Raw genomic sequence first — 72,089 nt, forward strand, 5'->3', positions numbered from 1 at the left:
CGACGTGTGAAACATGGCGAAGGGGCGTTCATCGTTGTACATTGTAGCGTCGGCCAGGAGGGATAACGCACAGTTGGAGGCGTATAAACTTAGGCGACCTGCGGTTCATTTGACAAGCAACTCATCGCTCTCACATCGCACTAAGGAGTAGTGCGCACTTGGAGAAAGGCGCAGCTAGTCGCAGATCGGTGGATGAGCCCGCCGAGCCGGGCGAAGGACGAGTCGAGGTCGAGTTGAGGTTTTTCGGTGGTGCGCACGGGCGCCCACGCTTGTATCGCATTAAGACCGGGTTGTGGCCGGGTAAGGGTCGTGCACGGTGTGCCCGCCCGCCCAACGCCGAGTTGGTGTGGTTCGGTTATTGTCTTGTTGTGTGTTGGCGGTGGGTTCGTGCACGGGCACGCCCGCCCGCCCGACGACACGAAGGGCGTTTGTATTATATATTGTAACTTGGTTTCGGTGGAGTTTTGGCAAGACTGCCGTGCGGTCGTGCACGGGCGGGCGCCCTCCCGACTTTGTAAACTTTACAAATATAATAAAAGAGATTATTATTATATTGTCGTGTTGGTTTTATTATTGTATATTGTTAATGGTTTCCGCACATTAATAATATGAATTCATGATGGTTATGAATTGTTAAGGCGTAGTTCGTAAAGTTTATTAATGATGGAACATCTTAATAACTTAGGCGGTGCCGCACCCACTCAATTAAATGAAAAAAGAATTGGGGGCGTGATAGAGATGGTGTGGCTATGAATTGCGAGAGCCTTAGCGAGCTGTAAGAAGGGATTTATGTGTCCCTGAGCCAGCCATGGGAAGAGAAAAAAATGAAGCTTCTTCTCACTCCTCTGACATCCATCATACAGGTAGCTATCAGTTACTTGTCCGGAAATAATGGCAAATGTCGAAAAACATTGCAGGCCTCTCATCAATAAGTATCGTGGGATAATTAATAATTCGATATAATAACATGCAACACTTATCCCATAGTCTGGCCCACCTTTCCATCTACCTTTACAAAGACCGAAGTTGATATTCATTATTGAAGATCTGTTTATCGTCGGAAAACTTTTGCAGCCAGAAAACTGTGTTACGTTTGACATCATCTTTTATTTTTTAAGACACGTTTTTAGCCATAATCACATTAGAATTAAACTTTTGATATAAATCACAGAAGTCTCAATTTTATAAACCTTTGTCATTGTATATGCATTAGCAAGAAGCTCTAGGCGATTCAATATACACCACTACTACTACTTCCACAGAATACCAGATTGTGCAAAGGAATAAATTCACAACAAAAGTACATAATTTTATATCAATTAAAAAAAAAGATAGAAGTAATTAAATGTAAAAAATTATATTTCCAGTTTTGAATATGTATAATTTTATACTTATTAAAAATATGTCAATACAAGATTTAGATAAACTATTTAAATGTCCATTCTAATATATATATAAAAGAAAGAAAATAAGTATACTTATTGAAAGTAAAAAAAATCGATTATTTCTTAATAAAATAATAAAAGGAAAGTGTGTAATTCATTTAATTCTTAATATAAAATTATTATGTAGCATTTAAAAAATATTAATAAAAAAATAGATTACAAATAAAATATTTCAATTATTTTGGTTCATTTTGGATATATTTTGTGTAAGTTTACATAGTTAACACAATCCAAGTGCTTCATGATATTTTGAAGGGGTTGAATCCATTTATACATTAAAAAATGTAATTTAAACAATGAAATTTTTTATATTGCACTATAAAAGAAATTTGCACTTCAAGAGATTTGATAAATCCATGGTATTGAAACTCTTTTATCATCATTATTTTATATATGTAAACATGGAACACTTAATTTGATTACTCCATGGTATTGAAATAATCTTATCACGAAGAATTTATCAATTGTTTTTATATTTCCAAAAAAATCCATGAAAAACATTGATATTTAAATGCATACATCTATTATTCATTATTTTAAATACATTGATATTTAAATGCATACATCTATTATTCATTATTTTAAATATGTAACTACCAACGCTTAAACTCATTTAAGTTTAAGAGTAATAAATAGACACCAAAATTGTTGTATCAGACACTTGTTTATGGGGAAACCCTTTTTAGAGTTGAACCTTTGAATTTTTAAAAGAAAAAACATGTTCTTAAATATTACCTACTTTTTAATTATTTAAAAAAATGCAATATATGTAAGATATATTATTAAATTGATGATCATAATGTAATAAATAAGTATTATGTAGCAATAGTCATATGACAATTATTATGTAATATAATCATTAATATGCAATATTGATTAGTTATAGAACCATTATTACACGATATTTATTTACGACATTATGATAATATTTCTAATATTATACCTTAGGTATACTATAGAATCCTTCCTCAGATTTAAGAAGATTACTTAAATTTGATGAGAATTTTTTAAATCGCTAGGAAAAATGAGTCTTTTTGTAGATTTTCTCAATTAAAAAGTATCTATTATCAAGGACATGCCTCCTATTAAGATTATATCCTTAAAATAGAACGAGTTCCTAGATTTTGAAAAGTTTATCCACATAAAATTGAGGAGCCTTAAATTTGATTTGAGGAGGTTATTCAAAATTAATTCTATACAACCTCCATTAGTTTGAGGAGGTTATTTAAAATAGATATTGTGCCACCCCATACTCTTGAATTTGGAGAGGGTTCCTAGATTTTCAAGGGTTTATCCACATCAAATTTGAGGAACCTTAAACTATAGTAAACCTCTTTTGATTTGATTAGTTTGAGATGGTGGTTTTCAAACAATTTAATTGTTTAAGTTTTGCTACATTCAATTGTCAATATGTGTTCACAAACTTATAAACACCAACATTTTATGTGTCAAACTAATGCATAAATTATTCTCAAGCTATGAAATAAATTTTACAACCTAATGCTCTAAGACATACATTGGCAATAAAATTCTATCACAATGGAAATTAAAGGGCTACAAAAGTTTTTTGGATCACTGAGCTTATGTTTTCAAGTGCACATTGTGAACTCCAATCATAGTCCTTTGTTTGGCATCACAGGCATTAAATGGTTCTATGATTCCTTAAGTAGCACTTTCATTCTTCAATCTTCAGTGCCTAACTTCTTTACACTTAAAAGATAAAATTCAATTAGGAAGAAAAAAAAATGCTACAAGTTTGTTGGATCACTAGGATTATGCTTACAAGAGCATTTTATGAGCTTTGATCACAATAATTTGTTTTGCGTTAAAGACGTCAAATAGTTTTTCAATTATTTAAAAATCACTTTCGTTCTTCAACCTTCAGTGCCTAGACTCCATAGGAAATCCACACTTTTGCAATGGACATAAGAATGTTCAAGAACTAAAATGATAGTGATTTAAAATATTGATATATAGAATAAAAATGTATTTAATTACCTATTCTAACTAAGAAATAAATTAATTTGAAACACAAACCAAGTAGGGGGGCCTACCTGTTGACTTGCGCTACAAAGGAAAACTATAGTATATTTACTTTGCTATGAAATAAAACTCATAATAGCATAATTTATATTAAAAGAATAATACACAAGTTCACATTACAATTATAAGGCAGTGTGGATAGACTCAACATGAATCCACATATACTTTGTCATTAAACTACAATCTACGCCAACATATGGCGTTCCGATTGGACCATTTGAACAACTTTGTAATACACAGAATGGTTTCTTTCTTGGTCAATCCTCTAATATTACAAGCATTGAACTTCAACCTTTACTTTTTATAGATGTTATATAATATAGGGGATGGTGTCTTGAACCATGAATAGCTCCCATGGAAATACACACTTTTTAATTGTTTACATCTCGAAAATAGAGTATGGGGAAATGCAATTAACATATACAACTTTTGTTGACATGGATAACTGCTTGTATGTTGGAATAGGATATTTACATGACATGGCATGCATGAAAATGTCCATGCCACTTTCCAAAACCTTGAAATTGATTAACTATTCAATTTTTGTTATGTTGTATGCATTGCCACCCTACATTTTCATTGAGCATTAAACGTGAGTTGGTACCTTCCTTGTTTAATTGGGAGTAATCCAACCAACACTAATCCATCTCAATCCACCTACAAATGAAAACCAAGTGGAATATTTTACCTTGGGGGTGCATAGATATGACAACTAATGATTTGGGTTACTAGATTTTGACTAGTGTTACAAAACCTGATACTCACATTAGAAAAGGAAAGCTTTAGCTCAAATAACTCATTAAAAATAAGGGAAAACATTGAATTATCAGCATGTGATGACCATAATGCAAATGATTGTGACAAAAGGGAATGATAATAGGCTATATGAGGGAGTAGAAAGGGAAAAACTCACGCTTTTGATAGTAGTAAAGGCATCAAAATGAAGGCCCAATTTCTCCCCCACACATGAGATTTTGCATGTCCTTGTGCAATATTGGGGGAATAGCCAAAGCTAGATCCAAAAAGGTCCTTCGAAATGATGAAAACTATGTTCCCAACACCTCCCCTAATTATCATAATACAAGGGTATATTTCACATATCTCATCTTACTTGTTTCTTTTATCTAGTTTATCACATTTATAATATTTTTAAACCTTTAATTTAAATTTTAGATCTATGGGTTATAAAACACTACACATAATATGTAAAAAAACTAACCTAATCACAATAAAACAAAATCATTGTATAGTGGGAACCCAAGGATGAGAAGGCCCTTATCTACTTAATGCCCCAATACCCATGTCCCTATTGTGCCAAAAATCCTTATCATGTCCATATCAATCTTGTATGACAATGATACATTTTACACAATCCATGTTGTGTTCATGGCCTTGATCATGGCCATTTAGCTCAAGAAACTCAAGTTATTGTCCCTTAATTTCTTTCTCGACCATGGTCTCAAACTCACCCTAGTTCACAAAGCTTCAGATTATCCCTAGTGCACAAAATCCCATATCAATTCCCATATCCCACATTAAGAATGACAATATCCTATATAAGATATGTTTTCTAGTTTGAGGTTTATTCATGTCCCTTGGTCCCTAGAGACTTCATCTAGAGCCTAACGACCTTATTTTCCCTCCATTCCCATTCACAAGGCCTTGAGACCCATTTTTACAATCCAAGGCATTTGAGGAGAAACCATATTCCACTTAAAGGCTAGATATCCTCATTTTCCAAACTTTCCCAATGAGGACCACCACTAGTATACATAGATAATACATATTCAATATATGTGTTTTGGTATATATAATATGTATAAGTATCAATATATATGCTAGAATATATAAGAACAATATGTTAGTATATACATGTATGTGTGTGTGTGTTGGTATATATACTAGTTATATGTGTCGGTACATATATCAATATATATATTGATATATTTCTAGGTGTGTGTGTCTATATATATATATATATATATATATATTGTAGGTATATATACCAATATATATACTCACATATTATGTTTATATTTATACTAGTATGTGTACCAACATACATGTAGTAATAGTATATATATTGAATACATAATGTGTTGGTATACTAGTGGTTGTCGTCATTGGGTAAGCACAATACATAGATAGATTAAGAGATTAATACTTTAGTTTAGGGTTGTAAAAGCATCCTAACTTGGTATATTTTAATTCTTTAATCATTATATTAATTCATCTATTAAAAAAATGTTATGTGGTTGTCCCTAATATGCTAGTGGTTGTCCTTACACCATGATTAGGGCCCTAATACAAATCCCTAACATGCCAAACCTCTAATAGTGTCCCTATTATACTTGTAGGATAAATATTTCATTGCTTGTGTGGTGGTCCTCATTTTGCAAGTTTTCCCAATGAGGATCACCATTAGTATATTGACATAATATGTTATATATGTCAGTATTAATATATGTTGACAAATCTACCAACATAATATCAATATATCTATAGGTATATACATGGACATATTTACCTAGTATGTATCTACATAATATGTTTCTCTCATCTCCTTATGAAAGCATCACTTAGACCATTTTCTAAAATACAAGATATGTTCATATTGATTTCCATTCTTATTGCTTTACACAATAAGTCTACGATAGTTTTTAAGTAACTTGTTTTCCCTCAAATTCCTTCTACCAAAAAGTAAAATGCCATCTATAAATGACAAGTGGGTTACCTCAATGGATTCCTTAACTTGTATATCTCTTAATAATCCATTTCCCTTTGTTTCGATAATCAATCTACTAAGCATTTCTACTACCAAGGGGAACAAAAATGGTGACAAGGGGCATCCTCGCTTGTGACCCCTAAATTTCATGAAGAACCATAAAGGAGAGCCATTTATTGACACTTCAAATTTTGCAGATTCCACACACCCCATAATCAAATTAATAGATTGAAGTGATAAACCTATTTAAGGAAAAACTAATATGAGAAGGAGCCTTTTCACTTTGTGATGTTCCTTTGAATGATCAATTTTCATAACTATTATGGGTTGTTTTATAGTTTTTATTGAATGAAACCCCTCCTATGTTTCCCAACAACATCATGAATTTTCTTATTAAAAATAAATCCAAATCTTTCTTTTGAAATGGATTTAGATAGTGTTTGTTTCATTTTGTTTCCAATGGTCTTCGAGAAAATATTGTAGATAAGGTTGCAAAGGGATATTGTTATGAAATCATCGAAGGTGAAAGGTCATTCTTTTTTGAATTAAGTGTTATAAAATCCCCTAATATCTTTCCATATCTTCTTCCTTTCTAAATCACCCTAAGAAACTTATCCTGTAAGAAGTTGTAGAATCCTAAGAAGAATTCCACAATCCAAGCATCAAGGTGTGGAATTTTGGCCATCTGAAAAGTCCTGAGAATATCTTTTAATTCTTCTATTCCTATAACTCTGTAAATTCATTCATCTCATCATTAAAGAATATAGGAAACAATATAACTATTTTCATAATCTCCCCTATATTAGCTACATCATTCTCCTTAAAAAAGGATTGGAAGTGTTGTTTACTTACATGGGAAATATCCTTAAAGGATGAGACCTGTGAACCATATAGACATACTGACTCCATAATATAGTTAAATTTCATTCTATAGAAAGCATATATTTTGAAATAAATTCATATTATTATATCCTCAAAAAATAAATTTAGATGGATTTTAAATGTCCACTTAGTTTCTTCCATCTTTGGAAGGACTTTATTTTACCTTAAAGGTATTTTAACCATTCATCCTCATTGTCAATGAAAATACCATTGTTATTTTGGTCAAAAAGTTCCTATGTCATTGCATCCACAACCTTCAAGTCTTCTTGGTATTATTTTGCTTCTACCTTTTCCCAAACTATAGCCACCTTCTTAACTCTAATCAAGTTGTTAGAGAATTGAAGCATTGCAGATTCACCAATGAAAATTTTATACTTTATTCAATTTCTTAGAATTAGATGTCTAAAGATTTCCTCCAAGAGCCAAGAGTGATTAAAATTAAATGGAAATGAGGCACTTTGATTCTCCACCTCAAATTAAAATAGGGTAGGTAGATGGTTATGATTCCCATCAAAACCTACCAAATGATTTTCATCGACAAATCTCTTGAAGGGTCTTCTTAGAAATACAAAAAAGGTTCAATTTCTCCAAAACACCAACCTTGCTACTTTTGGAATTTCACCAAGTTTAAACAACCTTAATTGGTTCAACATCCATCAATATTAAGTCTTCAAATACATGAGTGAAATATTTTTCTAGTGGATCTGATCTACCATCCTCACCCTACTATTCTCTTGAATTCAAAGTTAGATTTAAGTCAATTCCTATGATCACAAACTCAAGGTTCATTGATATTTTAAATTGTTCTAGAATGTAACTAGTTTTTATATGGAGCCTACAAGTTCACAAGTTTAATTATCTCATCTATGTCCTTAGCCCTTCCTTCTACCATAATTCTAGAAATGAGATAGATAAAATTAGTAGCCTTAAATCTATCATTATAACTAGTTACTAGAAGATTAGAGAATCCTTGTGCATTCATACCACAAAAAAAATCTCCTTTAATATAGAGGAAAGAAAATCAATTAATTTAGTCCCCTCATACATTGCCTCTTGGAACATAATCACATCCAACCTATACATAGAAAGCAACATTATGAGGGATAAATTCAGTAGAAAACCCCCTAACCTGCTAATGTTAAAGGACAAAGAAATCATGATGTAGCAACCTTCCTATGGTTTTTTACTCTAAGTATCCCTTGTATGGTCAATTATTTTCATACCTTTAACTCCCTTTAGGCCTTCACTTTTTTTTTTTTTGAGATATATGATTTTGTCCCCATTGGATCCAATTTATAATGCATCAAACATAAAGCACTCTTGATCCTTCCTCCTTCATTTTCTGAGCTATATTTTCTACAACAAAAATGACATAGGAGATAAACAAATTTATTATTTAAGTATCCACAACTTGCATAACATTATTGAGTGGCCACCCTTAATGCAACTTTAGAGATGCATTCAAAACCACATTAAAAAATCAACAATTCTCCAACTTCGATTAATGAAGTACCACTAGGTATAAAAAATATTTGAAGTTTCCCCTCCTAAACCTCTCCTTTAGGTGATAAGGACTCTTCATTAAAAAAAAAGAGCTTGTGAATCCAAAGAAACAAACTCCTTTACTTTATATGCACCAATTTAAGTAGATTCCTTATCAGACTCCCTCTTTTTAGTTGAGAAGTATTGCCTCTACTTAGGGAGAGCTAGGTTGATTTCAACCCCTTGAATGGGTGACATTCTTCCTTTTGGTTCTTCTTGATCCAATGGAGTCTAATCATTAAGGACATCTCATTTTCTAATCCACCACTTCTTCTTAGGCTACCATTAAGGTCTTCAGATGCTACACTCCCTCCACAAAGGGTCTTCCTAATGATACATTAACCAATGAAACATTTTTAGTAGTATAATGATTAAATTAGTATTGATTCCATTCTAAAAAATTCAATTTATGTTGAAAACCTGTCTGTAATATCAAATTTAATGAGCACTTTATGCATTCATTTGTCAAAGGATTCCTAGAGATTTTTCTCAACCATAATAAAACGCTTAATGTTACCTCCAATTAGTTGTAAAACTGTTTCATTCCATAATTTTAGTGTTATCCCAAGGATAAGCATTCAAACATGTTGGATACTCATTAGTTCACAACTGGGGTCAAACCCTAGCTTCCAACTATTCAGTACCAAAGTGGAAGGCCCTTACAACTAGTCATTTTTAAAGATTATTGTACTAGCAATTGTCCCAAAAGGTACAAAGAGAGGCCGATAGGATTATTAAATTAGAATTGTTGAATTTCTCTAGAAGAGATGTTGGTTCAAGCCTACAAGGAGCAAAGAGATTTGATGTTTGGAGTTCTATGCTTTTTGGACACCATATTTCTTTAAATACAACTTAATTTTTTAGAAAAGTTCAAGCCCAATGCAGTTCTGCCATGCAGACATACACTTAAATCGCTACTGGGCTTATGATATTGACAAATTCAAAGTAAACTGGTATACAAGAGAATGTACCAAGCTAAACCACAAGTTACACATCTTCAGACCTGAAAAAGTACATAACAATGGTTTGGCAAATCAATAGCGATATCATAATTGCTTTTCCTTCCACATACATACAATTGCTCCAAAGGCAAGGACAAGAAAATTTTCAACTCTAGTGAGCACCAGTGGGTCACTAAAACAAGTGACCACTAATGGCTTTCACATTTATACAAGGAATTGGCAAGGGATTTTACATGGACTCCACTCAACTTCAAACACAGCTTTAGCCAATATGCAGAGTGATTGAAATTGAACATAGCTATGTAGTGACATTGGCTCACAGTAATACACCAAGTATAAGATATTAAAGCTTTTACAGAAGCAAGGAGTAAGAAAAATTATGAAGCTCAGAGAAGTAGATTTAAATCAATCAAAGCTTGTTGAATGGCTATAATGTCCATAGAAATAATCTTCCAAGGTTCTGCTCTCATGTACAAGATCTACACTTTGATCTGGACTACTGTTTGATACCAAATGATCATCAACTCCAAGCATTGCAAGTGATAGATGAGTTTTGATGTCACAACTCCCAGGGTTTCCTCCAGATTCATCCTCAATCAATTTATCTAATTCCATGGACATTGTCAATTGCTTTTTGGTCCAATAAGGTAGGTCATCTCCTTCTCCTCGTAGTAATTTCAAAATCTTCAATAATAAGTTACAGACAAACAATGAGGAAGAATAAGTTCACATTCTTACATTAACATTTATCCATTTTTTGAAATTTGACAGAGCCAGTTTAATGCAAAGGTAAGCCACTTTATTTGGGGAAACCAAAGCTTTCAATTCAGATCTTGCAATCTGGATTTCAGCTAGGATAGTGATTCTCGGGAAAGATATATACTCTCTTGATATTGGAGCAAAAGCAAATATGTTGGCTCTTCTTGCCTATTCAGGGAGGGGTAATTTTCATACTGAAGCTTTGGTTTGCGATATGATGTAATCTCTTTTGCTAATATTCAAAGAATATTATATTTCATTAATGGAAAAAGAGATTATTGTCAATTGAGGCTTTGAATATTTTTCCATAATCCACCATCAGCATTCAGGGCTAACCTATTTAAGGGTGATGATTTTACAAATTGAACTACTGAACAAATGTTTAGATTACAACCCGAAACACTAGATCTAAACACCCTTAACTCTATGTCAAAAGGATATCAACTCGATATTTCATGTGCCATTCTTCATTATGGGCAAAAACAATTCTAGCACTAACTCCTCATAGGAAAGGAAACATCTTCAAGCAACTAAATTTGACATAAGATCAAAAACTGAAACATATATACGCAACTAAAGAGAATAAGAGTAATTACTCAGTTCATTCGAGGTCGAAACTGATCTGCCTGTCTCAGACAACATGCTGCACCAATGACCATTCCCTTCATCTCACTCATGTCATAAGCATCTTCCAAAAGTGGATTTGCAAGTTCTTTTTACAGAGCCAGCTACCAGTAATGGCCTTGCCTAAATTTTGTAATTTACAAGAGATTAAGATTTTGAACCAAGACGAAGAAACCAAAAGAATAAAAAATTATCAAATAGAAAACAAGCAAGGACACTAGAGCCCTACCCAAATAACCAGGCTTTCTTGGCCTTTAGGATTCTTGTCATTGATTGGTTTTCTTCCAGTTATTAGCTCTAGAAGAACTACTCCAAAGGAATACACGTCCGTCTTCTCATGAACCTTGCCATACAAGAAATATTCTAGAGCCAGATACCTGAAATATGATAGCAGCTAGTTTTATGAAGTCTTGATTATAAACGACATTTATTTTCCTAAGGAAAGAGCTGGTGTAAGGAAAGAAATGGATATTTACCCAAATGTACCTACAACATCACTACATGTGATATATGCAGATGTTGTTGAAGCCCATTTGGCCAGCCCAAAATCTAACAACTATTCACAGGATATCTTTAGTTAACGATCCATCGAAAAACAATTTGCTAGTTAATGATCAAGCAAATCTTATTGTAACATCTCCAACCAAAAAATACAAACAATTAAACATAAGTTTGAGAACTTGTTTCTCTCACAAAGATCAAGATACCTGAAGTTCAAAGTCTTCAGAAAGAAAAATATTAGATGATTTCACATCTCTATGGATGATAGCATGAGAACAACCTTCATGCAGATAAGTCAAAGCTTCAGCAATTCCAATGGCCACTTTCAGCCTATCTTTCCAATGAGCCTATGGCTTGTCCTTTCCTCCTGTAACCCAACTTTTTCTGAGAACTGGGAACAACACTTAACACTAAAAATTAATAAAAATCTCCAAGGATGTAACATGATAAATGCATGAAAATTGGCATACTACATACCATAAAGAGTTTCTTCCAGACTTCCTCTGAGTAACAAGTTGTAGACCAAAATTACTCCTTCTCTTCAACACAGTAACCAATTAATGAAACAATTTCTTCGTTATGGGCAAAAACAATTCTAGCACTAACTCCTCACAGGAAATGAAACGTCTTCAAGCAACTAAATTTGACATAAGATCAGAAACTAAAACATATATACGCAACTAAAGAGAATAAGAGTAATTACTCTATTCATTCGAGGTCGAAACTGAGCTGCCTATCTGAGACAACATGCTACACCAATTACCATTCTCTTCATCTCACTCATTTTAATGTACATACAAACTACTGGGTAGTTAAAAAGAGGAATCTAATTGTAGTAGAACTTAGGGTGAACAACAATCACGCCTGCACTAGCTTCACTAAATTTGTACCTGCACGGTCCAATAGATATGATAAGAAAACTATCAAAACATTTTTACAGACATTCTTATCCTCCCAAAACTTCCAAAGTCATAGACTGCTAAGAAGATATGATAACTGGCTAGATTCGATGTAAGGAAATGTGCATGGATAATTTTAGGGGCTAATGTTCGCCCAATGGGCTAATTTTCCATGATTTTTCCACAAAAAATATTCGCCAATTTCCAATTTTACAAAAGACGATTCGCCCAAATTTTAGAATATAAAATTATTTTACCTTAAAAATCGCCAACATTATATAGAGACTACGTATAAAATCATTATAAATTTGGATAATTTTACAAATATATCAATAAAATTTTTATAGTTTTCATATTAGGGATTAGTGAGATTCGCCAATGTTTTTAAACTTCAAGAAATTTTCCATCCTTAAATTTTCCTTGGAAATGTGCATGGTGGATATCCAATTTTCCCTATTCATTCTAGAAGTTTAATCAAAATGAAATCAGGCACAGTTCAATAAAAGTCTAAGATAATGCGATTAATGCAAATACAGCTAAACCACATGCAATTAATTTCAATGAAAGCACTAATACAAGATAATTCATGCTAAAAGTCTAAGATGAATATATACCCCTCATCAACAAGAAAGTTTTTAATTGCAATAGGAAGAGCAGCACCACCACGATTGTGGACTCCAATTCCTGCAACAGAAAAAAATACAAAGAGATGAACAACTCCTGCAACAACAAAAAATACAAAGAGATGAACAACTCCTGCAACAGAAAAAAATACAAAGAGATGAACTTACATATAAGGATGATAAACATTTAACAAATATAACACAAAACAACAAGCATATATATACTATATGAAACTATATTTTGCTGTGAGAGGAATCTACTATCCATAATGAGATGATGCCCATCACTAAATTAGATGGAGTCACATCATATTAGACAACAGACAACAAAAAATCACAGTTTCATGGATATAATTGTTTTTCCCTTGCATATTTCCAATATAACGACTTGTCCAATCGCTCTATCTTTTCCCTTGCATATTTCCAATATAACGACTTGTCCAATCGCTCTATCTTTTCCCTTGTGGCAATATCTTGCAAATAGAGCAGAAACCAGTAAAACATATACTGTTTGAAACTTTATTTTTGCTAAGATAGGAATTTGCTTTCCATAATCAGATGATGCCCATCACTAGATTAGACTCGGTCACATCATGTTTGATAACCGACAGAACAAGAAAGCACATTGTCATGGATATAATTGTTTTTCTCTTGCATATTTCCAATATAAGCACTTATCCAATTGTTTTATATTTTCCCTTGTGGCAATATCTAGCGAATAGAGCAGAAAACAACAAAACATATACCGTTTGAAACTGTATTTTTGCTGAGATAGGAATCTTCTATCCATAATTAGATGATGGCCATCACTAAATTGGAATAAGTAACATCATATCGGATAACAGACGGAACAGGAAATCGCATTTTCATTGATATTTTAATATAAGGACTTATCTAATTGCTCTATATTCTCCTTATGACAAAATCTTGCAAATATAGCATAAAACAACAAAACAAAGTGTTTGAAACTATATATTTGTTGAGATAGGAAACTGATATCCGTAATCAGATGATGCCCATCACTAGATTATAGTCAGTCACATCATATGATGCTCATCACTAGATTATAGTTAGTCACATCAAAATTTGACAACAGACAAAACAAGAAATCATAGTTTCATTGATATAATTGTTTTTCCCTTGCATATTTCCAATATAAGGACTTGTCCAATTGCTCTATATTTTCCCTTGTGACAGTATCTTGCAAATTTTTAGAACAACCAACAATTGATTTCAGATGAAATAGTGAAGTAACTTCTTACCTGTTATGACTTGAAGTTCAGATGGCCTCCAAGTTTCCATGGATAATAATCCCGAAGATTGTTGCTCTGTGTTGAAATTGCTTCGCTGGTTTGTTCCTGGACCAGATGGGGAACAAGTATTGTATTCAATCATTTCCAATCGCAATTCCAAGGCCTGCACCGCTTCTGCTGCATGAAGCCCATGTAGATCTAACTTCCAAATGTCCTTATGTTTTTCATTTCTAATTTGAAGAATTTCTGCAGCTGCCTTAGCATTTAGTTTATCTGCAGCCAAATGTTCCTCTTTTGATTTTAGAGAAATATTCCTAGCAGTGTTGTGATCGCCTCGCAAATAAGCTCTTTCATCTTCCCTTGAATGTCGATTTGCAGCCCTGCTTGAAAACAAGCGATGATAATATATGTTCATGCCTTCCCAATTATCAGTAATGATCACCTTAAGAAAATTCAATGGACTTCATGGAAATAGGCTGGCAAAATATACAAGAGCATCCACAATGCTTCCTTTCAATGTTTCAAATATACATCATCTTCCTTCCATTCTGGCTCAGGGGGAGCAGTTGGCATGTGTCGTCTTGCAACTGTCACATGTAAATTTTCAAAACACAAGGACTTAGGCAATAGAGGGCCACTTCCTTCAGAACTCTGATCAAGTAGAGAATTCTCAACATCTTCAGATGCATCAGAGGGATCTGAATTCTCTGGCAATCTCATCATAGCCATAGACTCTAGGGAAGCAGAGGCTTGTTCAAGTTCATAATTAATAGCCACTAAAACATCCTCTATTAGGCTCTCATCAACCCAACCATACAAGGCCTTCAGTTTCTCTACTGCAACCTTTTTCTGATTTGCATCATCTGTCATGCCCTGCAACATAGCAGTGCTAGCCAGGGTTGTATTAGGATAAGGATCAATCAATTTCTCTGGCCTAACAACAACTTTTTCTATTAATTGAGAAAATCCTTTCCAAGGTTTGCCTCTAGAATTTGGAGACATAAAGGAAATATTTTCGTGCCGCACCACAGCCTAGACATCATGTCGGATGGACCCCTTGGGAGCACCACTGGTGCCCATCATGGAGCACTTACCCACCGAGAAAAGTATTGTTGGGTATATATAAGGAGATAACGAGATTGAAACCCTTTGGGTTTCCGTCCAAAGCAAGATAAAAAAGGGGGGTCTATTGTTTACTCCTTCGGCTAAAGATAAAGGGAAACAGATCATTCATTAATGAGGATCTTATGCACATAATTTCAATGCCGTACCTGGCTAAAGAACTCTCAAAGAAACCACGCGTAGGATTTTAGAAAAATAGAGTCGCTGGATTGCTATTGTCGATTTTGCTTTTGTCTGAAGGATTTGATGTACAAAGATGAAGAAGATGCGTTGAATTTGCATTGAGAATTGGACTGAGAATCCATTAAAAAAGCGCGTGAGCTCTGAGAAATTTTGACCCCCCTCAAGAATTGCAGGCTGAGAACAGACCCAAATCGAATTGCGCTCGGCTCTTGCCATGTTGCTATAGAAAAAGGAGCAGTTGGATTTCTACGCGAATATATACATGGCGCTATACTAACCTTTAAACCCTGTCAAATGTAGAGGGAGGAGTTTGTGTAGACAGGTGCATGCACTTAGACTTGGGATTTTGTTGCACCCAAGTGGTGTCCTGGAAATCCGACGTAAAATGCGTAACAACTAGCTGTAAAATCGGCAGCGGAAACCACCCTTCAAATCAACGGTTGAAAGTTTCTCATCTGATCGAATGGAGCAGGGTAAATTATCTTATGCTCTATTGAATTTGAAGGATATCCATCCCTTTACCATCAACTTATATTGGGGGGGATATCCAAGAATATTTCAAAATCTTGCTTCTAACCAAAGTATCAAAGAATCTTATTCTACCAGTTTCTCAATAACCTTGTTGATCAAGGGTTGGTTCATCAAGACTTTGACCCTATTCGTAATACATAAAGTTTGAGCACTAGTTTCATCGTGTCCTTTCTATATATAATATGTTTTTTTTTCCTTTTCTAAATGTTAATGCATATTGGATGGAATTTTTCTCTAAGATGCATGCTTCATTATTTGATCTTAGCTCCATCCCTAATAACACCTCTCTCACTCTTTCCACAACCTTATTAGAGTTAAGGAATTTAAACTTCACAATATGATCTATACTCAAAATTATAGATATCAAAGGCTCAAACACTTGTAGTACATCAATCCTTGTTTCATTGCCTTTATGGTTGGAGTGAGATGACCTTATCTCATGATCTCTATCATTGATCAATAGAATGTCTAGCTTGATCATTGGCTTTCCATTTGTCACTATATGTCTAGGAATTCAAGGCATCACCTAATAGACTAGGTCTTACTCAAAATCTTTTGCGTTTCTATAGATTTTAACCAACTAATTATGAATCTAAAAGATGAATAAAAAATTCCATGAGTCATCCTTCCCATTAACTATTGTGTCTAGATTTTGAACCATGAATTTGATGATAGAGTAGGCTAAAACTCTAGAGTTTAAAAACCTACAAAATAAATTATGAAATAACCCTAGGATGACACATTACCTTCATTAAAAGGCTCCAAACATATCCCTGAGTCTTTCATTCTTAAAATGGTCACCATCATCTAATAGAATATACCCATACAAGATAACACAATAAATGATATAATAATATATTTACTAACATATTAAAGGATATAACATAATATTTACTATTAATGCAACATATAATATATCATTTAGTACATTAATAGTTTTTCAATTATATCTTTAGTAAAGTCTCATAACTTTAGTTTTAATGATAATTTTAACATTGTCATTTTATTATTAATGGACAACTCTTTTTAGTATTATATAATTTCTTTGTTTACTTAGTAAATGTAAGTATCTTCCATTCCAATGATACATTTTTCTTATTTATTTATCAAATCCATTATCTTATTCTTTAACTCTCTTAATGATGAAGCTTGATATGGATTTGAAATGTCCAGACTATGGCTACCAATGTGGATAGATTAGAAATATTTTGGCAAGATCCTTGTATTTTCATAAAAAAAATATGATGACATAAATGTTTGCTTTAATTTGGTTTGTGTTTATGTAATTTTATTCTTCGTTTCTAATCTAACAAAAAATATTTTGACAATATTCTTGTATTTAAAAAAAATATAATTATGATGACATAAAAATTCACTTTAATTGTAACATCCTAACTATATATTTATTTTTTTTAATTCTTTTACCTATCATACAATAATCATTATGTAAATTATTTCTTGCATTCAACCGGTCCATCAATTCGTGGACCCGTATGATTGAGCAATATTAACATAGTTTGATTGCATTATTGTTTGGGGTTAGAGAATATGTTGTGGGGTTGGTACATGGTCTCCACACTCAAAGTCTATGTGGTTCACTCCACAACTGCTTGTATTTATTCTGCGCGCTTTGGTCGACCTCGAGTAGGCTTCCCTCCATTAATGTGGGAGAGCCCCGAGGTCTCCTCCTGCCTAGTTCGTGCATGCTTGAACTGGCCACCTGTGATGGCATTAATGACACTACTTACCATACCTTGGAAGAGTCTCGAAACTATGCATCTGGTTGCCTATTTGCCGTTCGATCTGATACGATTTACGGTCTTGATTTTCGAGTTTGGTTGGAGGGTTTATTGACTGTTTTGGCAGAAAAACTAGTTCATTTGTCCATGCTCTGTCTTGGCGCTCTGCTCTTTTATGGCAACCCTATGAAAGGCTTCGACCAGTTCGCCTTTGAAGCTTCAGGTGCCTATCTTTTTCTCACTTGCTGCTGACATTATTCGGTTATTAATTCTTTTTCCACTACTGCGACGGTATGCTGTGACAGTCCTCGAATTACTTGACCGGTGCTTCATCAATTTGGAACAACTATGAAAGGAATGACCTAGTCTTTAGTAGTCTCGAGGAAAAAGTTGCTGCCACGAAAACCTGAGGTAAACATTGCTCAGCTGATAATTCAATGTATTTAAAGTTTATATGTTTTTCCTTTTCTACCTCGGCTAAGGTGGTCTGGTTCTATTGCAGGCTTGGTCACGACTTCGATGGCTACCCAGCTCCCGTTGAGGTAAGCCATCCCTATCTCCCATGGTTGTCATTATGGACCAAGCTATTACAGAGGTCTAGTTTCTCATAGTTGATTTGTTGTGCAGGTAAGGTCTTTGAAGCTGGTTCGAAACCCTCATTTGATTTGTGCATTTTCGAGGGCGACATCCTTGCTAAACTCCGCTCCTTTCCTCACTTTCCAGGTGTGTTGGAATCTACGTTTGTGTGCCTTGGTTCTGTGAACCGGTTTCTGTGACAGAGGGTTTCATGAGTTGTAATAGTTGGTGTTTGAGGCTATGACCAAGATGTGCTGTTAATTATGATGTGTAGTAATCTTTGATGTTTTGGATATTATCAACTTATATAAGCCATCCCAGGGTTTATATTGCTCAGGTCTTTTCTTGTGTTGTTCTCTTTGAACACTTCAAAAAACTTGTTGAAATGTGGCAACAAGAATATTCCAATTTAATTTGTCCTTGAATTAAATTGTGAATTAAAATTGAATTTAGTCTTAACAACTACTTGGAAATAATTGATTAATTCATTTTGAATTAATTAGTTGGATAAATTCAAGTTAGAAGTCTTTCTGAAGTCATGCAAGAGTTATCCCTTAAATTAAGGAGATAAGATTGAGTTATATTTGAGTTGTAATTAGTTAACTCAGTTTACCGAGTTAAGTCGAGTTAAATTAGTTCCAAACTGTTTGAGGAACTAATACAAAATTAACAGTCAGTTGATGCATGCATGCACTCAATTAGTGTACTCCAGTTAACTGAAGATTCCCTCATCAGAAACTCATGCATGTCTATTCTGAGAAATACCCAGTTGTGATTAAAGTCAAGGACAATGTACTATCAGTTTCATGTGTTTTCCTATAAATAAAACTCATGCATGTAGTCAAGGTATCATTCCTTGAGGATTGCACAGTTCTGACAGTGTGTGAGAGAGTGTTCCACTTGATTGATGATAAATCATTCCAGAGGAACAACGCAAGGAAATAGGAGTTTTGAGGGCAGAGAGGAAGGCTGGAGAGTAGCCAAGATTTCCTGTGAGCATCTGTGAGGATTGTACTAAGAGATGCCTAGCTGTGAGAGCTAAGGCTTTGTGTAATTCCTATGTATTTCCACCTTGTATGATAATACACATAGCAGGGTTTTAAGCTGAGGCTTTCCCCAGAGTATTTTCATGTTTATTGTGCATTGATTCTTCTTCTTCTGGTTATATTGCTCATCTCTATCTTTAAGCTTCCGCAAATTGATAGTAGAAGTAGGTTATAGTATTTTTCTTTGATCTATATTGCATTATCAGGTTATCCTACATCATATTTCCTATAGAACTTATTTATGAATTTTCCACAATGTTTCAAATATGGACTATTTCCAATGAGATACAGTTATAATTTGACTTGTTAATGAATTTTCAATTTAATGTATTCCATTTTGTTGTAGAATCAATTAATGAGTTTGGAAATGGTTGATTGTAATTACCTAAAGGGTATTTTTTTTATGATGTTCTTAGCCGCTTTGATGAACTACACCATTCATTTTTAAGTGAATTTAGGAGATCGTTTAATTGTAATTATGATAGGCATGATTAGAAATCATGGGATTCAGTTAAAGGAATCGGGGTACACAGCTCTGGATGAGTTATTTCCAAACTCATCCAAGGCTACAAACCCTTGGTATCTATTGAAATGCGATGGAACTATAGATTTAATCTGAATACATAGAGAAAGGTTCTCCATGTTGACTTTATCATACAATTTGAAGAGGTATTTCTTGAGTGTATTGAAGAACTGCTATTTAGACATATATTGCAATATGAATATTTGTGCAGTCTTGTACAATTCATATATATATCTATATATATATATATAACCTACAAAGAACAGATAGGGTATTTTCTTTACTATTTTCCACTTATATGTTTTTGGGTTAAATCAACAATTGTCTTTAACACTATCTTGCCTATTAAATCAATGTTCTTGCTAATTGGCAGTTTAGATTTATATATATCAGTAAACATTAGTAATGCATATTATCATCCAGTTTTACTATTCTACTAAGGAATTAATAGATGTCATGTACTAATGCTAAATCATTTCTATACTTTCTACTTACAGTAAACATTTTATCTTCTCTAGTGATAATGATTAACATGATAATATCACTTATTTGTCTTTAGTTATGCACACACTAGTTATTTGGAAGATCTCACTACCTAGCCTCAAAACTGGAAATTACATCCAGATTCCCCCTCCGAGCCCTTCCACTTCTGTCAATCAGGAACAACTGGGTACCTTGGGCGTCAGGACTTTGTCCAGCCTCAAGTCTCGTACCCCACAACTGTTACCACAATTTTCATTCCCACTAGTTAGGTTTTCCAGCTCTAGGAAGAATTCATCACAGTCCTGATTCCTCAACCCCCCCCAGGGTTCTGCCCTTTTTCCTCTTAAGGAAAAGGGTGAAGGAACAGTTGTAACTGTTCTCAGAAGTTAATTCAACTGTTTCTTTGATCTTTTAACAAACTGGTCCAAAGTCTTTTAATTAATAATTAACAGTATTTGTTCTGGCTATTTAAGCCCAATAGTTTTAATAGTTTAAATAAAACATAAATGAAATTAAACTTGGTAAAAAGAAATTTATGATGTCTCGTTGTATGTTACAACTCCCTCCTCTCAAGAGGAACACCATCCCTAGTGTTATTCATCTACGTAAACAGTGCAAGATAAGCTTTTCGCATGGCCTCCTCGTCTTCGCAAGTAGGCTCATCCGGGCCAAAGTGCTTCCACTACACTTTAACTTCGATGATGGCTCACCTATGCAAGGTGGTTTCTCTCCGATCGAGGATACAAAGAGGCTCTGCCATAAATTCTCCCTCGGGTTCTACCTACACATTCATAATCTACTGTCAGAACATTCCAAAACAACAACTCTTTAACATATTTCTTTCTATTTTATCATTACATGAATGCTTTCCCAGTTAATAATATGTCGAGGGTCGTAAATATACTTTTTTAATAAGGACACATGGAAGACATTGTGTACTCGGATGTGGCCTGGTAATGCTAGTTTATATGCCATGGGCCCAATCCATTCAAAAATTTGAAAAGTTCTAAAATATCGTGGTGGCAATTTTGCACAACCTTTCCATTGCAACATGCTCTTCCAAGGTTTCACCTATAGATACACGTGATCACCAAGCTGGAATTATTTATGAGTTCTCTCCTTGCCTGCATACATTTTTTGCCTATCCTGCACCACCTTTAGTTTCTAGAGAACCTTCTCAATGGTAGCCTCCATTTCCACTAGCATATCGAGACCCAATGCTAATTTATTATCCAGACTATTCCAGTCTGTGGGTACTCAACACTTCCTTCCGTAAAGTACTTCGAAAGGAATCATACCCAAAGATTCATGATGCCCGTTATTGTTGGCGAATTCTACCAAGTGGAGGTAATCTTCCCACTTCTGTGATTGTTGCATTACAAACATTCGCAACATATCTTCCAGGACTCGATTTACTTGCTCTGTCTGACCATCTGTCTACGGATTTGGGTACCGAGTCCTGCAAAGAGATTTTTCTAGAAAGCGGATGTAAATTTTACATTCATATCATAGATCACCACTCGGGGTATCCCGTGTAGGCAGTAGATTTCTCTCATAAATATGTCCGCAATCTCCACCATTTTATAGGTGGATTTTACAAGAATGAAATGAGCAATCTTGCTCAACTTGTCTACGACCACCATGATTGATTCGTATTGCCTTTTGGTATGAGGCAATCCAGTGATAATGTCTAGAGTGATGGTATCCCATTTCCATTCTGGAATGCGTAGCGGTTGCAACAAACCTACATGATGCTGATGTTCTGCTTTCACCAATTGGCACTCTAAGCACTTAGATAAATACTCGGTTGCATATTTTCATAAACCAGGCCAGAAATAACTTTTCTTAATGGAAGAATACAATTTCTGGTATCTTAGGTGGGCGGCATGAGGTTTCCTATGAAACTCATCTAATAACATCTGCTTCACAGAAATTTGGTTAGGAATGTAAATCCTATTTCTGAATGTTAACATTATATCAGAATTAATTGCATACTCACATTGTTTCCCTCTTTCTTGAGCTTCCAAAGCTTGTTGCCATAAGAATGCATATTCTGGATCCTTAAGGGATGCCTCTCGGATAACCTCTGGTAGATTAGATTATGCTTGACTGAAATGTACTTCATAGATGTAATGTAATTTTCTGCTTAAAGCATTAGCTACTCAGTTTTCTTTTCCCTTGATGCATTTCAAGTCGAAATCAAATTCACTCAGGAATGCGGTCCATTTAGCCTAGCGTGAATTTAAATTAGATTGATTAAAGAAATTTGTCAGACTGCTATGGTCAGTTAACAACATAAATTTCTTCCCTAGAAGATAGTGCTGCCACATCTTTAATGCATGCACTACTGCGGTCAACTTCAAATCATAAGCAGAGTAGTGTTGTTCATAATCTTTCAGTTTTCATGACTCATAGGCAATGAACTTTCCCTCCTGAGTTAATACTCCACCAACACCTTCTTTGCTTGCATCTGTACATACTACAAAGCACTTTTCTAAATATGCTACCTTTAGCACTGAAGAGGTTGTAAGAAGTTGTTTTAGCTGCTCAAAACTTTGTTGGCATTCTACTGTCCAGTGGAAATCTCATTCCTTTTTCTAAAGTGAAGTTATTGGAAATGATATTTTTAAAAAACCCTTAATAAATCGGTGGTAATACCCCACCAAGCCTAAGAAGGATCTTATGTCAACCACATTTTTCGTTGTGGTCCATTCCATAATAGTTTTGATTTTCTCTAGATCCACTAATATCCCTTCTGTTGATATAACATGGCCTAGGAACTGGATTTGATATTTGTAAAAATCACACTTGCTAAACTTCGTGTACAACTAGTTTACACACAAAATCTACAGTACAGTTCTCAAGTGTTGCTTATGTTCCTCCTGGTTTTTAGAGTAGATTAGTATATCGTCGATAAAAATCAGTACAAATTTACCTAGAAATGGTTGGAAAATACCATGCATTAAGCTCATGAATGTGGTTGGTGCATTGGTAAGGCCAAAAGGCAGTACCACGAACTCATAATGTCCATAACGAGTTCAGAATGCGATTTTACAGATGTCTTCATCCTTTATTCTAATTTGGTGGTATCTGAACCTTAAATCGTTTTTCGAGAACACACTAGCTCCCTGCACTTAATCAAATAAGTCATCGATGCGAGGTAGCGGGTACTTTTTCTTGAGGTTTAGCTTATTTAGCTGACGATAGTCAATGCACAATCATAAGGTTTCGTCCTTTTTTCATACAAATAGCACAGGGGCTTCCCAAGGAGACACACTTGAGTGAGTGTACCCTTTATCTAACAGATCCTGCAGCTGCATTTTAAGTTCATTCAACTCTGGAATACTCATACAATAAGGTGCCTTCGAAACAAGGGCTGCTCCAGGCACTAGCTCAATGGTAAAATCGATATCTCGCCTTGGCGGTAATCTAGGAATAGATTCAAGAAATACATCTATGAAATCCTGGATTACAGGGATATTCTCTAAATAGGTCATTTTATTTTTATAATTGTTGTACCCTACCTAGATAGCATAAATCTGGCATACTTTCCTTATACAACTACCGATTTGATTGGCTGTAATAGGGCGCAACTTAATATTTTTCTTGATTCCCTGAATTTCCTTCCGTTTTCCTGACTTGGTAAGATAACTTACAGGATTTTCTCTGCAATCCACTAGGAACCAACGACCTTCTAACGAGTCCATCCCTATTAATACATCATATGAGCCCAAGGGAAGAATATTCATATTAACCCAGATAGGCTGTCCTCAACCTATTATAGGGTAGCTTTATGTTTTAGCTGACACCTTTCTTTTTGTTCCAATAGCTAGTTGAACTAGCCATGACTGCTTATATTTACTGCTTTGCAGTTGACATCTTTCTACCACTTTAGGACTAATGTAACTTAGGCTAGCACCTGGATCAAATAAAACAGAAATAGATTGATTAGCAATCATACCTTCGCATTCGATCATGGTGGGCTGATATTCCGCCTGATGATTGTCCAAGGCAGCATTAATTCTGGGCATGCTCCTTGCGATATCCCCTACCGTAGAGGCTTCTTGCATGTTAGAAAGTTGCTTAGTTCGAGCTTTGTGCGAGAAATTTTTGTAATAATGCGCTTCTCCGCATCCCCAACATTTTAGTGGCAGTTTTGGTGGTTGTTCAGTAGCAGTTCTGCTAATTCCTTCATGTTGTCTAATCTCAGTGAATTTCTAAGTTCTAGGCAGATTTCTTGCAAATTTTCCAAAGGTCCTTTGCTGATTATTTCTGCCATATATGGCTTTCTGATGCTTGTTTGGTGGTAAATTCTTCATTTTCTTTATAGTAGCTCCTTTAGATCCCTCATTTTTCTGCTTCATCTTCTGATAATAGATGCAGGCCTTCTGGACTGCATCATCCATGGTTCTGGGATAATTGAATTCTAGGATTTCCTTCATGAAGTTGGGTAAACTACTAATAAACTGCTAAATCTTAGCTTTCTCTCTTGCATATATGGGGCATATTGCAACAAGGAAGTAAAGCATGCTACATATTCATCCATGGTTAGGGTTCCTAGTCTTAACTCATGGAACTCTTTTTCCTTTTCGTCATAATAACGTTCTGTTAAATATTTATCTTTAAAGTGTTTATGGAATTCTTGCCATGTTACTTGTTCCTCATCAATATTTATTACGATTTTAATTTCTTCAAACCAGAGGGTGTCTTTTCCTCGTAATTGGTAAATTCCTAGCGTTGCTTTAAGTTTGTCAGTATATTCATAAATCTGGAAGTATTTACCCATGTCTACCAGCCAAGATCCTGCTACTTCTTCTGATTCTCCTTCGAATAGTGAGGGTTTAATTTTCTTGAACTCACCTTGTAACTCTATCTTCGGCCTTTTTGGCTTCCTTTGATAAAAAACGTTATCTGAATACCCTTCATCCTCTTCTTTATGACCTTTTTCGAATTTTGCATTATCTTCCTCATTATGAGCAGTTGGGGTCTTTTCTCTATTTTCTGTACTAGGGTTTGGTCCTCTGTGATTTTGTTGATCTAACAGACTTTTAAGGATCTTCTCCTATTCCTGTCTTAATCGTTTGTTGTTCGTTCTGAGGTTGATCATCACTGCTTGAAGTTGTTGTACTGTTTCGAGTAGGGCAACTTTAGCCTGTCTCGATTTTTATCTCAATTGCACCCATAATTCTAGGTTGGCCTCTACATAAGGCACCTCCGACTGGCTCAACGATCTGGGGCTCCTCCGCATTTTACGCTTGGTGCTAATAAAAATTCCCACTTTCACCTTCTGTGTTCATATTTAACCAAAACTTAGTTTATTTTATTTCATATATAAAGAAGTATTACAACTTAATAGAATGTTAAAATAACCTAGAATCTTAGTATTCGAGCCTGGGCTCTGATACCATTTGTAACATCCTAACTATATATCATACAATTCTTGCATTCACCTGGTCCATCACTTCGTGAACTTTTATGATTGAGTGGTATTAACATAGTTATATTTGCATTATGGTTTAGGGTTAGAGAATATGTTGCGGGGTTGGTACGTGGTCTCCACGCTGGAAGTCTACGTGGTTCACTCCACAGCTGCTTGTATTTATTCCGTGGGCTTTGGTCGACCTTGGGCAGGCTTCCCTCCATTAATGCAGGAGAGCCCCGAGGTCTCCTCTTGCCTGGTTCGTGCATGCTTGAACTCGCCACCTGTGATGGCGTTAATGACACTACTTACCGTACCTTGGAAGAGTCTTGAAACTGTGCATCTGGCTGCCTGTCTATTGTTCAATCTGATACGATTTACGGTCTTGATTTTTCGAGTTTGGTTGGAGGGTTTATTGGCTGTTTTGGCAAAAAAACTGGTTCATTTGGCCATGCTCTATCTCAGTGCTCTGCTCTGTTATGGCGACCCTGTGAATGGTTTCGACCAGTTCGCCTCTGAAGCTTCAAGTGCCTATCTTTGTCCCGCTTGCCGCTAAGATTGTTTGGTTAAGTATTTTTACACCACTGCGATGGTATGCTGTGACAGTACTTCGAATTACTTGATGGGTTCTTGGTCATTTTCGAACAGCTATGAAGGGCATGACCTGGCCTTTAGCAGTCTCGAGGAAAAAGTTGCTACCACGACAACCTGAGGTAAACATTGCTCAACTGATAATTCAATGTCTTTAAAGTTTATATGTTTTTCCTTTTCTACCTTGGCTAAGGTGGTTAAGTTCTGTTGCAGGCTTGGTCACGACTTCGATGGCTACCCAGCTCCCGCTGAGGTAAGCCATCCCTATCTCCCATGGTTTTCATTATGGACCAATCTATTACAGAGTTTGGTTTCTCATAGTTTATTTGTTGTACAGGTAAGGTCTCTGAAGCTGGTTCGAAACCCTCGTTTGATATGTGCATTTTTTAGGGCGACCTCCTTGCTAAACTTTGCTCCTTTCCTCACTTTCCAGGTATGTTTGAATCTACATTTGTATGCCTTGGTTTTGTTACCCAGGGTTTCATGAGTTGTAATAGTTGGTGTTTGAGGCTATGGCTAGGATGTGTTGTTAATTATGATTTGTAGTAATCTTTGATGTTTTGGATATTATTGGCTTATATAAGCCATCCCAGGGTTTATATTGCTTGGGTATTTTCCTGTGGTGTTCTCTTCGAACACTTCACAAAACTTATTTATGAATTTTGTACAATGTTTCAAATCTAGACCGTTTCCAATGAGATACAATTATAATTTGACTTGTTAATGAATTTTGAGTTTAATGTATTTCAGTTTGTTGTACAATCAGTTAATGAGTTTCCGAATGGTTGATTGTAACTACCCAAAGGCTATTTGTTTTTATGATTTTCTTAGGATCTTTGATGAACTACGCCATTCGTTTTTAAGTGAATTTAGCAGATAGTTTAATTGTAATTGTGATAGGCATGATTAGAAATCATGGGATTCGGTTAAAGGAACCGAGGTACATGGCTCTAGATGAGTTCTTTCCGAACTCGTCCGAGGCTACAAACCCTAGGTGTCTGTTGAAATGCGATGCAACTATAGATTTAATCTGAATGTGTAGAGAAAGGTTCTCCATGTTGACTTTATTATACAGTTTGAAGAAGGATTTCCTGAGTGTATTGAAGAACTGATATTTAGACATATATTGCAATATGAATATTTTTGCAGTCTCGTACAATTCATATATATATAACCTACAGAGAACAGATAGGGTATTTTCTTTATTGTTTTCCACTTATATGTTTTTGGGTTAAATCAACAATTGTCTTTAACACTACCTTGCCTATTAAATCAATGTTCTTGCTAATTGGCAGTTTAGATTTACATATATCAATAAACATTAGTAATGCATATTATCATCCAGTTTTACTATTCTACTCAGGAATTAATAGATGTCATGTACTAATGCTAAATAATTTCTATACTTTCTACTTACAATAAACATTCTATCTTCTCCAGTGATAATGATTAACATGATAGTATCACTTATTTGTCTTTAGTGTTGCACACACTAGTTATTTGGAAGATCTCACCACCCAACCTCGGAACTGGAAATTACATCCAGATTCCCCCTTCAAGCCCTTCCACTTCTGTCAATGAGGAACATCTGGGTACCTTAGGCGTCAGGAGTCTATCCAGCCTCAAGTCTCATACCCCAGAATTGTTACCATAATTTTCTTTCCCAATGGTTAGGTTTGCCAACTCTAGGATGAATTCATCACAGTCGTGATTCCTCACCCCCCCCCCAAGGATTCTACCCTTTTTCCTCTTAAGGAAAAGGGTGAAGGAACAATTGTAACTGTTCTTAGAAGTTAATTCAACTGTTTCTCTGATCTTTTAACAAATTGGTCCAAAGTCTTTTAATTAATAATTAACAGTATTTGTTCTGGCTATTTGAGCCCAATAGTTTTAATAGTTTAAATAAAACATAAATGAAATTAAACTTGGTGAAAAACAATTTATGATGTCTCATTGTATGTTACACTAATTTTGTTTTTATTTATGTATGTTGACACTACTTGTTATTGGTACAAGGAATTTGTTTGAGGAAGGCTCACCAACACAAAGACTTGAAGCCATTTTACATAATAAGGGGTTGTGGTAATGTTAGATGGATTAGCATAGTGTACATGCACACAATATAAATCAGCATATATATAATAAAAAGTTACAAGTTTTTTATATTATTTTTTATTCAAAAACATTCTAAAAAGTTAACTACATAATCTATATAAAAAACTAAACTATAATTAAAAAAAAAAAGAACACAAAATTATAAGAGAAAATCATTATCAATATTATTGTAAATATTTTTCCTATAATATTAAGATATTAATTAACTAAAAAAGAATTGATAAGTTATTTGAATTTATAATACACACACTTCATACTTTATAAGCATTAATTACACCTATAGACGTGTTTATTTTGGAATAAGGCTTTCTGAATTTTAATTAAATTATCAATAATCATTAGGTGTGAATGGTAGAGATTTAATCTCCATAGAATATTCATGAGTATTTATAGTAGTATACACGAATTAATATTTGAAATCGATCTCCAAAGTAGTTATGTTATTTTCACTCTTCTAATTAAATTGATTAATTAGAACAAAATGTCATATGAGAAGTGTCATGTGGAGTGAGTTGTCGCTTTTTAGGCATGTGGTATTGATAAGCTATGATATTGTAACAAAGTTTATTTACAAATTAAAAATATCCATGGTAAAGTGGAGGTAAATATCTATGATAAAGAATTTTGTTCTATATTTTTTAAAATCTATATGTTTAACTTACATATTAATTCATTTTATAATTAATAATAATATTAATATAGCTAGGTTTTATGTTTTTTTTTTTTTTTTTTTTTTTAACAACGTGAGATGTATCATGAAGTAAGTGTTATGATGCAAGCATTTTGATGGAATTCATTTTTTAATAAAATCAATAAGGTTAAAGATATGGTAACAAAAAAACATAAAATGATAAAGAAAAAGTTATATGTTTTTTCAAATGTAATACTTTAATTTTAAATATATTCTTTCATAAAAAAAAAAAGTAACACGAGTATCAACTAGCACAACCACATAAATAAAGTGGTTGATATAATTTCACAAATATCATTTATCATATGTCAATTGCTATATGAAAAATAGACTATCAACTAACCACTTTATTAATGTAAATAAGATTAATAAACCATAATAAATTATGATTAAATATGTTCAAAATACATTTAATAACCATTAACCATAATTAATTATAATTAACAAAAATTAAACTATAACAAACTATGCTTAATTACCATTAACTACCATTAATAAAAGCTAAATTATAATTAATAAATACTTCTATACACCAACCTTTTTTTCCTATTGATTTTAAACTTAATATATAAAATAATTAAAAAAATATACCTAAGAGTAACAACGCCATTCACAAAGTTACTCCCTATACAAAAATCAATAAGGTTAAAAGCATGATACCTAAAAATAAATGCATTTTTAAATGAGTGCACATTAATTTTAAAATATACATTCAGAATATCAACAAGGTTAAAGGCACATTAATGAACGAAAGCAAATAAATTAAACGGTGAAAATTTGGACATGTTTTCCCGTTGCAAACTACCCTACACTCAAAAGATAAATAATGATTCAAGTTTTGGAAGGTTTTAAAGTGGGTGCAAAATACATTTTAATTTTACAAGCTTAATGTATCTCATACGGGTCGAGGTTGTGGTCGTCAATGAAAATCTCGTCTATTGTGTCTAGATTTCTTGTGAGATGATCGGATAGTTGTTTCACTTTTGTTTTTTTTATGTGTAATAACAAAGTTGATGTGCTCAAAGTCATTTACAGGAATGGAACGGTTTTCAAAGCAAGTGGATGATTATTTAATAATTTTTTTAATATATTATTATTTTTTAAATTTTTACACTGATAGGCATCCTTTTAATTAGAATTGGGCACTTTCATGATTTTACTAATCAAAAAAATTGATTAGACGGTTTCAACCCTCTTATTGGAGTTGGGCACTTTAATGATTTTACTAATAAAAAAATTGATCCGACGGCTTGAATTTAAAGATGCCAGTATCGTAGTTGCCACAGTATCAATGGATTGAATTCACACCACTAACTTCTATGCATATCTAAATCGCTTGCTAACTTAGGAAGATAAAGGGCGTTTTCTCTTAACAACATGTTTAACACATCTTTACATTTTCTTGTAAAATATCCTATTATACTTTTAGTTAGAAAGGAGAAATTTTCCCTAATCTCTTTCTTATTGAGCTAGAAAACATATGCTATCATCTCATTTTTAATTTTTTCCCTAGCAATAAACTTTGTGAATGTAACTATATTCACATTCTCTTAGGATGAAAATTTACAATGCCAATTAATTTGTATTTTTTTTTAAGAAGGGTTATTTCCATTATCCATAAGTTTTTTGGCATTCACTCATTTTATGAATCTCCTCATTTCAATTGACATTTAATAATTTCTTTTTAGTTCACTTATATTTTTCATTGTACCAACTATTACAAGCTATCTTAGTAAGAGAATATTTTCAGCCTCTCGCCCTTTAAGAGAATATTCTCAGCCTCTCCTTGATACACTCGCTCAAGGTTCTACACCTAAGGGTCACTCGTGGTTCCACAAGTTGGCCCTCTACCTCTCTTTTGGTCCACTAGGCAAATGAGAAGGTTTATATATAAAGTTGGGTGACAGACTTACCAAACAAAGGTCATTGATCTATTGGTAGTCATTGGCAGATTTGGTGGGGGAAAATAGAGTTCCAACCCCACCAACCCCATACATAAAGTATTCATTTTAACGTAATGCATTAGTGGTTTAATTTTGGGTTGATGGTTATAACATATACCGTGACATGTTTTACTGGGCAGACGATTAATGCTAAATGGAGCCGCCCAATGGTGGTCGACCCACGTGGGCCAAGTGGGATCAACCCCCACCGACTTCCCATATGACAGTGACCACTTAGGTTGGGAAGTTCCGTCAAGGGTGGCCTACCCACCCATACCATGTTTTTATTTACAATATAATAGCATTGAGACTTGGGGGTGGCGAGGTTGGCAAACTGCCACCCAAAATATTATTTTTTTTGTTTTTTATAATCAACTAGTTCAAATTTTTCTGCCAAAAAATAAGGGACATTAGGAAAAATAAGTAGCTGACAAATTTGCCCATCCAGCGACTAGATTCCGTGCGTCAGGTTGCTGCTAAATTGTTGCCTCCTTAAGCCTGCCACTTTGCCAAGTTTGATCCAAACTTTGACCAGCTATAACTTGAGCATATGAGCTCAGATTTGAGTGTCATTCACACCGTTGGAGTCAAGATGACAAGTAATATGATCTAGTCTTAGTTTGACTTCCATCTAATGACTTTCATTTTTGAGCTATTTTCAAGGCCACTTGTGCCTATAGATCCTCCCGGATCATTCCTCCCCACTAAGAAGCTTTTGGTCCTCCAAAATCATGAACACATCCTGCATAATTCTTGTGTCTTCTTTAAGCCACACTTTCAACATAGATATAGATGGGGCAAGGGAGGGGGTAGAAGAGAGAGAGAGAAGGGGATGATACAGAGAGGGAAAGGAAGAGGGAGAGATAGATGGATAGATAGATAGATATGGGGACAGAGAAAGAGAGCGTGACTTATGTTTAGGGGGTTGAGATAGAGAGACAAATAAGGAGAGATGGAGGGAGGTATAAATATAGATGGCAGGGGGGGGAGGAAAGAAGAGAAAGTTAGAGAAATCTAGCGAGAGTCAGATAGAGTCAGACGGGGGAGAGAGGGAGGGGAAGAGAGAAAAGGAGAGGGGGAGGTAGATAGACACATAATGGAAGGTAGAGAGAGAGGGAAGAAGAAAGAGTCTCACAAAGAGAAATACAGACATAGAAGTTAAAACTAGAAAGTCATGAATATTTTAGATTTTCACTAAAGTAGATGTATTAATTTCAATGTAGTTTTTGATTTCTAATTCTATTTGATCACATGCACTATATGCATTGATTTCAATGTAGATGTCGATTTCTAATTCTATTTAATACCTTACACTAGATGCATTAATTTCAATGTCGATGTTGATTTCTACTCCTATTTGATTGCTTGCACAGGATGCATTGGTTTTAGTGTAGATATTGATTTCTAATCCTATTTGATCGCTTGCACTAGATGCATTGATTTTAGTGTAGATGTCAATTTCTAATCATATTTAATACCTTACACTGGATGCATTGATTTCAACGTCAATGTTGATTTCTACTCAAATTTGATTGCTTACATTAAATGCATTGGTTTCAGTGTAGATATTGATTTATGCTCCTATTTGATTGCTTGCACAGGATGCATTGGTCTCTGTGTAGATATTAATTTCTAATCCTATTTAATCACTTGCACTAGATGCATTGATTTTAGTGTAGATGTCGATTTCTAATCATATTTAATACCTTACACTAGATGCATTGATTTCAATGTAGATGTTGATTTCTACTCATATTTGATTTCTTGCATTAGATGCATTGGTTTCAGTGTAGATATTGATTTCTAATCCTATTTTATTTCTTTCACTAGATGCATTGATTACAGTATAGATATTGATTTCTAATGCTATTTGATTGTTTGCACTACATGCATTGATTTTAGTGTAGATTTTGATTTCTGTTTTGATGCAACAAGATGTATGATGTACATTAATTTCAAAGTAATTAGATTAATAATGTTCATTGATTTCAGTGTAAGCACATATCTACCTCCTCCATCTATATCTCTATCTCCCAGTCTCTCTCCCTCTCTATATCTCTATCCTAGCCCCTAAACATACACACTCTCTCTATATCTATCTATCTCTCTAAGCCTCCCTCCCTCCCTTTCCCCTCCCTCTCTCTCTCTTCCCCTTCTCTCTCTCCATAAATATATCTCTTCCTCCCTCCCCGCCTTTGCCTCTCTCTTCCTCCCTCTCCTCCATATATATATATATATATATATATATATATATATATATATATATATATATATATATATATATATATATATATATATATATATATCTCCCCTTGTCTCTCCTTCTCACCCCCAAAACACACACACACACTCTCAACGTAACCACATAAAAATTATTCAACCATAACTACAATACTTGAATTTTCATCCTAAATAAAATGTTTGTTACCCCAAATGTTTTCTTCTTGAAACTATAAACTATTTATAATTGGCTACATTCTTATTAATCCTATTTTCCATCATTCAACATTGTTAATTACTTTGCATTCAAAAACAATAATAAAAAATAACTACCATTGAAAATTATTTGGGGTTTAACACTACATAAGTTACAATGATTGAATTTGGAGAAAACTACGATTAATATTGGAGAGCAATAGAGACAAGGTATGTTGTTTACTATAGTAGCTCGAGTTAAATATTTGAATGGTCTATTATTCCAACTACTCTTTTCATATTATCGATATGAGAAAATGGAAAAACTAATAGGTGTGATAATAGGAACAGTAGAAGAAAATACTTTCAGATTGATTGCAATGAATATTGTTTGTAATTGACTATTCACATTTTCTATCTATCAAAATTGTTACATTGACACTTTGCACTCATAATTTTTATTTCATCATTTTTCATCATTCAAGTTACTAATAGTCTCTCTCATTTCAACAAACTAAGGTAACAAAGCAATTTTTAAATTAAATTGACCAAATTAATCTTAGACATATTTAGCATATTTAAAATGATCAAAATAATTAGGTGTTGATCAAATTTTCTATGACTGCACACGACTGATACCAGCCTAGATCCATCTTAACACTTGATCTATCATGTTCCGAGAGGGATCAAATCTCTCGAGATGCAAACCTTTCCTCAAGTTTTGAACTAAAAAATAGGTTTGCAACACTGAATCTATCAAGTGCCAAGAGGAGGGATCAAATCTCTCGAGATGCAAACCTTTCCTCAAGTTTTGAACTAAAAAAATAGGTTTGCACCTTGAGAGATTTGATCCCTCTCGGTGCTTGGTATATCTAGTGTTAAGATGGATCTAGGCTGGTTATAGTTGAAAAACTTGAAAATTTAATTTATAAAAAAAATAATTATAGTAATAATATAATAATTTTATAATAAAATAATGGCATTTGGTAAGAGTGTTATTATAACTAGAACAAACATACTTAAAACAATGTTTAATGTATTCTCAATCTTCACATCTAATGGCAGTGGAAAAAGACTTCAAAATTCAATTTGTAAAAATAAATTGAAGTCATACTAATATAATAATAATTTTATAATAAAATAATGGCATTTGATAAGAGCCTTATTATAACTTGAACAAGCAAACTTAAAACAATGTTTAATAAATTCTTAATCTTCGCATCTAATAGCAGTAGAAAAAGACTTCAAAATTTAATTTATAAAAATAAATTGAAATCATACTAATATTATAATAATTTTATAATGGAATAATGACATTTGTATAAGAGTGTTATTTTAATATTATAATTTTATAATGGAATAATGACATTTGATAAGAGCATTATTTTAATATTATAATAATTTTATAATAGAATAATGACATTTGATAAGAGTGTTATTTTAGTATTATAATAATTTTATAATAGAATAATGACATTTGATAAGAATGTTATTTTAGTGATTCAATCTCCATCCTTAATTGTAGTTGAAAATTGCTTTAAAATTTAATTTATAAAAACAAATTTAAATAATACTAATATTTAATAATTATCTAATAAAATAATAATATTTGATACCAAAGTATTTATTGAAAAATATTTTAAAATTTAATTTATAAAAATAAAATTTAATCCTATTAATATTATAATAATTTTACAATAAAATAACCACATTTAAATAATTTTATAATAAAATAACAACATTTGAGAAGAGTCTCGTGCTAGACAATTTTAACACAATGTCCAATAAATTTTGGATCTACACATTTAATTATATAGATAAAATTAAATATAAAATTTAATTTATAAAAATAAATTTAAATCATATTAATATTAAAAGAATTTTGTAATAGAGTGTTGACATTTGATAAGAGTCCTATTTTAAGTAGGCCATATGAGCTAAAACAATGACGAATAAACACACAATCTCTAGACGCCATTCTAATTGGAAAAGCTTCAAGACCTAAACTATAAAAATAAATTTAACTTATATTAATATCATAATAATATAATTACGTAAATTCACGGCATTCCAGTTGAATAAACTACAAAATCTAATTTATAGAAATAAATTTAACTTATATTAATATCATAATAGGATAAGTACATTCAATAAGAGTATTATTCTAGTGAGACCAGCTTGAAACAGTGTCCAATAAATTCTCAATTTCCACGTCTATTAGTTGATAGAATATTCATACGTTTCACTGTGGCATGCGAAAGCCATCCCGTTACGTTTTTTATGAAGAGATACAAATTGCAGATGATATAGTGTTTTGTCACAACCCTCAGATACAATTAATGCAAAACATGTTGGAAAAATCACCGCACCTCTATAGAATCTGTAATTTCCACCCTGGGGATCCTAGTTACTGGTTCGTAACATTTACCAACACCTGCGGTTTTTGGTGTAATGGCAAACCTCCACATAGTATCAGAGCTTGGACCCAGGTTCGATTCCCCCGAGTTGTGTTTGAGGGGGGGCGTTGGAAGAATCTCCACACCTCTATGGAAACCGTAATTTCCACCCTGGGTGTAACGACCTGCAGTTCCTGGACGCGCGGGTGGACGATGCGTGCGTGCGGATGAACAGTGCGACCTGCGGTTCGGTTGGAGGACGAGCTCACGACTTGGTTGTGCGATGTGTTAGACGCATAATGAAAGATGGGCGAGTTACTTATACGCATGAGAGCGTGTGTTAACTTGTATGGAGGCCGACCTATGTTTATGAGGGAGCCGACATGCGTTTTGAAGGAGTTGCGATGGAGAAGGGGCTTTGGGCGAGTCGGCTGGGCAGCCAGGACTACGCCCTATACTTGGTATATATTGGATGAGCGTGGAGCTCATTCCAGCATCTCACAATCGCTCATCATCTTCGCTCTAAGGGAGAAAGGCGCAGGTTTAGTGCACAGTACTAAGGAGGAAGGTGCAGGTTTGGATGCGCCCATTCTTGGGCACGGTTGCACGGAAGTGACTCGCTTTATCTCGGTTGTGGGTGAAGGTGCGGGAAGGAGCGCCCGGTGGTTGGGTGAGGGCGTGCACGGGTGTGTGGCGCCCGACGGACGGTTGAGGCGTGCACGGGTGTGTGGGCCCGGTTTGTGCGACGACTTGGCGTGGGTGTCTTGGCGACTCGGGTGAGCGCCGGCCCGGCATGCAAGTGTGCACGGTGACTTGGTGAAGTGTTGAGATTGTGAACTGAGGTGTGTCTCCGTAGAGGTGCCCGTGTGTGGCGACTTGGAGGCGCGCCCGAGTTGGGCAAACAACACGATCATGTGACAAGGTGAACGAAGCGTTGGTGAGTCGTGAGGCGACCGTGCAGAGGTGTCGACGAGCTAGGCAATCGAGTTTTGCCTTGGATTGTAAATTTGGCTAAGTATGAAACTTGGTGTTTCCAAGTATACTTGTAAAGATTTGTAAACTGTTGTATAATATATTATTCGGGCAAACTCATTGTTCAGGGAGTTGCCCCTCCCTTTATACTGTGCAATTGTGTTCATCATTTATAATTGTTGTTGATAATGAATGTGTATGGATGTTCATTGGTATAAAGGCACATTAATAATACTTGGTTGAGAAACACAAACTAAGTAGGAGTAAGTGGTTAGGCGTAGTCCACGAACATAAGTATTGGTGAAAAGAAAGTGTTCGGTGGTGCTGCACCTCACTAAGAGCAGTTGAAAGACTACCACCGGCTTGGGGGCGTGACAGGTGGTATCAGAGCAGCTAATTTGGGCATTGAAGGTTGAAGCTGCTACACACCTTCACCGAAGTGAAGGTGGTATCAGAGCTAGGTTGGAGCTGGTGATTGAAGCAGATTCAGGGTTGAAGAAGCTTGACAGTTGGTGATAGTGAAGTAGGTACTTGCAGGTGAAGGAAGCTGTTTCACATACAAGTGAGACAAGAGTTGGTTCAGGTTGCAGACATCTTGGTGAAACTGTTGGATGGTCGAAACTAGATTGCAAAGAAGAAGGAAGTTGTTAGCAATGGCAGCTGAATCTCAGGCTGGGTCTAGTCACGGTGTGCAGGATGCTACTATAGAACTTATGGAAAAAGTGTTGGAGAAGATGGAGGACTTGGAAACTTCCTGGAATAGGAAGATGGACTTGTTTGATAAGGAGCAAGAGGCCAATTCGAAGATGAAGGAAGAGCTCGATGAACTCCGGACTCAACACGAGTACACTGACCTTATGTGTACACAACTTGAAGTAAGGGTCAAGGAGGTTGAAGAGGCAAGAGACCAAGGTCTTGCAGAGATAGTGGGCTTGTGAAAATCTCTTGACAAAGCCAAAGATGAGATCGTGGTGTTGAAGAAGGCCGTGAAGCATAACTCAGGTGGAGGAGTGCCTCATGTGAAAGTCAAGGAACTGGAATCTTACGATTGTACAAGGAGTGCAAAGACTCTTGGAAACTTTCTATGGGACATGGAGCAATACTTGGAACGATTGGGTCTATCTGATGATGAGACGAAGGTCAAGGTAGCTGCTTAGTTCTTGACAAAGGATGCTAAGATGTGGTGGTGAAGGAGGATGGATCAGATTGCCAATGGCAGTGCTGGTGACATTACTTCGTGGGATGACATGAAGAAAGCTTTTCAGACCCATTTCAGTCCTCAGGATGAAACGTGGGAAGCAAGGATGAAAATTAAATTCATAAAGCAGACCGGGAACCTTCAGACATATCAGCGGGAGTTTGCAAGTGCGGTTCTGGAACTTCCTGACATGGCGGAGAGGGACAAGGTGTTCAATTTCATTATTGGGTTGAAGCCTTGGGCACGCAATGAAGTGAAGAGGCAGAGGATTAGAACACTTGAGGAAGCTTTTGCTGCTGTGGACAGGTTGGTGGAGCATTATGATGAGACTTCTGATGATAGGAAGAAGAAGTCCGATAAGCCGAAAGATAAGAAGAAGGATGATGCTTCGAAATCGGATGATAATTCGAAGATGAAGAAAGCCTTGAAGTGTTGGATATGTGCTGGAGCACATACGGTGAAGAATTGTCCTTCTAAATCGAAAGTGGCTGCGATTGCACAATCTAATATGAATAACGAAGAAGCTTCTGTGGGGATGATGCAGATACTTGCTGCTACTGCTGCTACAGACGTGGTCTCTCGGAGGGATATTGAGAGGAATAGCTTGGAGTATGTTCGGATGAAGGTTGGAGGTGCTGATATACTCACTATGGTGGATAGTGGGGCTTCTCACAACTTCATGGGTGAAGATACTGCGAGAAGGATTGGACTGAAATTTGTACTAGTGAAGGCATAGATGAAGACAGTCAATTCTCCTCCTGCCGAAGTTCTTGGTGTAGTTGAAAAGGTGGACACAACACTTGGTGAGTGGACAGGGAAGGTCGACTTCACTATAGTGCGGATAGATGACTATGAGGCTGTGCTGGGGATGGAATTCATGAAACAATTCGATGCTATGATTGTTCCACATTTGAGGAAGCTGTACATTTACGATGGAAGGGAAGATGTACCCATTGGTTGGAGTGACAAGGCCTGATTGTAAGTTGGCAGTGATGCAAATGGAGGACGAGAAGCGGATGGAAGACATGAGTAAGCGATTGTCCATGGTTGAGACAAAGCTTACCGAGTAGTCATTGGTCATCAGGACACTTTCAGATAGTATCTTGGATTTGTCAAGAAGGCTAGAAGTGGTCGAGGATGATGATGATGATGATGAGGCATATGTGAGGCCGAATGTCCGGGAGGAGGATCGGGTCACTTATCTACAAAGGATGGAGATAGAAGATCCTGACAGATGGATTGAGTTGATTAGTGAGGGTGAGCCTTCAAGCTCTACTCCCTCCACATCTTCTTAGATGACAAAGAAGATGGGGCTCATTGTTAGTTGCTCATGGCACTGAGTCCTTAAAACAGGTTGAGCAGGTATGACAGATGGTGCAGGGATGGCTTGGCATCAAGCATCATGACATGTTGCAGATGGGATGGAGTTTCCATGGACTTGAACATGGTGGAGAGATTCTTGGTGAGTCCGGGATGTGGCAGAATCCGAGATAGACTGGTGAAGGCATAAGGATGTTCACTCTCATGGCTTGAGCGTGACAGTTGGATTAGCTACCCAACTAGTTCAGACATGGGGTCCGGAAGTGCACGGAGAGATGTTGGCATCAGGCAGACAAGGAGGACAGTTCACAGGATGAGGACGACACATGGTGGAGATGGAGTTCTACATATGTTGCAGGGATGTTTGCAGTATGTGGGAGGAGTTGACATCATGGACCAAGGATGAGACAGACATTGATGATGATCTTGGTGGATGGCTACCAGGATGGTATGTTGTCGAGGACGACAACGATTTCAGGTGGAGGAGGATGTAACGACCTGCAGTTCCTAGACGCGCGGGCGGACGATGCGTGCGTGCGGATGAACAGTGCGACCTGCGGTTTGGTTGGAGGACGAGCTCACGACTTCGTTGTCCAATGTGTTAGACGCATAATGAAACATGGGTGAGTTACTTATATGCATGAGAGCATGTGTTAACTTTTATGGAGGCTGACCTATGTTTATGAGGGAGCCGACATGCGTTTTGAAGGAGTTGCGATGGAGAAGGGGCTTTGGGCGAGTCGGTTGGGCATCCAGGACTATGCCCTATACTTGGTATATATTGGATGTGCGTGGAGCTCATTCCAGTGTCTCACAATAACTCATCATCTTTGCTCTAAGGGAGAAAGGCGCAGGTTTAGTGCGCAGTACTAAGGAGGAAGGCACAGGTTTGGATGCGCCCATTCTTGGGCACGGTTGCACGGAGGTGACTCGCTTTATCTCGGTTGTGGGTGAAGGTGCGGGCAGGAGCGCCCGGTGGTTGGGTGAGGGCGTGCATGGGTGTGTGGTGCCTGATGGACGGTTAAGGCATGCACGGCTGTGTGCCGCCCGGTTTGTGCGACGACTTGGTGTGGGTGTCTTGGCGACTCAGGTGAGCGCCCGCCCAGCGTGCAAGTGTGCACGGTGACTTGGTGATGTGTTGAGATGAACGAAGGTGTGTCTCGGGTAGAGGCGCCCGTGTGTGGCGACTTGGAGGCACACCCGAGTTGGGAAAACAACACAATCGTGCGACAAGGTGAACGAAGCGTTGGTGAGTCGTGCGGCGATCGTGCAGAGGTGCCGACGAGCTAGGCAACTGAGTTTTGCCTTGGATTGTAAATTTGGCTAAGTATGAAACATGGGGTTTCCAAGTATACTTGTAAAGCTTTGTAAACTGTGGTATAATATATTATTCGGGCAGACTCATTGTTCAGGGAGTTGCCCCTCCCTTTATACTGTGCAATTGTGTTCATCATTTATAATTGTTGTTGATAATGAATGTGTATGGGTGTTCATTGGCATAAAAGCACATTAATAATATTTGGTTGAGAAACACAAACTAAGTAGGAGTAAGTGGTTAGGCGTAGTCCACGAACATAAGTATTGGTGAAAAGAAAGTGTTTAGTGGTGCCGCACCTCGCTAAGAGCGGTTGAAAGACTACTGCGGGCTTGGGGGCGTGACACTGTGGATCCTAGTTATTGGTCTTTAACGTTTACCAAAACCTGCGGGTTTTGGTGTAACGGCAAACCTCCACAAAATAGGAACTCCTTGTGGTATGATGGACAACCAAATTAGAAAGAAGAATCTTCATTTTTTGTTGTTTCCCTAGCTGGCGCAGGGCCACATTAATCCCTTTCTACAGCTCTCGAAGGCTCTTGCAATCCACGGCCACACAGTCTCCTTTCTCTCCACTCCCGTTAACATCTTCAGAATTAGACCTTCCCTGCAACTTCAGGAGTGGCAGTGTAACGCCCTGTGGTCGATGAGCGACCGGGCGCGCGCTCCGCCCGCTCCACAATGCGACTAGGGCATGAAATGAACAGCAAGCGACCAAAGGCATGACATGTTTATGTGGATGAATTGGCGCTCATGAGTTTATAGGGTGAGTTAGAGGAGCTCGTCCACGAGCCGGCCAAGAGGCGTAAGGCAAACGAAGAATGGATTGGGGGGTAGTCCCGCGCCATGGGCGGGCCGACCTGCCAAAGTTTGATGAACGCACGCGGTTCGAGATATGTGGAAGGGTCAGCCAAGGGCACGAACTCCACGCAAGGAGGCATATAAACAAGGCGAAGATGTGTGGCATTTTCACCATCAAAATTGGCTTGATCGAACAAGGAAGAGACGCAGAAGTGAAGGTATAGCCGCAACGTGGTGCAGTTCTAATGCACCCGCACGCCGAGCAGGATACATGAAGACTTGCGCAGTTTGAAGTTCGGTAGGGCGCGGGTGGAGGGTGCGCTAGGGTGCCCACCCGCCAGAATATTATATGCGAGTTTGGGTTGTGTTGGGCGTGGGTCGTGCACGAGTGCGCCCGCCCGTTCGACAAAGAAACTTGTGTTGTATTGTGTTTTGGGTGAAGTCGTGGTGAGACCACCGTGCGCTCTTGCACGGGTGGGTGCCTGACTTGGATATAAATGCTAGTGGAGACAAGCTCCCAGTCATTGTACAAACTCTCTCATATATAATAAAAGATTACTCTTGCATATGATTGTGTTCAAGCTGATGTTCTATAATGTCTTTATACTAATGGTTTCCACACATTAATATGTATTTCATACTTTATGATGAATGTTAAGTCGTAATTCGTAAAGTAATATGACAATGGTGAATGTTAATTACTTAGGCGGTGCCGCACACGGCAAATTTAACGAAAAAAGAATTGGAGGCATGACAGGTGGTATCGGAGCTGATTCAGGGTTGAAGAATCTTGACGAAGCAGGTTCACAGGGAGTGAAGCCGTTGCTTGATGAACGCAGAGAACAGACATGTATGCAGGGAAAAGTTATGGAGAAATCATGGATTAATAGTGTGGGTTTCGTGGACTTGATGGTTCATGGCAAGACCATTCAAGATCTAGTGGACACAGGGGCCACTCATAACTTCATGATGACACGGTTGGCAAAAGAGGTTGGACTGATGATCTTCCCATCGAATGTGGAAGTCAAGGTAGTGAACTCTAGAGCTAAAGTGGCGGGTTTGCACACGAAGTGCCCATGCAGATAAAAGACTGGAAGGGTCAGTTGGACTTCATAGTGATGGAGATGAACGACTTCGATATGATACTCAGACAAGATTTCTTGAAGGGAAATAGGGCTATTGTTGTCCCCTTCTGTGATGAGGTGGTGCTGGTTGGACAGTCACAAACTTGGACTTTGTCCACTCATAGGCAAAGGAGGGAAGTCAAGGTGCAGCATGTTTCGGCACTGAGTTTAGAGAAGGCTATGAAGGAGTCAGATATGGAGACATATGCGGTGATGTTCAAGGACGTCGAAGGTGATGGAGTGGGCACGCCTGTTCCAGCCGAGATTTATTGCTAACCAAATATGCGGATTTGATGCCTAATGAGCTACCAAAGAAGCTTCCACCAAGGCATGCAGTGGACCATAGCATTGAGCTTGAGCCAGGGAAGCAACCCCCGGCTAAAGCACCTTATCAATTGTCAAGACCTGAGTTGGAGGAGTTGAAACGACAGCTAAAGGAGTTAGCTAATGCAGGTTTCATCAGACCTTCAAAGTCCCCTTATGGAGCTCCGGTATTGTTCCAGCGGAAGAAGGATTCGAATGAGCTACGGATGTGCTATGATTACTGTGCACTAAACAAGTAGATGGTAAGGAACAGGTTTCCTTTGCCACTGGCTACTGATTGCTTTGACAAGCTTGCGAAAGCCTGAGCATTTTCCAAGCTGGACTTGAGGCATGGGTATTATCAGGTGCGGATAGCTGAAGGAGACGAGAAGAAGATCGCGATAGTAACAAGGTATGGTAGCTTTGAGTTCCTTGTTATGCCATTTGGGTTGTGTAATGCTCCTGCTACGTTTTGCACTTTGATGAATGATGTCCTACGACCATACTTGGATTCGTTCGTAGTAGTATACTTGGACGATATAGTGGTGTTCAGTGACAACATGGAGGATCATAAGAAGCACTTGGCGATGGTGTTCGAGGCAGTGAGGGAAAATCAGTTGTTCTTGAAGAAGTCTAAGTGTGTGCTCGCTCAGACCGAGATTCCGTTCCTTGGGTATATTGTTGGTCAATGGTACATATGGATGGAGCTGAGCAGAGTGAAGGCGATCGAGGACTAGGTTGAACCGAAGAATGTCCATGAGATGAGGGTGTTTTTGGGCATGACCAACTACCAACGGAAGTTTGTAGAGGGGTACTCCAAGGTAACATCATCACTGATGACCTATTGAATAAAGACAAGAGGTGGAGTTGGACAGATAAATGTTAGAAGGCATTTGATGACTTGAAGAAGAAGATGGTTACAGCACCGATACTGAAGTTGCCTGACTTCGAGAGACCGTTTGAGGTACACACTGATGCTTCAGATTTTGCCATAGGAGGGGTTCTTATGCAAGATGGGCATTCGGTGGAGTACGAGAGTCAGAAGTTGCAGGATAGAGAACGGAGGTATCTAGTCCATGAGAAGGAGACGACTGCAATCATTCACTGTCTTCATGTGTGGAGGCATTACCTGATTGGGAAGCTGTTTGTTGTCAAGACTGAGAACGTTGCAGCAAGTTATTTTGCACACAACCGAAGCTTTCTGCGAAGCAAGCTCGTTGGTAGGACTTCTTGGCAGAGTTCGACATGACTATCGAGTATAGACCGGGAAGACACAATGCAGTAGCAGATGCCCTTGGTAGGAAGGGACAACTTGCAGCATTGGAAGGAGAAGACCGGGCAGCTAGGAGTAGGAGTCGAGTTCAGATTTCAGAAGAGATGCAGAATAAGCTCAAGGAAAGTGTTGAAGCTGATACTTTGGCGCAGAATATAGTGAAGCAGATAAAGGAGGGGAAGACACGAAAGTTCTTTCTATGGGACGAGTTCTTGTTCTTTGGAAACCGACTCTATGTTCCAAAGTCATCTGGGCTCAGGAGGCACCTTTTGAAGGAGTGCCACAACTCGCCATGGGCTGGCCACCAAGGGATGCGACGTTCTTTGGCATTGCTGGAAAGAGGATTCTTTTGGGAAAAGATGCGAGAGGATGTAGAGGAGTATGTACATACGTGCATCATTTGTCAGCAGGACAAATCAGATACTCATAGGCAAGGAGGACTATTGCAGCCTTTACCGATTCCTGAGAGACCATGGATGAGTGTCTCGAAGGACTTCATCACTCAGTTGCCACAGGTTTAGGGGTATAATGGGATAATTGTCGTGGTTGATCATTTTTCCAAGTATGTTGTCTTTGTTCCAACAAAGATACCGTGTGGAGCTGAGCGGACTGCAGAGTTATTCTTTAAGAACAGAGTGAAGTATTGGGGGATGCCATTAAGCATCATGTCGGATAGAGATCCGCGTTTTACAGGCAGATTTTGGACCACATTATTCAAGTTAGTTGGGACAGAGTTGTTGATGAGTTCGAGTTACCATCCACAGACAGATGGACAGACCGAGAGGATCAACGCATTGTTGGAGGACTACTTGAGAAATTATGTGACGGATGATCAGAAGAATTGGCCTGAACTCTTGGATATTGCTCAGTTTAGTTACAATATTCAAAAGAGTTCTGCGATGGGGTATAGTCCATTTGAGTTGGTGAATGGGCAAATGCCGGTTGCACTGCATACCGTAGTGACAGGAGGTTTTTTGAGGAGTCCTCATGTGAAGAAGTTCATGAAGGCTTGGGATGAGACCTTGGAGTTGGCACGGTTGCGCTTGCACAAAGTTGCAAGGAGAATGAAGAAATGGGTTGATCGAGGAAGACGGGATGTGCACTTCAGTGTGGGAGATATGGTGTTTCTCAGGATTACCGGGGAGCAGTTTCAGCCAGCCAAGGGGACTGCGAGCAAACTGACACGGAAGTATGAGGGACCATTCCGAGTGAAGAAGAGAGTGGGGGAAGTTGCTTATGAGTTGGAGCTTCCACACCATATGCACATGAAGCATCCAGTTTTTCACATGAGTCAGTTGAAGAAATGTAGACTTGATGCTGATCATCCAGAGAGGGCTGAACCACCGAGAGGACCAGCTGGGATTGTGGACAAGCCAGGACTGGAGTTGGATAAGATTCCGAGATTTAGAACTACAGGGATTGGTTGCCACATGAAGTGGGAATTTCTTGTCAGATGGAAGAATGCACCGGAGGAAGAAAGCTGGGAATCGGAGGACTCACTTTGGAGATGGAAGAAGAAAATTGAGAAGTATGACAGGAAGCTTCTGAGGAAGTCGGGATTGTCGAGGGCGACAATGATTTCGAGTGGGGTAGGATGTAACGCCCTGTGGTCGATGAGCGACCGGGCGCGCTTTGCCCCCTCCACAATGTGACTAAGGTATGAAATGAACAGCGAGCGACCAAAGGCGTGACATGTTTATGTGGACGAATTGGCATTCATGAGTTTATAGGGCGAGTTAGAGGAGCTCGTCCATGAGCTGACCAAGAGGCGTAAGGCAAACGACGAATGGATTGGGGGGCGGTCTCATGCCATGGGTGGGCCGACCTACCAAAGTTTGATGAACGCACGCGGTTGGAGATATGTGGAAGGGTCGGCCAAGGGCGCGACCTCCACGCAAGGAGGCGTATAAACAAGGCGAAGATGCGTGGCATTTTCACCATCGAACTTGGCTCGATCAAACAAGGAAGAGGCACAGAAGTGAAGGTATAGCTACAGTGTGGCGCAGTTCTAATGCGCCCACACGCCGGGCAGGATACATGAAGACTTGCACAGTTTGAATTTTGGTTGCGGCGCAGGTGGAGGGTGCACTAGGGCGCCCGCCCATCGGAATATTATATGCGAGTTTGGGTTGTGTTGGGCGTGGGTCGTGCACGGGCGCGCCCACCCGTTTGAGAAAGAAACTTGTGTTATATTGTGTTTTGGGTGAAGTCGTGGTGAGACCACCATGTGCTCTTGAACGGGTGGACGCCCGACTTGGATATAAACGCCGGTGGAGCCAAGCTCCCGGTCATTGTACAAACTCTCTCATATATAATAAAATATTACTCTTGCATATGATTGTGTTCAAGCTGCTGTTCTATAATGTCTTTATACTAATGGTTCCCGCACATTAATATGTTATTCATATTTTATGATGAATGTTAAGGCGTAGTTCGTAAAGTAATATGACAATGGTGAATGTTAATTACTTAGGCGGTGCTGCACCCGGCCAATTTAACGAAAAAAGAATTGGGGGTGTGACAGGCAGGGCCGGATCGATCTGCTGGAACTGCCATTACCGCCCGCGAAAGGCCTGACTCCAGGGGCGGAATGCACGGCAAACATCCCCATAGAAATATTGTTTGAGCTCCAGAAAGCCATAGATGGCCTGGGGAAGCCGTTCGCAAGTCTCTTCAGGCAACTCTCGCCCAACTACGTTGTTCATGACTTCATGCAGTATTGGACAAAGAACGTCGCTGCTGTGATGCGCGTATCGTCCGTCTATTTCACAGTGTATTCGCCGACGATCTGCGGTTATTCCTTCCTCCCTTCCAGATTATTGAACAAGGAAATAACTGCCAAAGAGGTGTCGGCTCCGCCGCCTGTATTTTTGTGTTCGGTGATCTTGTTCAGGCTGTACGAAGCGAGGGATATGTTAGGTATGCACGTTGGAATACTCAGTATTGTTACTCCGCCATATCGTCTGGCTAAATGTCTGCAACGATGCATGGTCGTGGCCGTGAAATCATGCTTTGAGGAGGACGATAAGTATATTCATTATTTCCAGGAGACTATCGGAGTTCCCGTGCTCTCTGTGGGCCCACTCATGCCCGTCTCAAAGCCCGGTCTGGACCATAGTTACCAAATTCGGTCGAATTGATGGAAAAAATTCGAGAATATGGCAGTTCAGTTCGGTTCGTGAACTAATTTTTTAATTCGAAGTTCGGTACGTCATGCTCAGTTTACAAGAAAGCACAACAGTTTTCCACATAGCCGATTTAGTTTACAGAGTTTGCCACGTCACATATCTGCTCTTAAAAAACCCTTTTCCACACAGTGGATTTAGTTTACAAGAGATAACAGCGAACCGTTATCATATTCAACTTTCCATTAACGAACTTAGATTTGATGGACATCAGAGCAACTTTCCAAGAGCTGTGAGATGGCAAGTTAAGTCTTAATGAATGGTAAATCTGATCGATGAGATTTTAGGAAGTATAATTTTTAGCAAGGTTGTTAATGTAAGGTTGTTAATGGTTGCTTTTTTAATCTCTAAGTTTGAATGGTAACACTGGTTAGCTTTTAATCTATGACATTTTAGGAAGTATATTTTTTAGCAAGGTTGTTAATGCAAAGTTGTTAATAGTTGGTTTTTTAATTGATGAGATTTTAGGAAGTATTTTTTTTAAAGTAAGGTTGTTAATAAAATCTGTAAAAAGTTAAAGAAAGTGATAAATAGATTATTTAGAATATATAACAAAAATATGTGTTATATATTCATTAAATTTAAATACAAAAAATTTTGAGTAAATATTAAATTATAATATTTAAAGTTTGTATTATATAGAATAATAAATGTTGTTGTTAATAGTTATAGTAAAGAATTTGATTTGATTAGATTAATGTTATTGGAAAATAATAGACATTTGTATATTTCAAAAATTTTAAAATATTGGAAAAACAATATATTTAAATATTTGTAGATGTCTACTCGCCAATTTTTTTCCGTATTAAATTTTAAGCAATCGAATTTTTTCTGTATCGAATGGAATTCGAATTCGAAAACCGCGAGGACTCCGACCTGCTGTGTAAGGACCTGCAGTCCTTGCGCGCGCTCTGGCATGAAATGCGATGACAAATGGACAAAGTGCGAGCTCGGACCATCAACCCAGAGGTGATATGTTATAATGCGATGTGTAGGAAGGGAGAGTGAAGGTTATATACATGCGTGGGAGCGTGGAGGAGCACCAACGGGCCAACCAACAAAAATAGCAGGCCGACCGATGGTTATAGGCGTTTGGAGGATGGCCAACAAAAGTTTAAGTGTATTTGCGATAGAGGTTGAGGGCGTGGGCAGGTCGGCTGGGTAGCCACGACCTGACCCTGCCACTCATATATATTGGTGATGCGTGGAGGTCATTTCCACCATCGCTCATCACAACGACTCACTCAACATGTGAAAGAAAAGGCACAGGTCTAGTGTGAACGCAACAAAGAAGAGGAAGGCGCAGTTTTGGTGATGCGGTCGTTCTTGGGCAAGGCCGCACAGAGATAGCACCGTTTCTTGGTTTGGGTGAAGGACGCGGGTAGAGGTCGCCCACCGGTTGGAGTAGGGTGTGCATGGGTGTGGTGCCCGGGTTGTGCAAAGGAGCGCCCGACAGTGAAACGAAGGCGTGGGCATCCGGTTTGTGCGATGACTTGGCACGGGTTCTTGGGTGACTCGGGTGAGCGCCTGCCCGTCGTGCAAGTGTGCATGGTGTGACTTTTGGTGAAGTGTTGAGATTGTGAACGGAGGTGCGACTCATGCAGAGGCACCCGTGTGTGGCGACTTGGTTACGACGAGGTGCGCCCAAGTTGGGCAAACAACATGATCGTGCAACGAGGTGAACGAAGGGTTGGTGAGTCGTGCAGCGACCATGCAGAGGCGCCGACGAGCTGGGCAACCGAGTTTGCCGAAGATTGTGAAAATTTTCTAAGTATGAAACTTGGAGTTTCCAAGTATACTTGTAAAGCTTTGTAATATTGAAAGACTATATAATATATTATCAGGCAGACTCATTGTTCAGGGAGTTGCCCCTCCCTTTATACTGTGCAATTGTGTTCTACATGTATAATTGCTGATGTTAATGAATGTGTATGGGTGTTCATTGGTATAAAGGAACATTAATAACACTTGGTTGCGAAACACAAACTAAGTAGGATAAGTGGTTAGGCGTAGTCCACGAACATAAGTATTGGTGAAAAGAAAGTGTTCGGTGGTGCCGCACCTCGCCTAGAGCGGTTGAAAGACTACCGTCGGCTTGGGGGCGTGACAGTTGGTACCAGAGCTAGCCTGAAGACTTGGAGGAGTCTTGCAGGAAGTTGGGTGAAGCAGGTGTACATACACTTGACAGTTGGTGACAGGTACTTGCAGGTGAAGGAAGCTGATTTCACATACAAGTGGAACAAGGGCTGGTTCATGTTTTGCAGGGAACTTGGAGAAGGCTGAAAGGCAAAATGGGGGATGAACCTATGATAGGTGAATCTAGCCATAATGCAGAGGAAGTCTTCCGGTACAAAGTGTTGGAACAAATGGGTCGATGGAGTTCTAACTGGGTTTCGATGAAGGCTGAGAACATGAAGATTCGGGAAAGCTGTTCGGAACTAAGGAGGGAACTTGAAGAACTCAAGAGCCAATGCGGAAGTACGACAGATGTTGAACTCAAGGAACTTGATGAGGAGATCCGACGAAGTGGTCTTGGTCTTCAAGAGCTCTTGGATGAAAGAGCCCGGTTAAGGAAGAAAAGTGCCATGGTGGAAGCCGAAATCAAGCAAGTTGAGGAAGAAATAAAGAAGAAGCTTCTTGGTAAGAAGATCGTTGTAATTGAGCAGGAAGAGCTCGACTACATTGACAGGCTGGGAACTCACTACCAAGACAATCCAGAGGATGTTCGGAAGCTTAGTTCTATGGAAGTAGTCAGTGGGCACTTGGTTGGTGCACTTAAGCAGAATGCGATGGAGGGCAAGCTTGAAGGAAGTCAAGATAGACCAGGATCGAGTTGCTTAGAAGAGCCAAGCAAGGAAGTGAAGTACCTTAGGAGGAATGTCAAGTTGGAGCACAAGCCAATTGACACTTCTGAGGCCGAATTCTTGAAGAAGGTTGCTGATGTGAGACACAAGATAAAGCCGACAGAAGGAGGTGATACCTTGAAGCTGAGTTTTGTGCAGGGGATCGTGAAGGGCAAGAGATTTGCAGCTTTGGTAGATACAGGAGCTACTCATAGCTTCTTAAGCAGGAAAGCAGCAAAGTCTTTTCGGAAGAAAGCAAAGATGGAGAGGGAATGGAGTGCTTTCAAAGCAGTCAACTCTACCATGAAAGTTGTTATTAGTGTGATGGAAAACACTCAGGTCAGAGTGGGATCATAGTTTGGTAATTTGGACTTGAGGGTCATGGACATGAATGATCATTCTATGGTGCGGGGGCAAGATTTCATGAAACTTGCACAAGCCATACCAATGGTGGACCGGGACATTCTCTTGATCACAGCTGAGGGAAGAACCATGATGGTTCTGATGAATAGAAGGAGTTGCTTGGGGTATAAACCGAGGATGAATTGTATGACTTTGTATCCCAAAGATCCGAATGTGAAGCATGAGGATGTGGAGCAAAGATGACTTGGCAGTATGACTCAAACAACAAAGGAAGAGAAGCTAATTGACTTCGTTGCAAAAGAGAGGAGGAATGAAGTAAGTGAGAAGGCAATCTCACGAACCTTGAAGCACTTGACAAAGACATCTTCTACTGGTGATCTTCACAATGGAGTTGTGAAAGAAGGGAGTCCAAGTACTACTTCAGACATAGTGGTTGATGAGGATTATGGAGGTAGAGATCCTGCTGGTATAGTGGATTTTTTCAGGTATGCTATGGGCATATATGACTTTCAGTTGACGAAAGCCAAGCTTGGGGAGCTTGGGTGTACATGTGAAGAGATTGAGGCTATGCACAGATATTTGAGGACACAACATCAATCTGATACATGGGTAGACGAGAGTTAGGGAGGAAACTTCCTGGCCCTCCTTTCTCTATAGACAACCTTGGAAATGGGTTGATGCAGGGACCTTGATTGGAAGGGGCTGCACCAACTTAGCAAGGGGCCTTGGGAAGAGGCTTCTTTATGACAGATTGCAGACTTGGATGCAGATGGCCAGATGTTGGGATGGAGTCTACATGGGTTGGACATCATGAACAACTAGAGTCATGGACATCAGGTTGGAGATATGGAGCATGACAGTTATGAAGGGACATTATGCGGGAGCATGTGTAGAGGTGTCATTCATGGACATTCTATAGGGAATGCCGAAGCAAAGGATGTTGTGCAAACGCTGTTATGACATAGAGATGTATGAGCCAGTGGAGAGGTTGTACACTCTTGTGCAACAAGACCATGGGCTGAACATGTTGCAGATGGGATGGAGTTTCCATGGACCTGAGCATGGGAATTGGACAGATTCTTGATGAGTCCGAGATGTAGCAGAAGTCAGGGAAACACTGATGGTGGCATAAGGATGTGCATTCTTATGGTTTGGGCATATGGTTAGATTAGCTACCCAACTAGTTCGAGTCATGAGGGGTACCAGTGTGCAGACAGATGTCCGTATCAGGTGGAGTATCTTGACAGGCAGCCTATGGAGGGACGACACATGATGGAGATGGAAGTTCTACATATGTTGCAAGGATGTTTGCAGTATGTGGAGGAGTTGACATCATGGACCGAGGATGAGACAGACATTGTTGATCTTGGTGGATGGCTACCAGGATGGTATGTTGTCGAGGACGACAACGACTTCAAGTGGAGGAGGATGTAAGGACCTGTAGTCCTTGTGCGCGCTCCGGCATGAAGTGCGATGACAAATGGACAAAGTGCGAGCTCGGACCATCAACGCAGAGGTGATATGTTATAATGCGATGCGTAGGAAGGGAGAGCGAAGGTTATATATATGTGTGGGAGCGTGGAGGAGCACCCACGGGCCGACCAACAAACGTAGTAGGCCGACCGATGGTTATAGGCGTTTGGAGGATGGCCAACGAAAGTTTAAGTGTATTTGCGATAGAGGTTGAGGGCGTGGGCAGGTCGGCTGGGCAGCCACGACCTCGCCCTGCCACTCATATATATTGGTGATGCGTGGAGGTCATTTCCACCATCGCTCATCACAACGAACTCGCTCAACATGTGAAAGAAAAGGCGCAGGTCTAGTGTGAACGCAGCAAAGAAGAGGAAGGCGCAGTTTTGGTGATGCGGCCGTTCTTGGGCAAGGCTGCACAGAGATAGCACCGTTTCTTGGTTTGGGTGAAGGACGCGAGTAGAGGTTGCCCGCCGGTTGGAGTAGGGCGTGCACGGGTGTGGCGCCCGGGTTGTGCGAAGGAGCACCCGACAGTGAAACGAAGGCGTGGGCGCCCGGTTTGTGCGACGACTTGGCACGGGTTCTTGGGTGACTCGGGTGAGCGCCCACCCGTTGTGCAAGTGTGCACGATGTGACTTTTGGTGAAGTGTTGAGATTGTGAACGGAGGTGTGACTCGTGCAGAGGCACCCGTGTGTGGCGACTTGGTTACGATGAGGTACGCCCAAGTTGGGCAAACAACACGATCGTGCGACGAGGTGAACGAAGGGTTGGTGAGTCGTGCGGCGACCGTGCAAAGGCGCCGACGAGCTGGGTAGCCGATTTTGCCGAAGATTGTAAAATTGGCTAAGTATGAAACTTGGAGTTTCCAAGTATACTTGTAAAGCTTTGTAATATTGAAAGACTGTATAATATATTATCGGGCAGACTCATTGTTCAGGTAGCTGCCTCTCCCTTTGAACTGTGCAATTGTGTTCTTCATGTATAATTGCTGATGTTAATGAATGTGTATGGGTGTTCATTGGTATAAAGGAACATTAATAACACTTGGTTGCGAAACACAAACTAAGTAGGATAAGTGGTTAGGCGTAGTCCACGAACATAAGTATTGGTGAAAAGAAAGTGTTCGGTGGTTCCTAGAGCGGTTGAAAGACTACCGCCGGCTTGGGGGCGTGACATGCTAGATTGGTTCGACCGGCGGAGGCCATCATGTGTGGTGTTTGTGTCATTTGGCAACGTTTTTGTCGAGAGAACAAGCCCACGAACTAGCACTAGGTTTAGAGGCAAGCGGGCTCCCGTTCCTCTGCTCGCTGCGTGTTCCTCACTTCTTCGACAATGCCCAAGAATATGCCTTGGAGCTCCTCCCCGGAGCTTTTGAGACTCGAACACAGGACCAGGGTCTGGTAGTCTGGGGTTGGGTGCCGCAGGTTCGGATGTCTCTCACCTGTCAGTGGGTGCATATCTGAGCCATAGTGGGTGGAGCTCTGCCATGGAGGCGCTGACCTTCGGAGTGCCTCTCGTACTCTTGCCAGTAAAAATTGATTAGAGCTTGAATGCCCGGCAAATGGCGTCCGAACTGAAGATGGGGATCGAGGTTGACCGGGGAGACGACGGCTCTTTTCTCAGCGAAAACATAGCTGCAGCACTGCGAATGGTAATGGAGGGAGAGGAGGGGAAGAAGTTGAGATCAAAAGTGGCGGACGCCCATGTTATTATAGTCACCAGTACCGGACGATAGCAGGATTACATCCATGACTTCATCAAACAGCTTGAACAATAGCAGTAGCGTACACGCCGATATGAAAAAAGGACTTCCAATCGGTGACGTATAGATTATGGCGTTAATGTTGACGTTATTTTTTATATTACTTTATTATAATAAGTGTGTTTTTTTTCTAAACCGTGGTTTTTTTAACTATGTTGATGTATATTTTAGATTAGAGTTTTCGAGAATTTTAATTTAATTATAAAAATAGTACAGATTTTTTTTATCGAGTATTTTTAAGTATTTTTAAAATATGGAGATTAAAATAGTTATATATATATTTTTTTTGTTGGTTTTAATTAAATTAATTTGATTTTATATTATTATTTATAATATAAAAATGTGTTTATGAGTAAAATTTATCAATAGAGTAAATTTTTTTCGATAAATGGGAAATGAGTCTCAACAGTTACAAATCTTGTTATATTTCGTTTTAAATATAAGCGTATATTTAAATCTTGTTATATTTCTTTTCATTATTAAGTGTATTTTTTATAAAAATATTTTATAGAATAGTTAGCTACTTTAACATTTATGAAATAATTTTTTTCTAAGTAATCGTAACAATTTCAAACTCTCTATAAAATATTGTTTTTTCTAATATTTCTAGAAAGAAAATAAATTATTAATATTTTAAAAGTTAAAATAAAATTGATTTATATATATTTATCACATGTATGAATATAATTATATTAATTCATATAGTAAATACTTAAAATATGTTTAATATTTTGAACGGAAAAGAGAAGTTCAATAGATGAGTGCTTTGGAACTGGAACGAAAAATGTTCAGATTAGCACTATAATGAAACTATCTTAAGAGAGTTCTTTAAGAGAGAAGATATATGAAGGAAGACTTGATTGGATAAAGAGTGCGAACTCGAGGGCGAGAAGATAGGGTTACAGAGGGGCTCAAAGGTTGCTCCCGATGGAGCGCAGCAGAGGAGGGAGCTCCACTCCCTCCTACAAGGAAGCAACTGCCGGCAGAGGCAAGTCACCACTGGGTAAAGTCAGAGGTTCTGGTGAGGAAGGGGAAAAAAATAATGAAAAGGAGTCAGATGGGGCCAGGTCCAAGGAAAACAGCAGCGCAAAGGACAAAGAGGAAGAAGACAAAAGCCAGGGAACAAGGGACAAATATCAAAAGGGACCGTGCAGACCCAAAACGGAGATTACTCCGAGAGTAGTGTTGAATGATCCTGCTCTGCAGGAGCACAGGGAACATATGGGGACTTACGCCATAATCTACAAATTCATGGGAATTTGGCCCTCTGAAAAGGCATTACAGACATGGATCAAATACCACTGGAAACCCAAAGGTAGTATTGAACTCCATCTGGGGTCAAAGGGTTTTTTTACCGTGGTATTTACTAACATTGAAGATAAAGACAAAATATTTGAAGGAGGACCCTACTTTTTTGCAGCAGCAGGCCTCTATATGAGGCCGTGGAAGATGAACTTCGTTCCAGAAAGGGAGACATTCACCTCGATACCTGTATGGGTAAGGCTCTACTCCCTACCTCTCGATTATTGGCAACATGGGTCGCTTGCCGCCATTGGCAATAAACTAGGTCATTTTGTGAAAGCGTCGGAAGCCACAAGAAGGGGTAAATATACTTCCTATGCTAGGATTTGCGTAGAAATGGATCTATCAGGTGCTCTCCCGGATGAATTAATCCTGGAATTTTTTGATGAGGAATGGGTCCAAACGGTGGATTATGAGCATATCTCGTTCAGATGTCGTAGATGCCACGAACATGGTCACCTGATTAGAGACTGTCCTCTTAGTAAAGTAGACAATAAAGGAGAACCTAATACTGTGAAGGATACTGAAAACTTTCAGAAAGTGGTAAGTAAAGGAAAAGGAGGCAGAAAGGGCTCAAGGAAACAACGCAGTGAGGGGCAAAATCAACCTAAATAGGTTTCAAGTGCTGGAAGAAAAGGAAGAAATGACAAGTGTAGACCAAGCAATGGAGGAAGGACCTAAGGAACAAGAGAAGGGGGAGAACTACAACATAACACAAGAGATTTGTAACAGGAAAGAAACTATGAATAGTGAGACTGAAGCAGAAATGGATATGGAAATGACTCAAAGTGAAACAGATCTGGAAGACCATGAACTGCAAGAAATTCTAGAAAAGGAACACCTAGATCTGGAAGGGTTCTTGATGCAGGGAACCACGGGAGGGATAGATTCACTACCCCAAGAGGACTGCAACAGAATACAGCAGCTGTTTTTATGGAAGACTCAGGAAAGAGGGTCAGAAACAGGAATAACCACTGACAAGCTGGAAAACAAAGGAGTGAAAACAATGAAACCATCCCCGGGACTAGCTCCTAGAAATGCTGGTAAAAAGAGAGGCCGGAAAAAGCAGAAGGAACTTTTGATGGAATGTGGAAAGCTAATGATAGATTCGGGTAAGATGAAAGACCTAACCAATTACTCCTTTACAAATATTTAAATATGAAAGTTACATCTTCAAATATTAGAGGTTTAGGAAGTAAAAGAAAACAAAGATTGCTTAGTTCTAGAATGAAACAAAATATGCCGGACATGATTTTCATCCAGGAAACGAAATGTTCCATTCAAAAAATAAGACTCATACACAACAAATGGCTCATTAGATATGAGTTTCTAGAGGTTAAAGTGGAGAACACAGCGTGGGGTATTCTTACTCTTTGGAATCCCCAAAGGATCAGCATTTTGGATGGAAAGGCATCAAGAAATTATCTATCAGTGGTCATTCAACCTGTTGGGGTCTTGGAAACATTCCTAGTAACAAATGTTTACGGTCCTCAAAAATTAGAGGATAAACTCAAATTGTTAGAAGCCCTTAGTGACCTCAGGAGAAGACAGACTGGAATGCCTTGGATATTGGGAGGAGATTTTAACATGATCAAAACTCTCTCAGAAAAAAAGGAGGTGCCAGAGTGCTCAACAAAGATTCCTTATCATTTCAATCATTTACAGACAATATGAATTTGGATGAGTCAGATTCAAGCAATGGCCTTTTTACATGGAATAATAAAAGAGGAGGTGAGGCGCAGGTAGCGTCGAAGTTAGACAAGTTCATGATATCGGAGGAATTAATGTTTCTAAATAATGAAATAACAGCCAGAGTGCTTCCTTTTGGAGGATTGGATCACTGGCCGATTCAGTTGGAAATCAAGGGTATAGATTCTCCCAGGAATAGACCCTTCAGATTCGAAAACATTTGGCTCTCCCACCCGGATTTCATTAGTAACATTGAAAAATGGTGGGCTGAAGACTTGCAAATACAAGGATCTAAGATGTTTCTTCTTCATAAAAGACTTAAGCACATTAAGTTTAGACTAAAGGAATGGAACCAGAAAGATTTTGGTAACATTTTTGAGGAAAAACAATCAGTGGAAATCAAAATTCTAGAACTCAACAAGGATCTGATAAAAGATGGATTTGATAAAGCTAAAAGTGAGTAGGCGGATAAATACCATCTAGTTTGGGAAAATTTATGCAAACAAGAGGAAATATTTTGGAGACAAAAATCTAGAATTCAATGGCTCAAGGAAGGAGAACGGAACACCAGATTTTTTCACAGATCCACAATAGCTAACAGAGCTCACAACAGAATCTCCATGATTAAAGATGAGGGAGGGGAAATTCAGACTACTCATAAAGATATTGAAGCTGTGCTTGTCCAAAATTTCCGGAACATCACTCGGGAAAACACTCCTGACAGGGAGCAGTGCATCAGGGGAATCACAGGGCATATTCCCAAACTGGTGTCCAGGGAAGACAATTTTAGCCTCTATAGACCAGTTGAAGAAGAGGAGGTCAGCGAGGTTCTCAAAGATATGCAGAATGGCAAAGCACCAGGCCTAGATGTTTTCAATGTGGATTTTTGTAAAGCGTGTTGGCATATTGTCAAAGTGGACATAGTAAATGTGGTTGAGGATTCAAGGAGAAGCAAAACTATCCTGAAAGCTCTCAACTCCTCCTTTATTTCACTTATTCCCAAACATGAGACTGCTCAATCTGCTAACAAGTACAGACCTATTGCCTTATGTAATGTGGTTTACAAGATAATATCCAAAGTAGTGGCCAATAGACTCAAACCTCTCCTCCCCTCGCCAGTGTCTGAAGAACAATCAGGTTTTGTGGAGGGAAGACAGATTCTAGACAAGATTATTCAAGCACATGAAGTGGTGCACACGCTAACCAGCAAAAAACAGGTGGGGATGCTCATGCAATTGGACATTGCCAAAGCGTATGACAAGGTGAATTGGAATTATATCAAGAAGGTTCTCTATGCCTTTGGGTTCGACCACAACTGGGTCAGATGGGTTATGGCGCTAGTGTCCTCCTCCAGCTTTTCCATTCTAGTCAATGGATCCCCCTCAGAAATCTTCAATCCTTCTAGAGGCCTCAGGCAAGGAGACCCTCTTTCTCCCTTCCTCTTTATTCTTATGATGGAAGGGCTTGGGAGATCCATTAAGCAGGCCAAGGATATGGGTAAAATTAGGGGTCTTCAAATTTCAGAGAATGGTTCTGTGCTGACTCATCAACAATTTGTTGATGATACCTTACTGCAAGGTGTTCCAACAGTCAAAGAGGCTTTGGCCTTCAAACAAATTCTTAAAGATTTTGCCCTGGCTACAGGTATGGAAGTCAACCTCTCTAAATCAAAAATCTTCTTCTTCAGCACTAACATTGCTATCCAAAGAAATATCTCAAGAATTCTTGGATTTCAACGTGATTCCCTCCCCTCTAAATATTTAGGAATACCTCTTACTGCCAGACCCATGCATAAGAGTATTTGGGAAACGGTTCTTAATAAGATGCAGGATAGAGTAAATAAGTGGACCTTCCAAGCCTTGAACCTGGCCAGCAGGTTAGTTCTGACAAAGGTTGTTCTTCAATCCATCCCAGTGTTTATGTTATCAGCTCTCCCAGCTCCAAAGGTGTCTTAGAGCAAATTCAAGACATTCAAAGAGATTTCCCGTGGGGAAAGGAGGAAACTAGAAAGAAATGGGCCCTAGTTTCCTAGAAAAAGATATGCAAACCCAAAAGTCAGGGGGGCCTTGGCCTGGACGATCAAGAGATTCTTTGTAGAGTGCTAGGAGCCAAAAGCACAGTGGGCCAGGATATGGAAAGAGAAGTATGTCGGCTCATGGCACAATAATGATCTCATAAGAATGTCTGGAACTATAAAAGGCTCCTACATATGGAACAGAGCCTGGGAGAACAGAATTCTAGTTCAAAAGAATAGTTTCTGGGAAATTAGAGCAGGAGATCTTGCTCTTTTTTGGGAGGACAAATGGCTGCAGGAACCAATTCTGTTAGCAGAGAATTTTGTAAGCCTCAAGCAGGAAACAGATGCCCAAGGGTTAATCAGAGTTAAGGATTTTTGGGGCAGAGTTAAGGATTTTGGGATCTTTCGCAGACCCCTGAAAAATGGAGAAGCTGGAGAAACATTGAATGCGGAGAGGACAGCCCCCTGAAATGCAAAGCAGAGGCTCTTGGGGACTTACTCAAGCAAAGGATGATCTTAAAAACAGAAGGGCAGGATCAATTGAGATGGGGTAATAACAAGCGAGGAGCCTTTAATCTCAAGGAAGCTAAAGGTTTTCTACTTGGGCTGAATTATAGTGTTCTAGACAAGACCTGGACGCATCTTTGGAGGCAGCAAGGTTGGATGAAGATCAAGATTTTTATGTGGCTGGTTCATCACAAGAAAATATTGACTTGGGACAATATTAGGAGAAGGGGAATTATGGGGCCCTCTAGATGCCAGCTCTGTGAGGAGCAAGAGGAGACAATGGAACATATTCTCAATAGTTTCTCTTATACTACCTGGCCGTGGGATTCGTTCTCCTCAAATTTCTAGCAGTCAGATAGGGACAAAGGAAGTATCACAAATACCCTAAACCACTGGAGAAAAAACTTAAAGGAGAATGATTTCCTAAATTTTTCCTGGGCCTTCACACCCTGATTTATTATCTGGAACATTTGGAAAGAAAGAAATAAAAGAATTTTCAAGAATGGTAAGTCTTCAACACAACATCTTCTTGAGCTTATCTTGAAACAGATCAGAGAGACAGTCAGTTCTACGGTTAAGAATATCCCCTCGAATCCCCCCTCAGATGAAGAGCAGAGAATTCTCAGGCAACTGGGATTGCAAGGGATAACTCCTCAAGGTAGAAACAAAAAGGATAATACCATGGTAACAGAGAAGGACTACTGGCAACCCCCACCGAAAGGCTTTCTGAAATACAACATTGATGGTGCCTCCAAAGGCAATCCAGGAACTGCTGGTTATGGAGGAGCTTTAAGGGATGACAAGGGAAATATTATATTTATCTTCCACTACCATTTAGGTAGAGCTACTAACAACATGGCGGAAGTGATGGCGCTGGAGCAGTGTCTAGAGGGTCTATCACAGAATCAGCGCTCAAATATCATTGTGGAAGCAGACTCTGAGATAACCATCAATGCAGTGAAAAGAATCAACGGTGGTTCCAGGCCAGAAAGAGTCTCGAATCATTGGAAACTTATCCAGGTTTATCGAAGAATCCAACTGCATGTACAGGGCCTTCGTACCATAAGTTTCAACCACGTTCGATGTAATGCCAATAAACTGGCCGACTTACTGGCCAATCAAGGTGCGAGCAGTGCAGAATGTGGAATGGCTAAAAAGTGGCAAGAAATTCCTCCAAGTCGTCTAAAGGCTATCTGTGAGGATCAAGCTGTGAAGGACAGGGAGGTTTTTAATTTCGAGCGGGCTTAAATTCCATGATTTGATGTCACCGGGAGGTACCTTCTCAGCCCAGCAGGATGTACCAGAGAGGCTAAGTGTCATGTTCAGATTCATCTTCTCCCGGATCATCTCAACCGGTTTCCCAGGTTTTTGGTTGGCACTTTGCGGTTTTATCTCCTAAATAAACTCGGGATCAGCTTCAGGTTTCACGGTACGAGTTGGCAGAATGGGCATTTAATGGGGTGCAGCAGTAGGCATCCTCTTCCCACTTCCGGGTTAGTTGTCCTGGTGATAGGGGGGTTTCCGGTGATCACACGGCTATTAAGTGGTAAGTGGTTTTGTTATTTTGAGAGCGATCCCATAGAGTGCACGACACGTGGCATGGTGGCAGTTGCGGAAACCGCCCTTTATCGCGCGATAAAGTGTGGTAGGGTTCGGAGCAGCAATATTGCTCCTGGCCATCGGATCTGGCAACTGGGTTGGACGGTTGGGATAGTCTGTGTTGTTTAGTGGGGCCCGTCGGGCCATCTCTCCGTTTTCTTTTGGAGTGTCTCATCCTTTCCTTCCTTTATGTTCATTGGGGGGTCGGGTTTGACTGCTGACGCTGGTTGGCTCCGGGTGGTGTTTTGACCGAATGGTTGTTGTCCTTCTGGATTTTCCTTGAGTTTGGTGCTTCTGTGAGGTAGTAGGTGGTTCCTTGTCCTTGATAGGGGTACCTGTTCTCCTACAATCTTTAATGACAGGTTATGTACACTTTGTAAACTATCTTTTGAATTAATGAAATAGAAGGTTCGACTCTTGCTTCAACAATATATATATATATATATATATATATATATATATATATATATATTTAATATTTTAATTATTAAAATTTATTGAAAAATGCATGTTTCATTTTTTTAAATTTGACTGAAATCATATAAAATTAACGAAATATGCATATTATACTTTTTGGATTTAAACCATTAGAGAAGTCAAATTGGAGATGTCTTTATCAGAATTTTGATGAGGTATAAAATTTTTGTTAATAATTATCAAATAAATTAAATATTTTTATTTATTTATTATATATTTTTATTTATTCATTATATTAGTATATATAAATATAATCTTGTATTTCTTTTAGCAAAACTACATTTACTAATGCAATTTATTTATTATATTAGTGTATATAAATACAATCTTGTATTTCTTTTAGCACAACTACATTTACTAATGTGGTTGATATATGCGATAGGCATATATCAACCACCTACTACATTAATAATGGTTAGGTATAATTTGTTAAAGGCTAATTTTTTGTTAATGGTTAGGTGCAAAACTTTTTTTTGGAGTGTAGAATTTGAGGAAGGGTTTTCACTTCGAGGGATTCGATCACTCTCGACGCATGATAGATCCAGAGTCATGGCTCTGAGTTGGTTCTAGCTAAGGGCAGCAATGTCATATCTTTAGATGATCATTATTATGTATATGTTTGAGATAAACTTCATACTTTGAAATTTACATTATGTCTTCTTTTCTTAACATGACCATATAATTCTCTTCTTTAATTTAGTCTATGTTGCTTGCCTTGAATGATTTGTATCTTCATGTTTGGATGTTTTGAGTGGTTTGTGTGTGTCTATGTTTAGACATTTTGAGTGATTTGTGTGTTAATGTGTTTGGATTTGGATGGAAATGTTTATGAATGTTACATTTTTTTTGTATATGTTTGAGATAAACTTCATACTTTGAAATCTACATTATGTCTTATTTGCTTAACATGACCATATAATTCTCTTCTTTAATTTAGTCTATGTTTCTTGCCTTAATTGATATGTATGTTCGTGTTTGGATGTTTTTAGTGGTTTGTGTGGGACTATGTTTAGACACTTTGAGTGATTTGTGTGTTTATGTGTTTGGATTTGGATGGTAATGTTTGTGAATGTTACAATTTTTGTCTATGTAATTGTCTATTAGTAATTGGTTGGTGATGACTAAGGAAGACAATCTTATCAATGGCTTGCAGGATGATTGATATATAGCACATCTAATTCATTTCATTTTAGGTATCACAATTTTTGACAACTAATTAATACTTAATAGTGTCCTTCCACGTATTACTAAATGTATCTTGAAGAGTAGTTTCAATTTTAAATTTGTTACCTCAGTTTCTTGACATTATATATATTGTTAATAACTTTAAGGATGAAAAATGATGCAATAAATTCTTTTGAATACAACATGACAATGTCATAGTGTTGAATGACAAACAATTTGAATAATGTAGTCAATTACAAATAGTCTTCATTGTGATAAATCTCAAACTATTTTCTTCTATTCTTCTTATTGTTACCCTTGTTAGTTTTTCCATATTTCATATCAATTATATGAAAAGTGCACTTGAAATCATAAAGCATTCAAATATTTAACTCAAGCAATTGTAACATCTTACCTTTCCTCTCTTGCTCTCCAATATTAATAGGTTGAATTACTATAACGCAAAAATCAATGCACAATGCCAATAATTTTTTGTTGTTGCACTAAAATCAATCACATTATTAATCCAATCACTTTAAAATTAATTTACCATCATACATCCACTTACATCAAATCAGAAATCAACATCTACACAGAAATAAATGTATCTAATGTAAGAAATCAAATAGGATTAGAAGAAAACATCTACACTGAAATCAATGCATCTAATGCATGCAATCAAATATGATTAGAAATCAACATCTACACTAAAATTAATCCATCTAGTGCAAGCAATCAAATATAATCAGAAATTAACATCTACATTGAAATCAATACATCTAGTGCAAGCAATCAAAATTAATTAGAAATCAACATCTACATTGAAATCAACACATCTAGTGCAAGCAATCAAATAGAATTAGAAAACATCTACACTGAAATCAATGCATCTAGTGAAAGAAATAAAAAATGATTAGAAATCAACATGTACACTAAAATCCATGCATCTAGTGCAAGTAATCAAATATCATTAGAAATCAACATCTACATTGAAAACAATGTGTCTAGAGCAAGAAATCAAATAGGATTATAATTTGCCATCTAAAATGAAATAAATGAATCTAATGCAAGCAATAAAATAGGATTATAAATAACCATCTTCACTAAAATCAACGCATCTAGTGCAAGCAATCAAATAGAATTAGAAAACATCTACTCTAGAATCAATGCATCTAGTGCAACCAATCAAATAGGATTAAAAATCAACATCTGCACTAAAACTAATGCATCTAGTGAAAGCAATCAAATAGGATTAGAAATCAATATGTATGCTAAAATCAATGAATCTAGTTCAATAAATACTCTTCCTTATCTCCCCCCTCCATCTTTATCTATATCTCCCTCCATCTCTCCTTCATTGTCTCTCTATCTCACTTCCAAACATACACACTCTATCCATCTCTACCTTGTCACTCCTTCTCTCTCTCTCTCTCCACTTTTCTCCCTCTATGTCATTCTTCTTCCCTCCCTATCTCCCCTTCCAACTCCATATCTTTGTCCCTTCCACCCTCCTCCTCTCTCTCCCTCTCACTGTCCTCCTCTCTCTCATCCTTCCTCTCTATCCCTTTCTCTGCCCCCATCTCTCTCTCTCTCTCTCTCTCTCTCTCTCTCTCTCCAACCCTGTCACTTTTTCCCTCCCTCTCCCCTTCTCTCTCTTGCACTCTCTCCCCCCTCCATCTTTGTGTCTCCCTCTCTCTCTCTTACCCTTCTCTCCCTCTCTCACTCCTCACCTTCTCTCTCTATTAATTCCTCCTCTCCCCTCTAATTTATTTTATCGCCTTTAATGCAAGCAATCAAATATGATTACAAATCACCATATACACTAAAATCAATTCATCTAGTGTAAGAGTTTGTCTTCCCTCTCTCCCCTCCATCTATATCTATATCTCTCTCCATCTCTCCTTCTTTGTCTCTCTATCTCAACTTCCCCCAAACACACACGCTCCCCCTCTACATATTTATCTATCTCCTCCTCTCTATATCTCTCACTTCTTCCCTTTCTTCACCTTCCACCAATATCTCTCTCTCCCTCTGTCTTTTTTTTTATCTTTCTATATCACCCTCAAAACATACACACTCTTTATCCATATATATCTACCCCTCCCTCTTCCTCTCCCTCACCCTCTCTCTTCCCCTTCTCTCCCCCCTTAATCTCTCTTACCTCCTGCTCTCATCTCTCCCTCCCTGTCCAACTCCCTTATCACTCCCTCTCACTCTCCCCACCTTTCTCTCTATGTGGATTTCTTCTTACCTCCCTCTCTATCTTCAATCTCCAACCCTCTCATTATCTCTCTCCTTCTCTCTCCTCTCGCACCCCCCCTTCTCTCTATCTCTCCTTATTTTTCTCTCTATCTCACCCCAAACATACACTCTCTCTCTCCATGTCTCCCTTGTCACTCCCCCCTCTCTCTCTTCGCCCTCCAACTGTATCATTCTCTCTCCTCTCCCAGCCCCCCTCTCTATCTCTCCTTCTTTATCTCTCTATCTCACCCCCAAAAATACACACACTCTCTCCATCTCTCTCGTGTCACTTCCTCTCTCTCTCTCTCTCTATGTCTTTCTTCTTCCCTCCCTTTCTCTCCTTTACAAAGACCAAATGACATGACTAGGAATTCATAATGGCCTTCATGAGTGCGGAAGGTAGCCTTGGGAATGTCTACGTCCTTCAAGTGTATTTAGTGATAGCCCGAGCAAAGATATAACTTGGTAAAGAATTAAGCACCACGCAGTTCATCAAGGAGATCATCAACAACCAAAATAGGAAATTTGTCTTTGACAGTGAACTTGTTGAAGGCCCAAAAGTATGGACACATGCGCCATTCTCCATCTTTCCTGAGCACCATGACCACTGGAGATGAATAAGGAAAGATGGTGGGATGAATAACACCAGCTTCAAGGAGTTCCCTGATGATTTTTTCAATTTCATTCTTTTGGACGAAAGTATATCGGTATGGGCACACATTAGGAGGTTGAGCCCCCGGAACGAAAGGGATGCTATGATCATGTTCACCCCAAGAGGGTGGAAGCTATTTAGGTTTGTTAAATACCCACTGGCGGCGGTCTAAGACCTATTGCATCTCACGATGAATATGAGGAGTAGTGGATTCAATGGTCTGGATGGAATTGAATTGGGCGACAATGTCGTGATGGCCCTTTTTCAAAATCTTCTCCATTCGATGTGAACTAATGATACTAGGAGCACCTGCCTGGAGTCCTCGTAATATATGAATGTGGTCGTTCTGCTTAAAGCTCATATATAACTCCTGAAAATCCATTGCGATCGGACCCAATGCACGCAACCATTCCTCACCCAACACAATGTCACAACCACTCATTTCAATAGTAAACATGTGGGTGTTTAGGTGGTAATCACCCATCTGAAGCTTAATATTTTCACAATGGCCTTCACATTTCATGGTCCCCCCATTAGCAATAAGGACTCAAAAATTATATATTTCCCTCACAAAGAAATGAACAACTTCTACAACTTGCTTATGGATTATGTTATGAGTGCTATCACTATCAATCAATACCATGACTAGTCGATGTTTAATAAATCCTCGAATTTTTAGAGTTTTAGGTGAAGAAATGTTAGCCAAAGCATGTAGTGATATAATGGGCTCATCGAGTGTGGCTGTGAGATCATTGTCGGTTTGGGTTTCACCAACTTCTCCCTTGGGCACCTCAAGTGATGGAGCTTCCTCATGTGAACTGTTATCAATAACATCAATTTGAAAGAATTTGGGTTCCTTGCATTTATGTCCAGGAGAGTACTTGTCATCACAATAGTAACACAGTCCTTGTTTTCTTCTTTTGTCCATTTCTACTGTGACACCTTTTAAACTTTAAGTGTTTGGGTGGGAACTTGAGCCAGGATGGGATTCACCTTGGTGACAAAATTTTGACGATTGGACAAGGCAGTTAAGGTTATTTCCACTTCTAAGGCCTTTTACAGGTGTCCATCCAAGTAGCTAGGTGGTGCATCTGGACATGGGCTTGGATGGCTTCTTTTAGGTCACTGATGAAACACTTTAAGTAGAAGTCATCTGCTAGACCGTTAGTTCTAATGGCCAATTTCTTAAAGGCTAGAATGTAGTCCTTTACTAAGCATGTTTGCCCAATTTTAGTGAGATGACCCAAAAAATTAGATTCTCAGTCAAAGCGATCACAGATGGATTTTCAGAACATGTGCCAAGTCAACTTCCATGGACAACATTTCTAATGCCACTACTATCATTTCCATCTCTCTTGGTCGTAATATAGGGCTCCCACATGTAGTTTATTTTGATCTTCTGAGATGTCATTAAGGGAGAAATATTTTTCCATTTGTGCTACCCATACTGCAGGGTTAGAGCCATCAAATTTGTACATGTCCAACTTTGGTGTCCTGTGGTGGGAAGAGCGGTGATTTCCATGGAAGTAAATGTGATGGTTGGATTCTCCTTCTATGTGTGCATCAACACTAGGCTACTCCATATGAGGTGAGATTAGAAGGGATGATATACGTGAGAGATCTTTGAGAACCGTGCTATTGAATGTTTCGAATTTTGCTTCAAGGTTGTTGATCCTCTCGAGTTCCTTTTCCGCAACCATAACTTAAGATCTGGTACCCTATATATACCAATCCGAGACAAAAGTTTTTGAGCTTACTTAGGAGTAGTTTTCTTGGAAAGAGGGCAAGCTCGTGATTCTAATGACGTGGATCACTTGAGGTTGTGCCGGAAAAAATTTGGGACCGCCAAAAAAAATTGGGGCTTACAAATGAATGGTAGCACTGCGACCAGTTTTTCATCCTCAATATTATGGGCTAATTCTCTTGTAGATGCCCAGGAATGATCTCTAACTCATTTTTTTATTACTCTGAAAGGATTTTTACACCTCGCTAATTAATACTGCAGTGGTCGAATTCCAGAAAACTTAATCTTGCCCAATGTCATGCGAAAATCGGGCATGTGCGATAATAGAAGTGAGCCTCACTTCACAAAGAGCCTGATCGATGTTGTGAAAAACCCAACTACTAAATGTGAGTTGCATGGCGGTGGCAGAAACCCAACTGTTGGATCTGATTTGTACGACGTGGCAAAACCCCAACTGTTGGAGATGATTTTCACTATGGCGGCAGAACCCCAACTACTGAATCTAATCTCGAAGATAAGATACAAGGAGATCTTCAGCTAGCAGAGGGAACTATGGTCACAAAGGAGTGTGAGGTGCTACAGATCACAATATACAAAAGGGTCCAACAATAGTACTCAACCCAATATTTCAGGGCACTAACTAAGGAGGATCGACCGTACCCTTAATCCTACTACCGGACTACCCTATCGTATGCACAAGTAATATCCCCAAGTGTTGTTCTCAGTGTACGGTAGTAGCAAGACAGCTGAAAACTTATCTAAGTCTAGGTTTCAGGTGAGCCTAGGGGGCTTTTGATATACCCAAGGGTACGTGGAAGTGCATTCCATGCACAATTCTATCTAATGCACTACTACTCGAAGGGGTACCCATAGGGGTTACAAGGGAGTCCAACAATTGTGACCACCTCTTGTCGTTCCTGTGTGCATGCCTCCCCAAATACGCAGGCTTATGCGCTCAATGATAGATCTCATGGTTTAAAGACATCAGAACACATCTCTAGCCTAAAAATATTCTACAAAAAATGGAGGTACAACCAACCCTAAAAAGTTCCCTGATACCATTTTTTATGCTCTTGACATGTGGGAAATACCATAATACCATAAATGCAAATAAATATAGCCCAGAACATAGAATGAAATGAGAAAAATTGCAAAATATTTTATTTTTCATAAATAGATTCAATGTTCACTTGCCTCTTCAAGGGGGCAACCTCCAGCAAAGCAGAGCTCAATTACAATAAGACTCGATGATATTTCCCTTACTATCTAAGACTATTTATAGCTAAATGACATCCAAAACCCTAACTACTAGTGGTCCCTTTCATAATACGGGTCAACCACTTTATTTATTAACTATGGCCCATTTACAATTAATTGTGGTCCCTTTTCTTTAATGTGAGTCAACCACTTACAATTATTAATGCGTGCTTTATTGATTCGCTAACTAGCTATGACTATGACATGACCCATTGGGCTTATTATATAAATAAAGGGGTTAGGTTTGGACCCTAATAGAATAAATAAATGTTGAGACAACATTCCTACTTGAGGGTATGGAAGAAGAAATTTATATGAAGCAACTATAAGGTTTTTCAATGAAGGGAACACAATCACTTGTATGTAGGATAAAAAGTCTCTATATGGGTTAAAGCAATGACTAAGGATGCATTATCAAAAATTTGAAAACTTGTATATTGGTACATGACTTTACAATGAACAAAGGGCATAATTGTGTGTATTTCAAATTAGTTGGCAATCATCTTATTTATTTTCTATTATAATTTTGCTTTGTTGTTGATTGAAAATGATAGGGAAATCATCAAGGAAGTGAAAACTTAGTTTCCTTCTATATTTTCCATGAAGCATATTGGTCCTACATATTTCATTTTGGATATGGAAATTAAAATAGATTGGGAAAACAAGAAAATATGGTTAAATTATAGGGGGTATGCTGAGACAGTATTGCATAGGTTTATTATGTAGGTATGTACACCAGTAAAGGCCCCTATTCCTTCTAAGACAAAAGAGGAGGCAACATATATGTTTTTTGTTCCACATGCTAATGTAGTTAGAAGTTTGATCTATTCAAATGACGTGTACTAGACAAGACATTGCACATGTAGTGGGATTATTAAGCAAGTATGTCAAAAGCATGGAGGGAAGTTTGATCTATTCAAATGACGTGTACTAGACAAGACATTGCACATGTAGTGGGATTATTAAGAAAGTATGTCAAAAACATGGAAGGGACATCAGATAGAAGTAAAGAGGGTATTTAGGTATTTTCTTGGCACTACTGGCTATGGATTGTGTTACCAAGGAAGACTGAGATTAGACAAAGTGTTGCACATACATGGCTTTGTTGATATAGACTGAGCTCAAGATTTAGATCGTAGATGATATACAAATGGGTATGTGTTAAACCTATTTGGAGGAGAAATTGGATGTGCAAGAGACAGTCTATAATGGCACTCTCAACTACAAAAGCTAAATACATAACAGCCACTTATACAACCAAAAAAATGTTATAGTTACAAAAGTTATGTTTAGATAACAATATTTTGTGATAATTAGAATACAATATTTTAGTAAAAAATCCAAAATAATAATAATAATAATAAATAAATAATCATCAATTGTAAAAAAATAAATTATAAAATACGTTTAAAAATATGAGTCAAATATATATTAAAAATTTATGAATTATAACTTCAAATTAATTCCACGTATAAAAGTATAAACTCCCGGACAAAGCTGGATTGCCATTTTTTTCACAAATATACATTATTGATAAATTAAAATTTTTGAATCATATGCCTTGTAAAAATTTGTATTTGGTCAAAATCATGCAAAATAGCGAAACCAACATACATCTCTTCCATACATAATAAGATCAGTACAACCACCTTCCTTAATAGCACAATGTTTTAATCTCTTATATCGTAACCCACCCTTACCTTATGTTGATGGTGACATTTTTTCTGTTTACAATGGTATATTATCAATGTGTTAAAATATAAATTATAACATAGTTGAACATGTTACCAACAAACATTTGGTAATAATCATATAGGAAAAATATTGTCGACGCATTTCAAATTAATTAGTGTGGTGGGGTGCATCTTCTTTTTATCTAAGGGATCAGTGACAAGATTGTGAAGATCCTAAGGAAGCACAAGGATCCCTTGACCTTTAGGCTCCTTTACACCATTCGGAGCTCCCCAAGATTTGTAAAAGACCCAATAGAACCGAAGGATATGAAAGGTGTTTATATTATCCCACGTTCTTATAGAACTCCCTACATTTGTGGGATTGGCCGCTGAATAAATCAAAGGATTCATGAGCACACAGTCGACATCAAACATGGGAGAACTCAGTCTTCCACTTTGGCAAAACATGCAGAAAAAAATAAACATCACAACTGCATTGAAGAGGTCTCGGTCATTGCTATGATTAGGCATTTCCATTACCACGAGGGCGAACTCAGCCTTCCGCTTTGGCAAAACATGCAGAAAAAAATAAACATCACCATTGCATTGAAGAGGCCACGAGTTTAGGAAAGCCATAATAATTACCACAAGTTTAGGGAGACCATAGAAATCAAAAAGAGACATAGTAATATTAATAGAGATGAAGGCTAGAAAATTAATAATTGTTGGGTTTCGGCCCTATCTTCTTAATATTTTTATTATTTATTTATTCTAACTAGTTATTTTATTATTATTATTATTTATTAGTTATTTAATTATTATTATTTTATTTTATTTATTTATTTTTATTATTCAAGTTTGACTTTTAGATAATAATGTCCTTAGTTGGATTTTTTTAGATATTCTTGGTTAACTTATTATTTTATTGTTTGTTGTTGAAAATTATAATAGTAATAATAATAATTAATTAATTAATATTGTTATTTGATTTGATTTTTATTTTTGTTAATATAATTTAAATTAATAAATAAATTTATTTTCTCTAACCGTCAATTTTAACATTCTAATATATTTTATTAATTAATTATATAAATTAGTTGTCTTTACATAGCGCTCTCTCTATTTAATCATATGCCATGATGATGAACCACACTAGTTAGTTTGAAATGCATTTTTATTTAATCATATGCCATGATCTTACTCTCCATGTTTTCATGACGAACCATACTAGTTAGTTTGAAATACATCGGAAAAAATTCTTCTATATGATTATTACAGAAAATTTCTCAATAACTCAAACATAGATCATAGAAACCTAAATTTATATTTTAACATTAGTCAAGATGGTGTAAAAGATTATCGTAAACTATATAACTTGAAGTACATCCAATGAAATTTGATTATTTTAATAATATTGAATATTTACTAAATATATTCACAAAGTTTGATTATCCTTTTCACAAATATAAACCTACATTTTTCATATGGCATGTTAAAAAGTAAGGATCATATCGCACATGTAAAAAAATTGCAATTTTCAAATTAGAAACATTTGAAAATAAAAAGAAAGTAAAATAATAATAAATAATAAAAATTTAATGTCATAAATATAATATCTATTAATCTGGTTTTATTTTTAAATTAATAGCAAGTACAAATAGCAGAACAATTTTTTAAATCAATATCAACTTTTTATCCCTATAATATGTCATTATGACATGTGATAAAATTTAAATCCTACTGCAACCAAAATATATTAAATAGTTGATAAATACTTATAAATACAGGCATTTCAAATTATCAAAA

At 37.8% G+C, this 72,089-nt stretch overlaps 1 protein-coding gene across 1 annotated transcript; it reads left to right on the forward strand.

Annotated features, from left to right (window-relative positions):
* The first annotated feature begins 26,530 nt into the window (after window positions 1–26,530).
* LOC149244131 (anthocyanidin-3-O-glucoside rhamnosyltransferase-like) lies at window positions 26,531–47,477 on the forward strand. The gene is made up of 3 exons (XM_089371436.1): window positions 26,531–26,593; window positions 26,809–26,904; window positions 46,866–47,477. The coding sequence occupies exons 1-3, from the start codon at window positions 26,531–26,533 to the stop codon at window positions 47,475–47,477; spliced, it is 771 nt and encodes a 256-aa protein (XP_089227562.1).
* Window positions 47,478–72,089: the final 24,612 nt, after the last annotated feature.

This window comes from Pinus tabuliformis, chromosome 8, assembly GCF_031772625.1.
Source record: "Pinus tabuliformis cultivar Carrire ecotype Pingquan chromosome 8, CPIR1, whole genome shotgun sequence".
In the NCBI taxonomy this organism is placed as follows: domain Eukaryota; kingdom Viridiplantae; phylum Streptophyta; class Pinopsida; order Pinales; family Pinaceae; genus Pinus; species Pinus tabuliformis.

What these genes read in the sequence shown, in the direction of transcription:
- LOC149244131 (XM_089371436.1), top strand. Translation starts at nt 26,531, where the DNA reads ATGAAGGGCATGACCTGGCCTTTAGCAGTCTCGAGGAAAAAGTTGCTA. An exon ending in TGCTACCACGACAACCTGAG is followed by an intron (nt 26,594 to 26,808) that starts GTAAACATTGCT and finishes TTTGTTGTACAG; the next exon opens with GTAAGGTCTCTGAAGCTGGT. An exon ending in CTCCTTTCCTCACTTTCCAG is followed by an intron (nt 26,905 to 46,865) that starts GTATGTTTGAAT and finishes TGTGACAGGCAG; the next exon opens with GGCCGGATCGATCTGCTGGA.